Here is a 70,975-nt window from a genome sequence, read left to right on the forward strand (position 1 = left end):
ATTGCAATTTCATAAAAAGCCCAAAAGGCCCAGAAAACCTTTTTATTCTCAATCAGCTTCGTACTACAATCAAATTATTTTTTCCACATGATATATTAATCTATTTGTCTTCATTCATCTGTGCTCTTAACACTGGTTTGAAGCTGGTTGGGGCTCTGTGCCATGTACTGCCATGCACCAATCAGGATTTGTTAGCATCAGTCGGCTCCTGTTGCCAGGCGCTCTCCACGTAAGGCAGATTCCTTCTTGACTGATCGAATCAGTAAAAATACCAACAGAGATCCTTCCTCTAATATTAAATTTGACTGTGGATTATTTGGTCGAAACTATTTCATGTGATGGGCTTCAAAGCTGGAGAAACACTGGAACAATAAACTGCATCTTATTGTATTGACCCATACTGGATCCTTCTGCTAATCCTGCTAACAAACCAAATAGATACAAACAGACTGGGGGAAGAAGACTTTCTTGTTGGAGGCAGTAACTTCTCATTTGGATGCAGAAATTCCGACCACAGTACAACAACATCCTTATTTAAACACTCTTTATTTTACAATAACACTGCCTATATTTGGCAGCTCATTAAATTATTACATATTTTCAAACAAACAGGCACATGAACTCCTTTATTGTGGCTTAGTCGCCTATATTTTGAAATCTTACTCCGGATCCCTGTGGTTTTGATTCAGAGTAAGCCCTGTGATAATTACACCTTTCACAGTCAAAAAATCGGAACTACACACATCTTGAAACCAACGGACATATAAACAGTACACTACCGTACAGGTTTGGCCAAGAAAACTCTGTGTTCAGTGCATAATGTGCATGGCATCGGAGAAAATACATTCATTGCCATGTGAGCCGCGGCTATCTGCCTCAGTCCTCGGTGTCGGAGCTGTCCACTGGGTCCGTGTTGTGGGTCAGCATGTAGTTGTCCATGTCGATGGAGGGGCAGTTGTGGATGGAGTAGCGCAGACGCTCGGCGAGGATGGCCTGACTCGTGTATGGGGGCAGGCGGAGCAGGAAGAAGCAGGTCTGAGCCGTAGGGAGGCCGTTGACGGGCTGGATGAGATAACGAGGAATTCTTTTTAGTATTTATTCTCATAAAACAGGCTCGTTACTTTCTTAAGCCGTGACCTTACCCTGTCAACCTTGATGATTTGGAACTTCTGCGCGATATCGGCCGGGTTGGACGGCAACCTGGACCTGCCAGAGACGAAGCGGAGGAACAGCACCCTCTCCTCGTTGGTGAACTCCTCCAGGCTCTTCCAGAACCAGCCAACCAGCTCGTGGCTGTCGGTGATGTCGCGGTAGCGCACCAGCTTCTTCAGCATCTCGGCGGAGACCTCGGGCAGGCCGCAGACCAGCTGTTCCAGCTGCAGCGCCGTGAGCAGGGAGAGGAGGGGCACGGGGATGATGGTGGACATGCCCTCTCTGACAGCGGCCACCTGCACACGACACAACGGCTTTGATTCTTCATCCACCGAGATCAAAGCAGCAGTAACACGGACAACAAACAGGAGCAACTGTGTGGTGAGCGCTAATGGAAACTGGTGGCAGTGAATGTACTGTGTCTGCTTTATCATATTGCCTGTGTGGACATTTCCTGAGTGGTGAATTAAGGGTTATTATTATTATTGTTTTAAAACACACTCTCACTTTAAAGTCCCTTCCTAAATCAGTCTGTTTATTTGCTGAGGGTTTACGATTTTTAAAAGAACTTTCCTCAGTTTGTTACAGGAGACAAATGTCCATATTTAGGGTGATGATTTTAATTTGGGTTACTGAAAAGGCTCCAAAGCTCCGAAAACAAATCCTGTTTCAGTTTTCTCTTATTGTCCATTACTGCAGCTCCTCTTTTCAGCCTCTGTCAGAAACACTTGGTTTTAGCTCCTTTCTCTTTACCTGTGATTGAAATATATATTTAAAATAAATACAAAAATATCAAAAATAACCAACATTTTTCCTCAGAACCCAATCTACAATCAAAGATGAACTTTTTGACTCACTGGTATATTTGTCAATTATCTGTTATCGAGTTCTTCATCTCAGTAAAAACAGGATGATTATATGTTGTTGACTGTATTTTAAATAAAGAGGTGAATGTCCCAGTTACACTGGATTCAGATGTCTCACCCTCATTAGTTTCATCAGTATAAACAAACTGCAGGTGCATATGCATGGAACATACTGTACATCAATAGGCTGGCTCACTGGTTTGCTGATGGTCAGTTGTTTTGACTACTGATTTTAACCTTGAGTCAAAGCAGGTGGGGTGAAGGGAGAGCTACTGACTAATGGTGTAGACCTAGTACATTATTTCTGTGTATCTTACAGATCAGTTTTCCTAAATGTGTAAATATGTAGAAGATTTCATGCAGATTTCAGGCTGATCCTTTTACCAGCTCTGCTAAATACTCCCAAGTGATTCTTCGACACCCCGGCCCTTCAAACCTGTGAATCCATCTCGTGCAGTCTGTAGTCTAGAGCTCTCTCCACATATTCAGTCTTGTTGGCAAAGGTGAGGGATATGTTTTGACCCCCAGGAACCACAGGTACCAGCCTTCCATCAGCACTGTGGGCCACGAACGAGTCCAGTGGGATCATCTGCAGACAGGAGATGATGCCGGGTGGAAGGAAGGATGGAAACAGATAAAAAGACGGGGTTGAGGAAATAGAGATTAAAATGTCACTTAAATGTCCTTGGGCTTGGAAAAGTTGAAGATATACAGGAGTAGTAATAAACTCAATAAGTCAAATTGCCTAACATCTCACCACATGGAAATTATCCTCTGTGATTCCACTGTTTTCTAGATGAAGGATGCCTTGGAGGGTGCGGTAGGTGAGCAGATCCACCTCCTCGAGGTCAGGCCCTCCCAGTGGCATGGAGCAGAGCTGTTTCCACACCAATGGAGCCAGATGCAGGTCCAGTGGCTTCTTGGTACGGATGGCCACGGCCATGAGGATTCCCAAGAAGCGGAACTGGACCATGTTCTCCTCTGATAGAGCTGCTGGATTCAACAGGAACCTGTAAGGACACACACTGTTAAAGATATGTTTTGAGGTTTGATGGTCTGTTGTACTTAAAGGATGTAATTCGGCTTAATCAAAGGAAGAAACACGATAGGCACCTGTCAGTGTTACTGCCCACATCTGCGAAGCTGTTGGGAGTACGAATCAGGAGATCCACCACACCAGCCTGCAACTCCTGGTGTAAACATAGTCAACACTTTGTACATAAACTAGAATATTCACACTGCATTACACTATGCTCTCTCTCTCTGTGTTTCCTTCCTACCTGGCACATCTCAGTGATGGTGTCGTCAAACACTCCTCCGGCATCATCGGCTCCCTCTCCAACCAGCTTGACCTTCCAGGCTCGTGACGGCAGCCGAAGCTCCAGAGGGTTTAAGCCCACGACTTGTTTAGCGATCTGCACGAAGATGGGCTTACTGGAGCGACCTCTGTGGAGTCGAGCGGAAGAGAAGGGACATCAATCTTCAATTACTAACAGAAAAACATGGCTGCATTCAAAGGGCGCTTTGAGGAAAACTTGCGAGCAAACCATCAAATGAGGCAGATAAAGGTCAGTGATACCTTTTCAGTATTACCTCTTTTACACCGAAATAAGCTGGTTTTGAAATTTCTAAATAGTGCATTCACCCGGGTGTCATGTTTTCTGATTAAATGCATTCCCTTTTCGGACAAAAGCCAGATGTAAGTGGGTTTTGTGGGTTTTGTGACCAGTGGAAATGGGGCTTAATAACAAATGCGGCCAGTTGGAAATACAGCAAGTTGTTATGGCCCCCTCCTTCCTCTCCATCAGCTGTTTTTCCACCGTACAGACAGATGTGTGTCTTCAGGGGTCAACCGGCTGAATATAATGGTCACCTTTACCTTGTGGAAATCCGTTTCACAGTGATCTGTGGCCCATACGTTTTGCCCTGGGTCATTGTTTTGCCGATGCAGCGCACGAGAGGCAGAGTGTTGACCTTGGGGGACAGGAGACCACGGAGCTCGCCCCGGATGATGGCTGTCGTCCCTGAACTGTAGCGTGAAGTGGACACCTGAAGAGAGGCAAGGACAGGTGATAAAATAAGACGAGGTGAATGAGGAGCCGTTGTGACAGAATGACAGTGAGGAGGAAATAAGATTAACAAGCAAGAGGTATTTTATTACCAGTAAGAATTTGATGATTTTTTTTCCTTTACATTTGTTCTTTTAATGTATTAAAAGATGAATTATTACTCGATTTTTGGAGTCCAGGTTGAGCAGCCTCCAGGACTTGTACATAAGATCAGAAAAGTGGTATAGGACCCGGAGACGCATGCTAAGGACATCAGGGCTGCAGTCTTTCAGGGTGTTGTACTGAGGAGGGACTGACTGGGGAAGGCCAAGCTGGAAATTTCCAGAGCCACCTGGAGATGAAGTTAAAAAAAGAACAAGTTCCATGTGCATCCTCTCTCAGGGCTCATTAATTCAATACTTGTTTACAGATAATGCAGGGCTGTGTACCTGAGTTTTTCGTCGAGGTAGAGGGGGTGGTCCATGCTGAGCTGTGGCAGCGGCCAGCAGAGACCTGTTTGATGTTCTTCCCCTGCAGGGCTGTTATGAGTGTGGGCTCTTTCACTTGGTTGGAGTGTCCAAGACCCAGCTGGAAGGCAATCATAAAAGACAACAGTGCAGTCTTTAGAGAGCTTGTGATGTGCAATGCAATCCAAGTGTATACATTTATTTCTGATTGTGTCGGTTACCTGTCCCTCACTGTTGCAGCCCCAGGCGTAGACGTCTCCAGTGGAGGACAGAGCGAGGACGTGTTCACATCCCACAGCAATGTCTTCTATGAAGAGCCCCTCCAGTGACGGCACCACCTGAGGGCAGGATTTGTTCTTCAGCATGGAGTCCGGCAGCCCGATCAGACGCTCTGAAGAACAAACAGGAGGAAGACAAGTAACGCATTATTTTAAAAATACACTCAAAGGTTTTATATTTTTTTCTGCGTACAGATTTCAATTCATTGAAGTTACAACATTACCTGCATGTCAACAAATAACATCCTAGAATAGTATACTTCATGAAATTTTGCACGGTGAGGTCATTTTTTAAGTTAATTATGAATTCAATAGTTTCTAATCGAAATAATTTGCAATAAATACAATTGGGTTTTTAACAATTATATTACATTGTGTTTATTTAAGTAAACGCTATATTTCCACAGGGAGATGTACCTTGTCCAAAGGTGTAAACATGTCCGTCACCGGCCAACGCCACAGAAAACTGAGTTCCACAAGTGACCTTCTTAATTCCCTTGTTGCAAAGCTGCTCCACTTTCTGAAAATGGAACAACCAGACACAGTATTTCATCTACAATGCACTATAGAGTCACCTGTGAATGCATGAAGAAAAGCATTGGATTAAATAAATGAACTGTTAAAGCAATGGATATGAAAGAAGATAAGTATGGGTCATGTCATTATCACTACTATCTCCAGGGAAGTAACCAGGTTACATGAACAATGTGTTTTGTCGTTTGAGGATCCTGTGTTTGAGTTTTAGTCTCCATTAACTTACCTGTGGGTAGTACTTCGCTGTAGAAGAACCGGTGCCTAATTTGCCGTAATCTCCATCTCCAAATGCCCACACAACCATACCATCGAGGGACAGCACCAGAGTGTGGTTGAGTCCACATGACACCTGAGAAACGTCACCAAGTTTAATTTGTTTTCTGAGAGCATGACCTATTTTTTCACTCTGGAAACAATATAAAAAAAACAACAAAAAAAAAAAAAAATCACACTTTTAATAATGAAAAGTTATCCGTCTATTATTTACCTGCCCCACATGATATCCCTCTAGCGCTGCCACTCGTTCGGGCAGCATCTTGTTGGATGTTGACCTCTGACCCAGACGGCCGGATTCACCACTGCCAAAGGTGAACAGCTTACCATCTGCTGTTACCACAGCAGAGTGCCGGAACCCACAAGCAAGCTAAGGAGAGAAAGAATAACAATATAAAAATTCTTAAATTATTGATCTTTACACCGACCTCCATGATGCTTGAGTATAATAAGACAAAAGTATCCAAAAGCTCTACCTGAACGACCTCTTCCCCCTGTAAGGCCTCTATCTGTTTGGGTCTCCTCTGCCTTTCGCTGTTGCCGTGACCCAGTTTGCCGAAATCTCCGTCTCCCCAACTGAACACCTCCCCGGTCTCGGTCAGGGCCATGGAGTGGCCATCGGACCCACAAGACGTCGCCAGCTGAGTCACCACATAACCTGTTCACAAATCAATTTCAAGTCAGCAAAGATTAACTTAAGAAATGATAATTAATGGAAGCTAACAAATGTAACTTCAATTCAAATATTTGTTTGTCCTTTCTCTTCTGAATAAAATGCTGACTGAGGGATTATGAACATCTAAAAGCAGACCACCTCAGATGGGCTTTTTGGCTCTTGATGAATAGTGTACCTTGAAAAGCAAATATAATAGTGGGGACATAGAGATCATCAGAATTCCCCTGGCCCAGTCTGCCATATTGTCCTTCACCGACAGCTAACACGGTCCCATTGGACTGGACAAGGAAGGTACAGTTCTGACCACACACAACCTGGATGACAGTGAAAAGCAGACACACAAGGAGAAAGAAATGTTATTTAAAACCCACAGCGATGAAGGACAGAGTCTGTGCCCTGAGAGAAAAAGTTGTTACCTGTTGTGTCTGGGACAGAGTCGGTGCAAGAGTTGGCATCATCAGGTTGTTTCCCATCCCTGCCAACTGTCCGTAACGTCCGTTCCCCCACAGGAAGACCTCAGTCTTTCCTCCTTGTTGCCAGTCCTTAGAAACACAGCAGGAAAAAATGGGAATTAAAATAGGACTGTACCTAAAAGAAAATACTAGTATATTGTACAACTATACTAGTTTTCTCTGTTGCTGACAGAGGTCTCTTTCTGGACATGTTTGATTGGAAAGAGCATCGACCATCAGTTACAAGACAAGAGGGTATAAAACTTCATGAAGCAGAACTGGACGATGGGAGTTGTTGTCTTCATCATCATTACCAATAAAGATCTACCTGATGCGAGGCAGACGAAAAATGATGTTCACTGATGAGGTCATGAATTGCACATTTATTCACATTACGCATCAAATGAAATTGAATTATCGTGATCCATTATGAGGGACCAATGCAAACCAAGTCAAGTGAAAAGAAAAAAGCATCTGATTGGTCGTCACACGTCTTTGCCCTGGAAGTTATAGCAGAGACGGGTAAAGTGGACATGACACTATAAAATGCCCTGTTACCTTGAACATTTTGGATTATGTTAGTAAATATTCCAACAACATATATAACGTAGGTCACGTTGTTTTTAGACATTTTCAGGAAGAGTTGTCACATAATCCTTCTGTACACATGACTTGGCTGTTACCTCTGGTCTGGTGGTCGCCCAAGACATCAGCTGTTCATCCATCCTGAAGCTCCACTTGCTGTTGTCCTAAAACACAGACAAGAGTCTCAATAGTTGTCCAGACTGGGAAAACCACAGCACAAAGAGGTTTGTCTATACTCACCAGTGCGGTGATAATTTCACTGTCTTCCTCCTCCTGAAACTGTGAAACAATGAAGGATTCTGGGAAAGCAGTGCCGCTAGCGATAGCCTCAGCGCTGCGGACGGTGGTGGCGTAGGTGGCGAGCCAGCTCCACTCTGAGGGGCAGGAGTTGGCGTCAGGGCCGCTGTGGTGTGGAGGGCGTGGGAAGCGGCACAGGTGTTTCTCCAAGGACAAGCCGACAGTCAGGGAGGCCAGGCTCTGAAGGAAGGCACTGTGGACGAGCTGGTCACCTGCTGCCACGTGGGTCTGCGGTGATGGAAGAAAAAGGAAATAAGTCCCAGCTGAAGGTCACATAGACACAAACATGCAGTGGTGACATGTTTTTATTGCAGATAGGGATATTAACAAGCCCAGAAAATGTAATTTAATGTTAATTTAATGACCCGCTCATGGTTGTACTGCTCCTGTAACAGCAACGGCAGCCTCTCCAGAAACACAGCCAAACAAGGCGCCCGATTTAGACCCAGGATGTTCTGGCTTCTGAGAACCATACGGCAGGAAGGTAGCACGTGATTCTGACTCATCCAGTCGGGGGTGCAGCAGATCAACAAAACATCCTGGGAATGAAGCAGGAAAGAGAAAACTTTTTAAACAGTGTTTCAGCTTTTGTAGAAATGTACTAATAGATAGTCTGGTTCATAGAAAAAAAACGTCAGTATCGAGTACAATGAAGAAAACTGAGACTGGCTAGCTTTGGCTAATAGTTCAGCATAGAGGAAAATAAACGTATTTCTTTGTCAAGATTGACAAGAAATCAATACAACTCTATGAGCTGTAAATCACATAAATGGACAGATATGAGAAGATAGGAATCAAACGTCTTATGTAAATGTCTGTAAAACAAGTATGTTAAACCATTCCTGTAGGTTTGTAGTGATCCAAATTACCTTCGATCTCCCAAAGCAGGCAGCGATACCCAAGCTTGGTATCCAGGTCGTACTCACAACTGAACCCAATCCTGTAACAGTTTGCAAAACTGAACCATCCTGAAAGACACACAGAGGAAGTCAAATTCTGAAATAAAACCTCAGCTAAGAAATTGGCAGAGGCAGAAAATTCTGTTTTCTGACCTGTAGGGACCATATGTTGAGCAGTCCCCCGATCCCGCCAGTTACCAGAGTCAGTCCACTGGAGCAGAATGAGAGGGACTTCACTGCTGTGATGTGGCCATGAAGTACAAACACACACGTTGCACTGTCCTGCAGGGAAAAATAAACAGAAACAGGTGATTTCATGAGGTAAAACTATACAAATTAGATAAAACTATGAGTAACATGGTATTTTCATATCATTTCCTAATATTAGTAGAACTAGGTCAGTAAAGGAGCTCTGAAAACTAACCTTGACGTCATTGTCTTTTTTTTTTATTTGAGGGTTGTTCAGTAGGTTGAACAGAGACACACCAGTGCCCCCCTGTGGCAGTGTCCAGACATACACAGATCCATTCTGGCAACCTCTGTAGAAGGATGGAGATAAAAAACAGAATTGACGACAATGATCACACATAAAAAATGAAGAATCCTTCATGAAACTATTATTAGATATTGCCAAATTTTCAAATTTGTTTTGTACATCTTTCAATAAAATGGCAGAAATCAGAGACCAACTGAAGAATGTGTTATTAAAACTCACGCAGCCATCATTAGCCTGGGTTCAGGTGCTCTGCCAGCGAGTGGGCACCACTCAGCGATGTTAACGGTGCTGCTGTGAATGAGGGAGTGCAGGGTCACCCAGGTTCCACCAGAGTTTCCCAGTATCTTTGTTGCCTCCGACCTTCCCAAACAGAGCAGCAAGTGTCCTGTTGGGTCCCATTTAAGAGAAGTCACACTGTCCTGCAGAGTAAAGGGAAGTGGAGAGGATCAGTAAGAACAAATGGAGGAAAAAATACTATTTAGACAATAGAGTGACAGATGCATTTGGGTGTGAAGGACATGCAGTTGTTTGTCTCTTTTGTAGCACTCTTCAGCATTGCAGAGTAAAAATTGGTATAGTAATAATCAGCACAAACCTGGAAGACAGACAGAACTACTGGCTGCTCATTCACATAGGTCTCAGTCGTGGCCAGAAGGATCTTTCCATTGGGATATCCCACTGCAAATGGCTGGTCCTCACTGTGCCAGGCCACACATTGAGGAGCTACAAGGAAGAAGGAGCACAGAAGAGGAATATTTTACACTAATGGATTCATACTGTGTAGAAACACACGTTTACATATTTGCCAAGAGAAGATGAGGAAATTGATACCACACTTGGACACAAGGTAAATGTGCTAAATATGGAAGCTAGAGCCAAAGGTAGAAAGGCTGGAGGCAAGAGGGAAAAGCTAACATGGTTGTGTCCAAAACTAAAACTCAAAATGTTGTGAGCACAAATATGTCCATTCAAAGACATCACCTAAAAGGAGTTTAAAAAAAAAAAATGAATCTTGCATTATGAAATATTTACTTTAAGTGCATTGGATGTGAGTATTTTGATGAAAACACATTATTATTTGGATAAGTGTGTTATAGTGTGTAATAACAGTGTTTATAGCCTCTTCCTCACCCTCCTTCCTGTGGCAGTGGCTGAGTTCAGTACTCTTCACTTGCAGCTCTATTTCCTGCATCGAGATCTGGAGCCAGCAGAGGGACCCGTCCAGCCGACCCACCAGCAGGCTTTCAGCAGGTCTATTCTTACCACCCACCGGCTGCTCAAGAACCCGCAGGCTGTAGGTCTGAGCCCAGCAAAGGGCCGTGACCCGGGACACTTGAGCCTCCACGTGACAGTGAGAGCCTGCACAGTGAAAGGAAATATTCAGGTTGCAGCAACTACAGTTTGAAATATTATGAATTATGTGGGTGTATGTGGAAAAATAATTTTGAAAATTACTATTCAAAACAGTTGTTTTGAAGTGTTTTGAAACACGACTTATTTTAGATTTCATAGATATGTTATACCCACCCTTGATGGTCATGATGTTGATCTGCTTGTTTTCAAGTGAAGCCAAGAAGTTTCCTTCTGTGCTCCAGTAGACAGGAGACATGTGATGACATCTACCAGGCGTCTCACTGTTTGATCGGTCTGTCTTACTGCAGAAAGACAATAATAACAATACAATTTAACAGTCTAAAATGTATGTCTGTCTGTGTAAGCAAATTAGTCTTATTTAAATATTTTTTCTACAAATGAAGGGCTTGGGCAGCTGGAGGAACAGACTAACAATAAGTCATCGGGCAGATCTAACCTGGTGATACAGGAGAAGGTGGTCTGTAACTCTGCTGTGTTGTGGCTGATGTTCCACAGCTGTACCACCTTGTCTTGGGAGCATGTGGCCAGCAAACTCTGCTCACTGCTCCAGGAGCAGCTGGCCACCTGCAACAAATGGAGATAATGCAGAGATACCTTTACTACATGTTTTGTAGACTTTATCCTACACATCACCTCAACAGAAAATTGAAGGACCTGGCTAAAGATTTCTTAAATGCTTATGTAATAAACAACAAAAATCATCAATCATGTTTAAGAGACTAAGACGAACAGACAATCCCAAAACGTCTGCGTCATTGAAAGTCCTGGCCGGAGTCAACAGAAGCTTAAAGCTGTTATTTTAAGCTCTGTTTTAATGAGGATTGTTGATATAAATTGTACAGAACTAACCAACACAAAGTCCCTCACCTTGTTGTAATGTCCTTCCAGCCTCTTGAGGGGACATTTGCGCAAGTCACCTGCCAGGTCGCTGTATGTTTGGGGACGATTAGGAATGTCCCTTCCTGTGGAGGCCAACAACTGCACCAGCTGCTGTGTGGCCCACTGGCGGTGTTTGCTGGTGAGCCTGGCAGACAGGACACATGCTGCCAGCGCATTTGCCAGCTCCATAGGGCCCACTCTGGCACTAACAAGGGGCAAAGGGGAAGGAGGCAAGGACGAAGAAGACACCCCGTGGTTCCCTGCATCTAGGTTAAACAGACAATGAGGACAATGAATAACAACTTCACAATATTTCAAACAATAATAAATTTAACATAACAACACAGCTACCTAATAAAAGACACCCTCTCACCATTGGTCTCATGTTCAGTCCTGTCTGGGCCGTAGCAGTGAACGCCCTTCTCAGTCAGCAGGGACACCAGACTCTGTGTGACCAGGAAGGTCGGGGGCGTCTGGTCGCTGCAGTCTTTCTGCATCTGGGCTCCCTGTGCTGCAGCTGTTAGACCGGAGTTCAGACCACCTCTCTGCTGTGGATCTCCAATGGCCCCGATGTTCACGCCCGTAGCTGCGGCCATTAGGTTCTACAGACAGGCATATTCATATTCAGACAAATGTATTAAGCCCGCCGGAGGGAAATTCAAATAAATTAACTGATTGAATAAATTAATAAAGAACATAAACTAGCAGCGATATTAGTTAAGTATAATTACGTACATTCTCATTTGAGTATTTACATACATTTCCTTGCATTTACAGAAATGTTCACAATAAAATATTTAGTGATTTAATCATTTATAATTTCTGAGACTGTTGTTTTTAATTTCCTCTGATAAATTGCCCCTGTTTTAAAACTTTATTATAATTTGTTGTATTTACATAGTTCTATACACCTTTCTATGCACTTATTGACATACAAAGCTCAAGAGACATTGTGATTTAGAGCTGATATATTAATATTACAAACTCCATCAAAGAAACAGAAAAAATATATATGTATACAATTTTTTTTTAAAACTAGCTGGGATGAAAGGAATCCCTACCACAATATCCAGGAACGTCATACACAGTGTTCATTAATAGAACTGACCTGAGTGCATATCTCCACTAGCTGTCGGTAAGCAGTAGAGCTATGGGACACCACGCTGCCGATAGCTGAGGTTAGGAAGCTGAGGCAGGTGGAGTTGTTGCGTTCTGATCCCTTCACACCCGACTGTCTGTCCACACAGGTGTGAGCCCTCCCCCCCGCTGCCAGAGTCATCAAACGCACCAGGATGCGAATATCAGCCAGACCCAAGGACTCTAATCCATTGGACTGGCTGCACACTGAGGCACTGGAGAGGGAGATAAAAGAGGACTCTTGAAACCCAAACTGATCACGTGAACTACATATCAACAGTGCCACATTCTGTTCAAACACACTGTACCTAGAGGCGGTCTGAGACAGAGCTCTCATCACCATGCTGTAAGCGAGCAGAATCTGGGCTGTGGAGGTGACTCTTCTAAGAGCCTTCAGTCGATCATGAGAGTCCCTCAGTGACACCGCCTGCTGTCCCAGGCTCAGAGAGGTCTTCTGCTCAACAAGGGCATTCCCTGGTGAGGAAAACAAACACATCAAACCACAGTTAATTAATTACAGGACAAATCCCTGATATAGAAAGCTCACTGACAGCATGAAAACACAATTCTTCATCACTTGGACAAATGGGAGTGTGTGTGCCTGCTATGATAAATGATTGATGAGTCACTATGCTGCAGTTAATTTGACTGTGGATGCTGCCAACAAGCACAGAGGGAGTGTGGGTGTGTGTTACAACAAGTGGGCAAAATGGTTCATTAGAGATGAAGTGAAAGACAAATGAACTGCATCAGGAACCAGAGGGACTGAGTCAAAGTGACCTCATGTTCTGTTTGTGATCAGAAATGTAATATTCACAGATGAGCAGGAATTTTGTATCGTAGTCGTGGGTGGCTGGTTTGGTGTCACTCTGTGGAGTCATAATATATCTGCAGAGAGAAGGACTAGAAAAAAACAAAAGCCCCTTCCCTGTCATTTACCTAGGATGTGTCAGCTCCTTTGCATCTGCACTGGGTCAAGTGGATATAAATTAAAGTTGAATAAAGTTTAAAAGAAAATACATTTATATTAAACATTTAATTAACGTGCCATAATACCAAGATGTGAATATACCCATTTGATGTGACTGTGTAAGTAGCAATCATAGGTGATGGATCGAGAATCATTAGTCGAGAATCATGTCAACGGGTGTTGCCAGATCCCGATTTGACGTGGAGAGAATAGTGGCTAAAGGTTTGGGTCTGGAACGGAGCTTTCCAAAGCTGGATCTGTGCAGGACTCTGTCCTCCGTACCTTTGGGAGCTTGTGCTCTTGCTGGGTCAGCAGTGCTGTAAACCCGAGCTCCAAGTGGATCTGGTTCAGTGAAGGTTATGGCGTCTGGCACCAGCTTCTTCTCGGTCAGCCCCAGGGGTCTCAGCAGGAGCTCAAAGTCCTCCAGTCCAGTCAGCATCTCTGTGTCACACTCGTCTTGGTGGCTCATTTCCCAATCATCTGTGCAAACAGAAATGCAATTCATATAATAAACAAATGCATTTAATGAAAACCAAATGACTTATCCTGTTTTCAAGTGAAAACGAAATTGCTTACCATCTGAGGTGCTGTCTAGATGGCCAATCAGATCAGATGTCAGACCTTTAATCCTAAAAACAAAAGAGGAAAAAACAATGTCAAAGTAAAATGGTACGAAGCAGAGCGCATACTTCCGCCAAGGCACAATATTGGGCCTATGAAATCACGTTTAAATTTGCTCGATCCAAATTTTATTTCATAAATATCTATCAGGAGGTATTAATAGGCTGTGAAGTTATTTCACCATTTTTGTGGGATTAAGAAACAAGCATGAGGCACCATGATAGGGTTCTCTGCATTTTTGGTGCATGCATCCATTTTCTGCAAACATAATTTCACATATATCTGCTTCACCTTTCATATTTTGAAGCTGTGTCACTCAGGTTTGCAGCCAGATACTTTTCCCTGCAGGAGCTGCAGAGGAGGTAGAATGGAAAGTTTGAGCCGCACTCCCCCTTGAACCAGACGTCCACGTATGCCCCGGTGCTGTCGTAGCCCTTTCGTGCAGCACTCTGCCCACACCCCGGGTGGCGCCGCTTTATGTGATTGTTGAACTGCAGCGTGAGGGTGTTGCACAACTCGCACTTCACCATCTGGCTGTGTTCTTCTCCGGCCTAAAATTTGGGTTAAACGGTGAGGGGGATGATCATTTTTCTGATATATTTGCAAGAAATGAGACGAATACTATATACTACTGAATGATCATGAAATGAAATATATTTCTAGTGTGATGTAAGTTACAAGTTAATCTACAATAATATATAAATATATAATATATAATAATTTTATTTTGTCACCTCTACTATCTGGAGTGTGTCTCTCTCCAAACTGAAGGTGAGCAGATCCTCATAGGTTTCCTCATGGTACGGGTCATCCATGTAGCCCAGCTCTGTCTCGTCCTCAGCAGAGAACGGATGAAACTCCACCTGCTCCGGCCACTCGCCCACCGCTGTGTGTTGCTGGTACAGCTGCGGGAGGGTGTTGGGTGATGGCAAGTCTGAAAAGATGTGTTTGTTCGTTTGTTTCAGTAAATGATCACTAACCTTCAATCATGTAATAGACCAGGAATATGTTCTGTCCTTTTTACAATTTACTAAGTAGTTTTTCTGACCCGCCCTTCGGAATGATGTCCTCTGAGTTGAGCCTGAGCGACGCCGCCGTGCTGGAGGAGGTCTGTTCCTGGTCAGGTGGACGTCCAAGAAGCTCTCCCTCTCTATCCAGTCCAGCCCTGGCAACAGGCTAAAAACCAAACAACAAGCAGCCCATGAGCAAACTGATCGTAATTCTTACAATTAAAACGTCAAAATGTCATTCTGAAATCTGTGACCTTTCAGAGGGCTGACTGGTGGAGCGCTCGGGACACTGCACCGTCTCTGGCCCGTCCGAGGACGGGGTCTCAGGAGCGCCCTCGGGCCTCTGTGACTCGGCCGCCAGCTGCTCCTCAGTCAGGGGGTGCTCAAGCATCCAGCTGGCCAACACCTCGATGGTTTGTGAGTCCAAGTCACCAGCTACATCTGGGGGGGTGGGGGGAGAACCACAGGGAAGTTGAACTGTCAGAGTTCAAACAAAGGACGGAGATCATGGAGTGCTGCGTCATTACTTCATGTTGGACATCGCCACCAGATGGTCACGGTACAGTGTAATTTTAAAGGTCAGAGTGGTACATCTGCTCTGATGATAGTGTGTGACAGTGAAATGTGGGTGGGGGGAAATATGTGATGCTAAAGTGGAGTTGAGTGTAAATGTGACAATAGTCATACATTTACATGCTCATAATACGTATGTGATCTGTGCCATTCGTCACAAAAAAATATGTAATAGGTTCACTTTTACCATGTAGTGAAATATATTTTCCAAATAAAAATTGTATGACCATCCAACAAATGACTTTGCTCCAGTAGATTTTTAAAAGGAAGAAAAGCAGGATACAATTTACTAATGGAATCCCCTTATAATATGTTTAAAAATATATAGTAAATATGATTTTGAAATCTTAGTTAATGTCCACCTGAGTAAAAGCATTGTATTCATCCTAAAAGTTTGATATGTCCTATCAAAGACACTGCACTTGTCTCCACACATGAACAATATTCTTCTTATTACACGGCTGTAGCACACAGTGAAAGACAGATGTTTTAAAATTAGAAAGCACATGAAGCAAAAACGTTTTATGGCATCAGACACACTCCACAGAGCAGTACCTGCTGCCTCCATGGCCCAGTAGATATGTCTCATAGAGAATCCCATTTCTAGCAACCGACTGGTGACAAACATTTGTGTCCGTTCTGGTGGTTGAGGAGAAAAGGAAAAACAGAAAACAAAAGCAAGCACACGGCTACATTTTTTTAAAGTTTAAGTACATGGAACTGCTGTGGACTTTAGCAGGTAAATAAATTGCTTTTTATTTCATTTATTTTCCCCTACTTGTTCTGTTTTATTAGTCTACTGGCAAAGAAAAACCTCTCCTATCCTATCTACAGTAAACCTTTTCAATTCAGTTCTCTTGAATTAATAATTGCACCTACCAATCAATTAGCTTGCCAATCCTAATGTATCCGGATGTAGTTTAATGAACTTCCCAGAAATGTTCAAAAATAACACCAACATAAGTGACAATGAAAAAACGGTGCCAATCAAGCATGTAAGTGCACAGAAATGTGTCATGCATGCAATCCATAGTTGTATTAATAATTAATGTCTAGTGGCAGAACAAAACACATGCTGTTTTGAGCAGCAGATTAAGTTGTGACAAGTAGCTGGACATATAAGTTCATGCAAGAGATAGGGTTTCCAGGTTACCATTGTTTTACTTCTCTCCTGATATTAAAAAACCTAAGTTTAGCTTGAGTGTATTCATTTTTCAATTGCATTAATAGCATGTTTGTATATGGAGCCAGCATGGGGAAATGTTTGTTGTTGTCTATGAACTACTTTTCTTTACTTTGACTTCGTACAGCTCCTCCAACATTAACGTCTCTAGGTCTGTTCTTACCCAGGCTGCTCCTGGCCTGTGTGCTGCAGGGACCTGGTTCCATGAAGCTAGTCTGCTGCTCTGTGAAGGCGTCACAAGAAGCAGAGCTGGCCAGGCTGAAGCATGGGTGCAGAACGGGGGGAGCACTAACCAGGCCGGTAAGCGTGGGGAACCGAGTTAGTACCATGTGCCTAGAGGGAGCGAACATACAGTATGTACAGTAATAACACAGTGCAGGAGGTATGACATAAACAGTCTGAAAACAATAAGGAGAGGTTTAATTAACCTGATTTAAAAAGCTTAGAAGACAGTTATTCAAGCATGTATTATTGTATTTTAAGGTTTAGCTAAAGCCTGCTAACTCAGAAGGTTTAAAATATGTGTTTTGAATGGTGGGAGCACTTTGGCTATGAGCTCTTGTCCAGAGTCGCCTCCCTGGATGACTCTGATTCTATTTTTCATTTTATTACACAGCCCTGAAGCCGTTTATTCACTTCTGGAATGCAGGAGTGACACTGACACTCAGGTCCACTGGCTGGGTTAGGAGAAAAACAAGCAGGCAGAGCTGCAGCTGAGACTGAGGACAGTGCAAGCAGGATCCTCACTCTCTTCTCGTCATACAGATCCTAACTCACCCATTCCCTGGACTTCAGACAAGCTGCCGCTGCCAAAAGATACAGGTCTGTAGCAATCAGTCACATGAGAATGATGACTCCATTTAATGTGTTTGTGTCTATTAATGTGCTGTACCAAGTATTTAGTATTGCACACATCAAATTCATATTTTGTTTATTTTTCTACTCACTGGAGGAGGCTGATGGGGAGGAAAGGGTTGAAATTATCAAGGCCATCCCCCTGCAGGTTTGTTGGCAGAGACGATGCCAAGTCTGTGTTGGAGGACGAGGCAGACGCTCTGTTTGATTGGCCGAAGATGGCGGTGCCCTCCGAACCGGCGCTGTACAAGGACACAGAGCTGGAGGACTTGGAGATGGGCTGAGAGGACAAGTGGTGGCCGGATTCTGTAAGAAAAACAGAGTGATGAAGGTTAGGTCATAGACCAATAAGTTATTATTATACTTTTTTTAATTTACCTTCAATATGTTACAACAAAGCTGTTTTTAAGTCTTCATAAGTACAATGCAAGTTTTAAGTGTGTCAAGTATGTAGCAAGTACTTTGATTCACATTAAATTCAAGAATGTTTTAATAGCCTTTTTTGAATATCGAGAACAGTTTCAATTAGTTGATGGAGAGAAAATTAATTAGATCATTTGATAGTTCCTGTAGGGTTAATTTCCTTGTATTAAAGGGATAGTTCACAGAAAAATGGAAAGGATCTACTTTTTCTCATCATTCCCATGGTTTTGTTTTATTTTAGATCCTATCATCAACTTATCGTTCCAATGCGAACACAAAATAATAAATTATTCATGATGTGTGGCTGAGTGTGGCAGAGGCTTTTCAATTAAAAACAACTGAACTAACAATTTAAGTCCCTAATCGTGATTTTTGTGACTTCAGTCCAAATTTCTAATCTCCAGCTCCCCACCACAGTAACGTGTCAAAAATGAATAGCAGATCTAATCTATAAATGCAGATACCTTTGCGTTCTTTGTCCTCCAGCAGTCTGTTCAGCGCTCCCTTGTAGATCATGACCTGCGCCCTTTCCAGGTCAGACAGAGACACGCTCTGTTTGATGGGACAGGGCCTGACCGCCCACTTCACCATGCTCTGCACCACGTACTGCAGCACTGATCTCAGCTCAGCGCTCTCATCCCATTGTTTGCAGCTGCCCTTAGCCTGGTCAGGGTTCAGGCTGGAGAGGGGACTCACTGAGGTGTTGGAGGGGTCATGTTTTGGCACTAGAAGCATATCTGATAGCTTCTCACAGCTAAAAATGACAGTAAGAGATTTGAGAGCTCCGACGAGGAGATATGAGACTCTAACCGCTCTCAGTTCAAGTGCAAAGGCATCCACTTTAGAGGTTTGAGACGTTTGGTGAGGTAGGGGTTGAGATGTTGACTCCTGATGGTCAGCAATCTTTGAGGCATCTTTGTTTGAGGGCGGTGAAATGCAGGGTTCCGTCTCAACCTTCTGATCCTTACACCTTTTCCTGTCGTCCTCTGTCAGCCATCTGATTTCATCTGACACGTTTTCATCCGGACAGCTCTGTGTCTCCGTGTTCTCCTCTGAGTATTTCCGTTTGACGGGAGGATAGCATCCCAGCCACCCCTGCTCCTCCAGCAGACCCATCAAATAAATCAGATCCAACAACACTGTTGGCTTGAGACCTCCGAGGCGGCTGACGTTGCAGCAGGACACATCGCAGGGCTCCAGTGAGATGGCCGGGGTGTCGCTGGGTGACCAAGAATTCATGGAGCTTAGTTATTGCGAAGGATGGGTAGAACCCACAGATAGAGCATGGATTGACACCAGGACGGATTCAACAGGGATACATGGATTTAAGAATGAAGAAGAAGGGGCAAGAAGAAAGTAAGATCAGAGGGGTAAATGGTGAAAATAAAGTAGAATGTTAGACAAATTACAGAGAAGGAAAAAATAAACACCAACAGAAAATAATTATACAGAGTAATAATGATGCTGAGTGGACTAAGACAAGAAAAATATAATAATTGTTTAATGGCGGATAATGAGAATTGTCATTTAAGAACCATGCAGTGACATATCATCAAAAGTAAGTGGCGTATGAACGATTTTATTTTTAAAATACCTGACAGAGAGTTCTGCATCCTCCCACTGGAGCTTGACCAGGGAGCTTCCTTCTTTCAGGACACCGAGCAGAATAGCCCTGCGTCCGCTGGCCTTGTGCAAGCACAGACCTCCAGCGCGCAGGCCGCTGTCCACTCCTCCGATCACAGCCAGTACCGGCCACACTTCAGTGCAAAGAGCAGCCAGTTTGGCCTCTGACAGCGATCGGCCAAAATGTAGCAGCTCCCTTGAGTCGTCACCAGCCAGGCCTTTGTCTCTGTCAGTCTCTTCTTTCTCAAAGCGCGTGGAGCTGAAGCCTGCGGGAGAATGTAAGCGGGAGACAATCTGTCAACCACACAATCGTAGGGCTGTTGGTTAACAGTTTAACTCTTAAGCTACTTCAAGAACAAAACAGCAGACTGAATTAAATAAGTGTTAACTCGTGTCTGACCCTGACTGTAGCTTCCTAAATCCTCCTCTTTCAGCAGGAAACCAATGAGCTCCAGGTGGGTGTGAATGTAGTGGTTGATGTGCGAGGCCCACGCGTCGCACTGATGGAGCCGACGGAGGAGCTGCACGGTCGACTCCAGCAGCACCATCGTCCGAGGGCTGCAGAGGGGATCCCCGGGAAGCAGGTTACTGGGCATGCCTCTCATCTGCAGGTCCCGCAGCGCCACCTGAGAGAAATACAGAGGTAAAGTTTTGTTGCAGAAGAATATATTGCAACATGCAAACCCCTTTTTCTCACCATTTACAAATGACTTAATAATAGTATTGATTATGTCATTCATTGTATTGACAGCTGACTGTTCTCTACATGGGTCCTAATATTAATGTAATCCACAGATATTCTTATTCTAACAGTGGCCAAGGATGGTGGTTATCAATTATGAAAAAGTTTGGGTACAAAAACATAAGTGCCCCTTTTGCATACGTCCAGTATTTCAAATACCTTCTCTCCAGGATTGCTGCTGTAGAACAACACACATGGGTACAGTTCAGAGGCAACCACACTTTCAAATGCCAGCTTTGGTTCCTAGCAGAAAAAAAAACAAAGATTGTAGAAGAAATTGTAACAATCATTTAGCACAAAGCTTCAACATGACACCTGAGTATTTGATCAGACCTTGTCATTCTTAGCAAAAGAAATGGTGTGAGCCTCCATGTCCAGGATGCAGGTTATGGTGTCTCCCTGGGTAAAAGAGGGCAGTGTGCGGACTAGTTCCCCACCGTGGTACAGGTTGCCACTGTAAGCCCGATACAGCCACATATCAGTGGTGGTGTGGTGGTTGTGATCTCTGACTGGCCAGCGTGACACACCCACACATGTGCCCTCATTGCCTCGGTTCTCTTTGGTTATGTAGAACTGAGAAGAGAAGTTAGGTTCACGCCAGGTTATTGGTCATTGCACATTTTTCTCGTCATTAAAAAAGGATAAAGCTGATTCCAGTCCTTACTTTCCATATGAAGCAACCAGAGGTGATGGCAGTGGTTGCCAGGCCGTAACCTTTCCCTCCTGAGCCATGGGAGAGGATGTTCCCACTCTCCAAAGAACAACAGACCAGCTTGTGCGGGTCAAAGGAAAAATCTCCAATGGGAATACATTCATCGTAGCTGCCATGGTTCTGCAAAACATGTGGGGGATAACACTTAGCACACGAGCACTCTATATCAGCATTGTCCACCAACTGATATTATGGAACATTAACTTCTTCACTGAACCAGAAATTGCTAAATCAAAAAAAAATGGAAAGGGAAAGATTTCAACTGGAATCAATATCAGTCATTTAAAAGGGCACATTTTGTATTCTTGTAATTTTCTTTGTAATGTTATTAGTTATTATTTGGTCTCTTTTCCCTGTCTTCCCTTTTTTCACGACTTTGCCCCCCTGCCCCCACCACGGATAACATGCCCATCTGTCTCATCAAGTGTCCGTGCTGTTTTCAATTTCATTACTGCCAGGACTGCATTTCTCTCACATTCATTAATTCACTCGTAGTAAAGACTAAGCACTTTCCTTTGTGATATTTCTATTTTGAATTCGGAAAACGTCATTGTACAATGTAATGCTCATTTACACCGTGCATTTAGAAATTAAGTTAATTATGAAGCGGAAATTGGTTTCTGTAACTTAAATCAATAATGAATGAGCAAAAGACACTACTTGAGTGAAAAGAGTTGCAGAATCATTTTGTACAACTTCTCATCTAACAAGGTAAACAGACTAAAATATGGTGTACAGTAGTAAAAGTATATCACATGGTATTATTAAAGTTTATTACCCCTGTGTCTTTTTCCTTCTCCTCATGGTTCCTCTCGGTGAGTGGTTCCTCCCACATACAAACAGACAAGAACTGAAAGAGCTGTTTAACAATCTAGAAGATACAGAAATATAGGAGAATTTAATCAACAATTTATGCAGTTTAATATATAAGTTCATGAATCATGAATACATTATTGTCTTTCTTTTCAGGAACTCTAATTCAGCCGATTTTTTTAATCAATGCACACTGCATCGTACCTGTTGAATTTGAACTGGCTCAGAACAAGCAGGTAACAGTCTTTCTAAAACGTGAAAAGCCAGGAGCTTAGTGCGAAGGTTCTGGAAGCAGGGAGATCCTGAAAAGAGAATTACAAGGAACATATGTGAACCGCTCTGCACTGTAAACAATTTCAACACTGTTATAAATTATTATTCTGAAGAGGCTTACCTAAAGGCCACCTGTGCGAAATAATGGCCATGAGTGGATCGACCCATTTGACAAAAGTAGAAAGTCTTTTCATTACTCGTAGTGACAGCACACGCCTCAGAAACACCAAGAAATCTGCAAGCTGAGATTCAACCACTTTGCTGCTTTCCTTTCCTGAAACAATAAACCAACAGGAAAACACAAAGGGGCTATTTCAGGGCTACACAAATTATTACATTATTATTATTATTACATGTCATTTAGCAGACGCTTTTGTCCAAAGCGACTTACATTTTTAGTACACTCCACATTTATGAGGGGCCATTTTGGGGGGTTCAGTGTCTTTGCCAAAGACACTTAGGCATGCAGATGGGAAAGAGTGGGATTCGAACCAGCAACCCTCTTGTTGCAGAACACCCACTCTATCCCCTAGGCCATGCTCTCCCCACAGGCCATGCTCTCCCCACAGCTACAGCTCTCCCCCAGCTACAAATACCACATCTGTTTTTTAAAAGAGATCAATTTAACTGTGCTCTCTCATTACATTGCATCAATATAGCTAAATTTGCCATACCAACTAGATTTACAGTCTTGCTACTGGAGTCGGGATCTGTTCTCTCAGCTGCTCCTCTCTCCGCTGTCTGCTGTTGGTGGAAAGCGTGAATGACATTTTGGAGCTGCTCACACATCATTTCCATTAGAGCCTGGGACACATCGAGAGGCAGAGAGTCCTCACAGGAGCTGAAAACGGGACAGCTTAGTAGGCAGATCGAAGCAAATTATTCAGTGAATTAAATAGCACTATAAGTCGTGCACACTTCTTTACAGTCAATCAATGCTTCAACGTTCTCTCACCTGGCAGCTACAGTCAGTATCTGAAGCAGGCGAGTACAAGCTAGTCTGACAGAGCCGTTCATTAACATGGATCCAGTTGCAGAGGCTGCAAACCAGCTCTGGTTCATCAGAGCACAACTGTTGTTGGTCAACACAGACAGGACATCCAGGATGCCACATTTGATGACCAGCACCAGGTCCACTGGCTGGTAGCAGAAATTCAGTGCAAACATTGTGGCCAGGAGAAGGTGCTGAGAGGAACCTGAGTACAACAGAGACGATATGGCAAAGACAAATGTACACTGCACCAAATAATAGCCAGGGAGAGGTTCAGTGATGTTGAAATGAAACATGAACATGTTAAACTGATGCAAAACAATAGAGCAAACAAACCTGTGTGTTCTTTTTCAAACAGGACTCTCTGTCTGAGGACACGCACCACCTGCTGGAGGAAGGTGTGGGCTGCAGACTGCAGCTCTCTTTGCGTGTCAATACAAGCTGAACGTGTACCAGACTGAATTGAGATAAGAGGTATGGGTAATTAATACAACTACACAGTAATAAAAAAATATAAATGTATGTATTCAATAAAATGACAGTGTCTCCCCTCTCTCCATCTAGCTGGATTAAACATTCATTCCTTCTTTATTTCCATCTTTACTGATCAAGCAACGGAGAGCACGATTTCTTCACGTACCATGTAATGCTGTGTCTCATAATAAGCTCCTGAGGGAGAGCCAATGATTTGCGTCCCCAAAGCAAAGCATCCAGAGAGGAACTGAAGCTGCACGGACTGCAGCAATGCAGGAAACTGAAGGGCGACTGTGCAGCCACTGCTCTTTTCCTCCATCTTGGACAGGAAGGACGACATCTGACACAAGGCCTCCAGGCGCATCTGATCATAACAAAAACAAGCTGGTAGTAAGTTAGGCCCTTATGTGGCCGATGACATTTCATTTTGTTAAGATAAAGAAAACAATAGGTAAACAATTAGCTGGAGGTGTAGAGGTCTAATTTCTCTGTAACAATCTCATTTTTTTTTTTTGCGATTTCACATTAAATAAAAATCTATTCACCTCAGCCCTCTGTTGCTGCTGCAGTATAGCGAACGAAATAGCCTTCGGATCAGCCTGACTACACGTCTGTCCACTCGGCATTGTTTGCGAGGAGGATGAAAAGTGGATCAGGCTTCCACAGGCAAAGTGGAACACCTGGTTAAGAATCGGCAAAGTGTTGTTGCCACAGTGGGACATGGTGGCGGTCGGACTGATGCACTGTCGCAGGCGATCCCAGGCGTCTTTCATGATGTCCAGAGAACACAGAGGTGATCCTGAAGCAGACAGAGCAAAGGGACAAGAGTGTTGATCATTGTTAACTTTGGTATGAAAAAAAAAACCTGGTTGTGATTTCTTTAGAAAGGAAAGAAAAACAAATGTGAACAAGTTCGGGTCAGAGCAGGAAATTTCCAATGAATCAGTCCAATCCAAAATGTTTTTTAAAAACAAACAATGATGAAACGTTATTGCACAGAACTAGTGAAATTAATTTGACTGTTTGGAAAATATAATAATTATGCCAAGCTAAGCAAAGCGGCTACTGGCTGGAGTCTTATGTTTAGCAGACAGACATGAGAGTGGTACTGATATATTCATATAGGAAAATAATCACATCATACAGGACTGAAGGGTATGTCATTTCAAAATAAAGGCATTCATTGTCCATAGTAGGATTAATCTGTAACACTTACCCATTTTATTCTTCGATGATGCCGAGGAGATTTTGGATTGGTCAGACTAAAAGTGACAAAAAAAGCACATTAGCACAGAAATGGGGGTGTAGGTCCACATTTTGTTACTGACCAAGACTAACCTGTTTTCTGCCATCAACAGTCATTGAAAAGGATTCTGTTGATGATTTCCTGAAAGTGGGAAGGTGCGAACACTTAGTTGAAGAACAGCTCACAACCAAAAAAAACAGCTCTAAAAAAAAAGCAATAAACAAACACACACTGCCTGGCACAAACTCTACCTCGCTCCAGTAGCCGGACTGTTCTCCCGTTCGCCAGGCTCCACCCAAGCAGGCCGCACCCCCAGCAGGAGGAAAAGACAGCGGGACACCACCAGATGGCAGGCGGCGTGGAAAGACAAGCTCTCCTCAGAATCCCCCTGCTTCTCCCACTGCGTCTGGGGTTCCGGGCCCCTGTCCGGACTGACAGGGCTTTCCATGCTGCCGGGGAGGGTGGAGGTGCCGAAGGACTCGTACACCGTCACGTTCTGCTGTACTTGCATGGCCTCCCGGGTGGCCATGAATGATTCTAGGACTTCTGCAGAGACATGAAAAAGACACTTGAGACACATCACGGGGTTGTGATGATGACTTCGGTGCTCGTGGCAAACAAAAGGTTCTGATTGGGTCTGCCTACAAACTTTAAAATACAATGAAAAAGAAGACTGAACATTTTTTAGGTAGGGCAGAAATAGAGATATGCACTTCTAACCTGACAGGTACGTACGGCTATTGCCAAACGCATCCTCCTCTGCAACCTCCTCCTGGTTGTGGTTGGCTGTGGGAGGAGACGTCACCTGCGCCTCCTGGCTACAGTGACCTACTGACGGCTGCACATGATCCTTTCCCACTTGCTCCACTGATGGTACTGCCTCTTGCCTGTCTGCATCAGGACTTTGGGGCGATTGAGCAATCTGTAATTCAAGAGAGCAAAAGCATAGGCATCAAATACGCTGTATATACACCAGTGTTTTTCTCTTGTGATTGATACATCTACACAGCTATGCATATTTATAAGTTTGTAATTCATGTAATTTTTCCTATGCTTGTTAAATTACTGGACTACATATATTTAATTGTGACATTAAGTGGAGACATTTTAATAATGGTACCTGTTTGGCAGCAGCCTGCACCTGTGACGTCCTTAGAGAGTTCTTATGTGCCAGCAGAGTGCTTCTGATTTTATAAACTGTTTCATAGACGTCTAAAAGCATCTCGCAGGGCTCGTATCTGTCTCGAGATAAAGGGGGTAAACGGAGTGGATAATAAGCATTGTGTCGCATTGCAATGAAGACGTTACAGTAACATTCAGTCACAGCATTATGTTCTTTAAAATTGACAAACTGTCCTCAACAATAAGTACTGTTTAGTTTCTTTTAGAGTTTCAAAAATAAATTAGAAGGCATTTCACTAACTGTAATATTTGTGTCGCTAACCTGTCCTGCGAGCAGGCCTCCCTCTGCAGACCGGTGTGTTTCAGCAGAGCAGCCAGACTGCAGCGACAGACCTTCTGCAGCAAACAGTCGCCTGAAGAGCCTCCGCTCTCCGATTCTGCTCTCACAACAAACAATACAGCTTCATTACAATGAAGTCAAGCCGGAAAAAATCAAGACCAAAAGACCAAATTAGAAAACAAAACAATGATGTATCATGTAAAGCAAATTATGACAGCAAATGGGGCAAAATTCATAAATTCCCTTTCAAGCTCAGTTCAGTTAGACCATTATCACCTGGATATTTACATTGTAAACATTCAAACAGAAAACATGCAAGTGAAAATACCTTTGCTTAGAGCATACTCCTCCATCTTCCTCCACATTCCACATGCAGCTCCTCTGGAGGATCCCAGAGCCAGCTCCAGCAAAGTCCTGGTCTCCTCGTTCAGACTCAGCTCGGCAAGCCTGACGTCGCTGCTCCCCAAGAGCACCACCTCAGTCAGCCACGCCATGTTAGAGTCTACAGGCCAAAGCGTCAGATATAGGATGACAGACGAAGCTAAGCATTTAGGATATAACTGTTTATTTCCTCATTAGCAAAATACAATTATATCTTTAAGAACAGGGTGTATCTGTGGCCTCCCAGTCTAAGATGTGTAACATGTATAGTAAGATTGGTACAATTTTGCTTGTAACTCCCCTCGCTGTATCCTCTATCCTCTAGTAAAACAAAAAACGTTTTTAACATTATCAGTCTCCAACTGCCTTTTTTATTTATAAAAAAATATTGTACTGAAACTAACAGCTAACAATGTGTTTTTATAGTTTTTATTAATGATTTAACAGAATGTGGTCACGCATTGGGAATGAGACTGCAATCAGTTGGTCTCTATTCATCAAAACATTAGCACACGTGAACGCAGGGAGGGCAAGCGGTTTGTTTAACTACCCAGCTGTTCGTAGTCCATCTCAAGGCCGTTCCTGAGCAGGACATTTGATAGCCAGAACTCTGACGTTTTCTCCTGGAGCGAGGGCGGCGGGCCCTGCAGCATACCACCAAGGCAACGGCCGACTGCCAGCGATACAGACCGTTCTAGGTCCAACAGCCAACCCCACTTGCACTCCTCCTGTTGCTGCTGTCCCGGGCATTGGTTTCCTTCAATTTTATCTGGAGAGAAGAGCCGACTTCATTGGTAAACTCATCTATATTTTTCCAAGAAGAGGCTTAAATGTAAAAATGTGCCATCTATTTTTCAAAATCAACTGACCCAAACAGGTCTTCTGAGGTTCTATCCCCAGTTCTTGTTCTTCCAGCAGCTCTGTCTCTGGCAGCAACCTATTGAAATCATTGAGCTGCTCCAGCAAGGCCAGTAAATGGCTGAGGAGGGGTTGAACTGTGCTCAGTGGGAGCAGCAGCAAGGAGTACATTACCTGGCACAGAATGTTGCCAGCCACTGAGTTGTACAACACCGCTGGGACACAGGATGAGACGAGAAAGAGGGATAAGACTCACTGATCAAAATAACCGAAAAATACAGACTGATACCATAGATATAGACGCAGCATAGAAGGTTTAAGAATTAGATTTTGAAATCCATTTGTTGAATGTGTATATGTGCTTTTCCTGAGATGTCAGTGTTGCTCAACCAAAAAGCTGTATAAATGTTTGAAAATGCCCTTGCACAGATCCTTTAATAACAAAAAGTTAAAAGAAAATCCCTTCCCTCATGTTTTCTAATAATATTTTGTGAAAAAAATAAAAGTAAACACTGAAACACAAAAATTAATATGTAGAGTTACAGCATTTTAATGACATGCATGTGTTGACAGGCGTTAGTCTTACTGTTTAGCTTCTTGATGATTTGTTTATCCAGGGAACTCTCCTTTAACAGTTTGGTGGATCTCTTGAGGGTCTCAGCAGCACAGGGAAGCAGCAGGTAAAGATGCTCACGAAGCAGCGTTACACTGCTGTCGTTCTGCAGAACAGCAGAATCAGTGTGGACCTAAAAGGACGAAATATTAGTTTAGAAAATACAAGATGTGTCAGAAAAAGTTACATTGTGTACTGTTTCTAACAAAAATAATGGGCACAGTTCCTGTCTGTTATTTTTGTAATAATAATAATCTAATGTTAAATTATTGTATTTTGTATAGCTGTTACTGTAGTGCACCTCAAAGCTGGTATGGATGTAGCAATGGGCGAGCAGGTGTTTGTGCAGTCCAGACAGCAGCTGGTGGAAGTGACAGGGAGGATCAGTTTGTCCCTGGCTATCACTAGAAAGCTGCTTGTCACTGTTTTTCTCCAATTCCCCAAATGCCCGCTCCTGTATGAGCACACACAAGAAAAGAAAATGCATGTGGGTGAGTGAATAGGAACAACGCTCTATTTTTAGAAGCAGCATCAGAATGTACAGGAGTTAAAGGAACAGCAGAGAGGCTGGTGAAACATTGCAACACATGATGTTCTCTATTGCATACCGTGTAGAAGCCTATGCTGAGGAGCAGGGTTTTGAGGAGCACCTCTGCTAAGTGCAGAGGGTCATAGGACTCAGAGGAGCTGGAGGAAGAAGGCGGCCGGACTGACACAGCAGGTGTCAGAGGGGGTCCCAGGGCTGTCACCTCCACAAAATTGCTGTAACCCAGTAGAGAAGCTACATGGCTCTGGTCCTGAAGGCTGCTGAGGACCATGTCTAACTGAAGACGCTGGAAAAGAAGAGGAGAGAAATGTATAATATTTGATCATTTAAATTCTGAGGCTACCGATAGCATTTCTCAAGAGAAGGAACAACGTTTTTACAGCATCACAATTTCACAACATTCAAGCAGTCTCCACATATTGCCTAGCAACGCTCCAAGTTGTTGGAGTGAGTTTGACTAACACACTGTTTGCCAACTCTGTGTATCAGGATACAAATGAGGGAAGCCAAGCAGCGACATCCGAATATAAGTCCTCGTTTATGGCAGTTTAAATGGTTGAATTGTGTCCTGCATCTATAATAACATCTTCTATATAGAAGACATCTATGAAAAAGAATGCATACTAATCAGATTCGGTTATAACAGTTGTTAAAATAGCACAAAGGACCTTGAAGTACCTGGCCTTTGGAGAGGACATTCAAGCTCTGAGGGCCCTGAGGAAGGAGGGAGAGCAGCAGTTCTGTTCTTTCCCTCAGCGGAGGCAACAGCAGAGAAGCACCAATAGACAACGTGTTCAAAACTGCCTGAGGATGGAAAGGAATATCAGCACAAAATGAAAAAACACATAAACACATGCAGTATTTACTGCACACAAAAATAAGGATGAATAGGATCTGACACCTTGACTCACACTTTAAGTTTGACCCAATGGTTTTTACTCCAAAATTCGATACATACAACTGCTCCCATTCCTTGTGGCCATAATTTATCATTGAAATCACAGCCTTTTTGCTTACCTGTTGTATGGAGTCTGGCATATTGGTGTCTATGAGCCTGAAGAGCAGGTTTCTGAGAGGTCGGCTCTGAGCCCCCAAAACCATGGCACCAGTGCCCCCAGCATGAGCCAAAGACAAGTGGATGGAAAGCAGCTTCATGCACAGCAAAAGAAACTGATGGTGGTCCCTGAGGAAGAGATACAGAGTGCAGTGTGGCTTCAGTGGAGTACACATGTCGTGGTGAGGGTGATTTCACATAACAAAGATTTATAGACAAAATTCAAAACAACCTCAAGGTTACTGGTGAGATTATCATAGCTGACTGTAATTGTAAAGTTATTTCATACCTTTTAGATAAGAATGGAGCAGGGGGGGTGTCGTCCCCGATGCCATCACAGTAACTTTCTAAGAAGTTGCGTAGGTAAGCGAATGTACTCTCTTCCAGGTCGACACAAAAGGGCCTGTGCCATGCCACCAGTTGCCTGGAAAAAGATCAAGTCAGTTAAAAAAAAGCTGTGTCAGCACAAATGTGAACCTTAAATTTGAAAGGGTGTGAGACAAGTTTAAAGTTCAGTAAAACATTGACCTCTCATTGGAGCATTACAGCACAGAGATGCCACAGAGAAGGTATTCTTTGAGTTGAGATTTTACCTGTCAGTTGGAACTGCGGTCCAGGCCAGGCTGTGAGAAGTGCCTGCAGTGATTTGCTGGATGGACACACCCTCTAGACCAAGTACTTTCTTAGGTTTGGTGATAGGTGTAGAAGTGTGGCCTTGCCCACACTGGCCCATGGTGTTGTTCCCCCAGGCATACACTTCATTCTCTGATGGAGGAAGAACAGGACATCTAGCAATTGGAGTTGATCTGAACTTTTAACACCCACAAAATTAGGATTAAAGGCTCAAAGCATTTTTTTCTGTTAGTGGTTTGTGACAAACAAAGCAAAATAAGGACGAAACTATATGCTAGCTAAAATACAATTTTTGAAAAATGCATAATACCGTAGAGTAAGAGGAGAAACAAATTTAAATTGAGGAACAGTTGACCTAAATATTTAACACTTAATATATATTCCTGTGTGCCTGCTTAGCTCAATCAGTCCTCAAGTTCCTCCTTTATCTGAGCTTCAAGATGGCAGTGAGGTTAAAAGATGATTTAAAACAGCATTTCCGAGCGCAGGGGGTTCTGGGTTCTTCGTCTCAAAAAAGGTATGAAGCGGGTGAAATGTGTCACTGAGAATTTTGTTGTATATTCTGCCAAGTTACATTTACTGAAAGCTGGAGTGTGTGTGTAGCCTGTATCTTACCATGAGACAGGGCCAGACAGTGGCTGTCTCCACATGAGATATCAATGATCTTGGTGATGCTCAGATCCTCTATGAACCTGGGCCTCAGAGAGGTCGTCTCAGAGGAGCCACACCCTAAACACGAGCCACAACCCCATGCAAACACCTGAGGAGTCACATGAATTTAAAAGAAAGAAGATGCATTATTGGCATCTAGAAATAACACCAGACCAAAATGCATTATTTTTATTTATAGAAGCTTGCCTTCAAAGGGAATGTAGAAAAAAAATGATTCAAAAGTTGGTTACACTGCTTTTTGTAAGAGGATTAGTTTCAAAGAAGTAAGGTAAGCACTAGATACACATTTTGGGAATCAAATTGAAAACATCTGTCATGAAGCACAGTAAAAAAAATCATCTATGACTCAGAATACCGGACCTGTCCAGCAGAAGTAAGAGCCAGAGACGATTGGCTGCCAGCACAGACTTTCCTGATGATGAATCCGTGCAGGGCCTCTATGACCTTGGGGCGATACACACGATTGGTGTCTCCATGACCTAGTTTACCTGTAAGGATGAGGAATAGCTTTAGAATGAGTATTGTTTCACAAATCCACAAGACATTTCTGAGACAAACGTTTCTGCTATGGTACTGTCTGTTTTCATGATGGACACAAAAAGCATCCCATTCCCTGATTCAGCTCTTTTGTATATTTTGTAAGCATACCGTTGTCTCCTCCACCGAACGACCACACGGTGTGTCCATCCTGCGCCACGGCGATGGTGTGGGAGCTGCCACAGGCCACCTGACCTACGCCGCTGATGTCCTTCACCAGCGTGGGCATGTTTCGACTCTGGCTGTCACTGTGACCTGGTCAGGGAGAGGGTAAGTGGGGAATAAAGGATCGATTTCACATTGACGGTATTGAGCCAAAATGCAATAAGCAACTTGAGAAATGAGGTGCGTACCAAGTCTGCCAAAGTCCCCTTCTCCCCACGTATAGAGTTCTCCATCATTAGTCACAGCAGCACTGTGTCTGTAGCCAGCAGACACACAAACTACGACCTGGTAGAGGCATACATTTAAACATTTTAAAAAACAACATATGAATAAATGTAGATTTCCATTTCCTAAAACCTCACGCGTTTTCTTACTTTGCCAAACAGTGGTCCTTGTATGATTTTGGGATATTTCTGTGTAGCACTGTTGCCATGGCCCAGTTTCCCATACTCTCCATCTCCCCAGCTGAACACCTGGAAGAAACATTTTTCAAAATGTTCAAATTAAATTACCGACATGCAAACCTTTGCAATGCTTACAAGCAATCCGAAGTTATTTCAGTTTTTTACCTCTCCTTCTACAGTGATGGCCAAAGTGTGACCATCAGAGCCCTTGGAGGACGACACTTTCTTCATGTTCCTATGTGGCTCCAGGACAAGTTTCTTGGGCATGGACTGATTATTCGAGTCCCCCAGACCCAGACGGCCATAGCTGCCTTTTCCACATGCTTTCACAGAGCCATCTGCAGATACTGAGAACGTACAGTACTGACCCGCCTCGATCTAAAAGTAACAACATTAAGGAATCAGAAGTAATGTGGCAGAACCATATGCAGTGATTCTGATTCTGGCACATAAGATTTTCTGTCTAATTGTAAAATACACAGACATTCAGATAATAAAGTTACTGCATGGCAATTACACAAAAACAACAGAAATATCAAGTATAACTGTTTGCGCATGCAGGTGCACCCGCGCTACTGCCACAGAATTGATTCACACTGGTATATAAATACTGCTTTTAATATATTTGATATTCGAAACCATGTTAGTTATGTAATTATGTATTGGCTTAATATGAAAGGTGAATAGAGGAGGATCAATAAACCTCTAACATGTGAATAACTTAACACTTGTGATGAGTGTTAGTGCTGTCCTTATGGGCAACCATACCATTTGGGCGTCACTGAAGCCCTGTGTCAGTTTTGGCAGGAGAATCTTCTCCAGGGTTCCCTCTGCCAGCTGATGGCTGCTGTTGCTGCCCCACACGTACACCATCACCATATCGCTCTCTGTACCAGGAGAAGCTGCATCAGTGCTGCAGGAGCACAGGCAGTAGGACGCCAGGTTACAAATCTGCAAAAGGGAAGGACGGTGGTGTTACTGAGAAGTGTCAGCATCAGTGACAGTTCTTAACAGTGTCTATAGTTTGTCACTGCTTTCATGTTACCTCCTCAAAGAGGCAGAGAGCCGCCTGGGAGAGCCGACAAAGTCCATCTGCGTCCTTCATCAGCACCTGAGTATTGACACATTCTCCACGGACACCCTGGAAAAAAAAATTGTTAAGCCTTCAACATAGTATTTTTGATACAGTATGAGTCAGTTTGTGTGAATACTACAGTGGTCCGCATATACACGTGATCAAATTGATTACATTTCTAAACCAGAAGTACGTATCAGAATAAGAAAAGCCTCATCCCAAAAAATTACATGTCACTAAAAGAGGGGTGAGGTCATGATTGATAAAGTGGCAATAAACCAGCTCTTAGTTGAGATGCGAGTTAATAGAAGAAGCCTCAGTGTTTTTCCCTTTTTTCTCTCACCATAAACTGTAAGTAAATTGTGGTGTGTTTATTCTTTCAGCTCTATATTTTAGCTTATATGTGAGATATACAGTACATGCAAAGTCTTACAACCTTAATCATGAGCAGTTATTATTCAGGCCTTTGGCAGTACCCAACCCTGGCTGTCATTTATATAGAAATACTGCAAAGCTGATTAGCCTGCTACATGATGACTCAATATGCATATAAAGAGGGAACAGGAAGGCCGACTCAGACTTAATCCTTATCTGCACATTAATGCACAACTCAAATGAGACTTAAAATATTGTTATGGTATGGAAATGTTGAGCTAAAAATGAATGATTGGAAAGAGTAGATGGAATAAGAGTTGAAAAAAATTATATTTAAATCAAAATTAAAAACACAACACACAATTGGAATAATGTGTGACATACCGAATATTGCCTCATTTGGAAAAGGGTTTGGTGGATGACATCAAAGCCGACACCCGCTGGCTGCTGTGAGCTCAGTGAGGAGGTGGAAGACAGTGTGGAGGTGCATGAGGACATGGACGCAGCCAGAGCTACCTCCACCCACTCCAGCAGAAACTTCAGAGAGCCTCTTTGCATGGCCAGGCCGAGCAGCAGCTCCAACGCTAGCCTCCGACCGGTGGGGTCTGCGCCACCAGTCCCACTGCTCACTGATGTCTTCTTGAGGAAGTCAGCCACCTGTGCCAGACAGTCCAGCCCCACTGATGGGATCTTATTCTCATTGGCCAGAGAGAGCGGTGGCAGCGAAGCGAGCACAGAGGAGGCTGTGGCGAGCACATCATTACAAAGCACCGACTCGGGGTGCACAGAGGCTGCGTATCTCCAGTTCTGCTGCAGTAGTGAGAAGAGAAGACTCAAACCTGTCCTCACCCCCATCTCTATCAGAACATCTGTACCTGACTTAATTTTGGATGCCGCCCCAGGCAGGCAAGGCTCCGAGGCCAGCTCAAGCTGCCCACATTCAGCCCCGCTGTCGGTGGACTGCGAGGGCAGCTGCACACGGAATCTGTCATGGTATTTGCTGTGAAGTGCGTAGTAGATCCTCTGAAGAACAACCAGCCTGTGGTGGAGGCCCAAGGTGTAGGAGGTTTGCGTCAGCATGCGGTGAGCCAGCCATCGCTGGCTGTGAAGCAGAGATGACAGGTACTCTTCCTTCTCTGCCGAGGCACTGGACTCGCATTCGAAGTCAGGCAGGCGCGGGCCAACGAGCTCTTGGACAGGCTGGGCCAGAGTCACCACTTCCTTGTTGTGGAGGAGCCTACTGTAGAGCGCAGCAGCGCGGTGCCTCCTGGCGGTCTGGACGCCGTCTTCGGCTGCCCAGGAGCTGTTGAAGTGCTCCTGCCATTTTAGCAACACATGGGTCTGACAAGGCACCATGTCTTTGCATTATCTATTCTGTAATGTACACCTGAATGAAAGAGAGGGAGATGCGATTAGATCAGATTAGCTGATGATGCCTCAATTCTGACAAAATAAAGATATCGGACATTTCTTCCCCACGCTTAACCAATACGGTGAAATGTGAATGGTAAATTGTTTTGTATTTATATAGCGCTTTTCTATTCTTGATGACCACTCAAAGCGCTTTACAGTACAGTTTTACTTTCCCCCATTCACACACACATTCATACAGTGCATCTATTCGCAGCACTTTGTTATTCTATGGGGGGCCATTCAGGGTTCAGCATCTTGCCCAAGGACACTTCGGCATGCAGATGGGTCAGACTGGGGATCGAACCGTCGACCTTCAGGTTGGAGGACGACCACTCTACCCCTCAGCCACAGCCGCCCAATGAAAATGTCACATTTCTCACCATCGTTGGTTTACAAGCAACATTTTCTGCTGAAAGCCAATTGTCAAATGCAATTTCCTGCCAAGTGAATTCACTGTGAAGGTGTCCGATTTCTCCCTAGTGTTGGCTCTGTTCCAACATACAGTACATCCAGGCTTTCATGCCATGGTCTCTGTGGGTATCTCTGAAATAGGTCGCCTCACCCTAGGATTACGTCTAACACACTAATGAGAAACCTTCAGTCTCACAGGCACTAACAAGAATCCCTATAAAGACACGTGTTCTGTCTGTCTTCATTTTAGAGTATTAGTTAAATACTAGGACAAAGACGGAAACCTGCTTTGAGAGATTAGACACTTGATTGATAATAATCTAATCTTTTCCTTGTTAATTCATTCATACTGTGTGTCTCAGTCAGAAGGGAGTTGCCATAGTCATCGTGTCAATGTTGATCACCTGATGCTCTGACATTAAGATCTACGCGGCTCCACCCGACCCCCCCGGTCCGCCCGCCTGTGTGCATTTCTGTCGGCTTTATAATAATAAATAATTAAAACGAAAATCGGATGTTGCCAATAACTGGAAATAAATAAAGGTTTAAGTTTTCCCAGCTTCCATCTAAGTTGATCACATGTAGCCCATGAAAACCATGTAATCCGTAGGTCATAGCTTAGTGGGTTATTTCATGGGAAGTTGGCAACACTTTCCCATGACATTAGAGTACATTCACCCGACCAATCCTTAACTATATAAAAAAGTTTATTTGACAACCACTTGATACGAGAAAAGGAGTTTGAGAATAATATACTTTTTTCAGAGTTGATGGAAATCTATGCTTTTAATACAAATGCATTTCTCTCATGAATGTAACATCCCTGTCAAGCAAGGAGTAAACCAAACTAGATATCCCCACACTCTTAGCTCACGGCTGAGACTCCTGCTATTATTAAAACTGATAGAAAAACATGAACCCGTGTGAGTGATAGAATGCTAGTAACGGCCTGCTAAATATGTGAGCATGACACTTTGACTATGGTCCACGGTCACAGAGCCTCAGCTCTCCTGCCTTGCCTGAGGCCTAAGGGGCTATATGGTTTCCACACCGGCCAAAAATAACAGCGAGCATTGATATAGTAATGGGCTCTTCGGTTAGGCAACCTCAAGCAAGCAACCAACAGTTATAATGTTAGGCACAACAATAACCGATTACACAATCTACGATGTTGTGGCAAAAATACATAGATTGGGCTCAAAAGTAGGAGCAGAGGCTAATGATAAAAGCAATACCTTTGATATGTCAGAAACCAATATTCGTGGCTGACATTTCTTATTTATCTTTTTCATTTATAACACAAGGATGCACAAGGGATGATCTATGCTAGATTCAGCTATTTTCCAACTGCAGCACAACTCTACGAGTACACGTGAACATAAACCAGCACATTGATTCAATATTCGACATTCACTGCCGGTTTATCCAACAGCTTTGGTTCCATTATAAGAGCCTGACAGATGTGTACGCTTGTTTGGCTTCAGTGCAGGTATACACGTTCTAGATTACTTACTCCATCAAACATTTAAAAATATAACCGTGAAAAATATCCTAAATGACATCTTGAAATCACTTATTTTCAAACTAACCATCTCAACCCCAAAGATTTCTTATATAGCGCGAAAAATAAACCATTTTAACTCATATCTCATATAACGTAGATACAGCCTGATCAAGATTGCATTTTGTCTGCAGGAGAAAAGGCATCAATCTACAAGGACCTACCCTCCACATCAATCTTTTAAACCCGTCCTCTTTCCTTCACACAGAGAGAAGTCAAGACAAATGAGGCTTTACCACCTGAATGTCTCCTGACCACATCCCTTCGGGCCCTGATGGGAAGAGACACCTTCCGACATCTAGACTCTCTCTAGTCAAGAAGGATTTGAAAGTCACCCAGGAACCGAGCTGGAGGAAGTTTGTGCTGCTGTTGCCAGGACAACCCTCGACACAATAAGTATTTAATATGCAGGGATAGAAAACACTGATGATGATGTGAGCTTTGGATCAAAAAGATGAAATCATATTAATTCAACCTAATGTCTGAAAGCAGCTTCACGGATGGAGTGGAGCAGCAGTAGTGAAACACGGCATTATGGGAACTGTGAACTGAATTTCCACAGACGGCATAGTTTGATTTATTCATAACAAACTGCGTGGCTGTCTTTGCTCCTTCTCATTCCGAGGCGTCTGTCAACATTAACGCCGTGTGTGTGCTAGCTCAGTGTTATTGTATCATATTCGCTGTATTCGTTATCCCCGACACGCGCCGCGACAAAATACGTGAGTGCCAAGACGCAGCCTGTCCCCGACGTGTTAGTCCCAAACACCGGTAACGTTACCGAGCATCTGCGGCGGTGACAGCTGAGCTAACGCTGGCTGCAGTGCCGCAGCTCGTCCTGCTGTCAAAGAGCCGACCAAGCCCCTCCGTCTGCCCGCTGACAGCTCCCGGCTGGCCGCTGATAGGGGCTCGTTAGCATCGTGCTAACGTGTCAAACGCCACCGACACACGATGAGAACACAACAGCACACACACATGGGAGTTACCGTGATGGTAAACATCCGCCGATAAGAGGTCAGCGCTACCTGTCCCGTCCCGGTGAGGTCTCCCTCGGACGCAAATATCACCTCAACCTTCTTCTCCTCTTTCCTCCTCTTCTTCGCCCGCTCGAGTCTGGACCACTGAGGGAGACCACTGCTGGAGGAATACTCTGCCGCCCCCCCGTGTCATGGAGTGAGAAGAAGTGTCTTCAGCATCCTCATCTTTATAAACATCCTCCTCCTCATGAACATCATCCTCTTCATCCTCATAATTATAATCATCATGATGATCTTATCATCCTCCTCATCATTATCATTGTTAGAATCATGTTTATCATCATTATCATCCTCATCCGTATCCTCATAATCACTATCATCATTATCATCATCCTCCTCGTCACCATCATCATTATCGTCTTCCTCCTCCTCATCATCATCATTATAATCATCATCATATGATCAACATCATAATTTTTCTTCTCCCTTCCTGAAACTGCGTATGTATGTGTCTGTGTGTGCGTGTGTGTGTGTGTGTGTGTGTGTGTGTGTGTGTTTGTGTTACCTCTTCAGGACCTTTAGGACCTGCAGCATAATCACTGACCTTGACAGGACCAGTAGATTTCATTGGGACCAAAGTCTGATCCAAATGATGCAAAACCTAATTTCTGAGCTCCTGGTTAAGGTTGGAGTTCAGATGTGAAGTGTGGTCAAGTTAAGGTTAGGGATAAGGTTTTGGTTCAACAATGAATGGAAGTGAATGAGAAGTCCTAATAAGGCCTAATAAGGGAAGCAGCCTTAACCTGTGTTTGTGTGTGTGTGTGTGTGTGTGTGTGTGTGTGTGTGTGTGTGTGTCTGTATGTGTGTGTGTGTGTGTGTATATGTGTGTGTGTGTGTGTGTGTGTGTGTGTGTGTGTGTGTGTGTGTGTGTGTGTGTGTGTGTGTGTTTTATGGTTTCTTGCAGCCTGTGCATGAATCCAGACAGGACAGACAAAACACTTCTGCGGCCCAAACCTAAATTTGAGCTCCCACCCCCTCAAACCAATATCATAACAATAGGCAAGTAAATGATGAATATGTTCAGCTCAGCCTGTACATGAAAGCTGATGCATAATATCGCTTAAAGCTGTGGAAGAAGTTTTGAAAATAACCTTAATGATGTTGCATCAGAAGATCCATTGTTTTTGGACCTTGACCTTGACCCACAATAAATAGCGAGATGTTGTAGCCTCTGTTGCCTTCCATTGATTTACCTGCAATGAGAAATTGCTGGAAAATCCCTTCACATTTGTAATTGTGGTGTTTGTGTTATCTTATGATGCACTAATGATGTTACGTTACAACATTGTAAAGAACATTATGAACAACTAAAGTCAGGCTGCAAACTTTAAAACATTTGGTTTAAACCGGTGTTGACAATATGTCATAGTATGTTTCGAATCAGTTCCTTTTTTTGTTACAGAATATGATTTAAAAAAAAAGACCTTTTTTGTCAAATTTGTCAAAAGAAAAGCACTAAAAGAAACTGGCAATTTCTTTGGTGTCTTCTTCTACACTTATCCATAAATTCATCTTTTGCGTATTAACCAGATGGTTTGCATCGCAGCTTTTTATTAAATATAGCGTTCTATTTTAAGATGAAATTCCCCACATTTTAGAACTGATAAAACGTAATCTTCTTCAGGGTGAAATAATGTCAGTAGCCTATACTTCCTGTCAGAGGATGTTGTGACTGGAAACATGTTTGGCCTGAACCTGGCTCACGTCCCACAAACGTGTGGGGGGTCTTGCGTGGGGGCTCCTCCATCACTCCATCCACAAACAAACCAAAGATAACTTGTGACATCAGGTCACACAGGATTCCAGGTCCTGGATGGCGCTGCACAGTCAATCCCACTTCCCAAGCCGGATCTCTAAAAGGGGGCTGAGTGGCAGAGAGGGGACGACAACACCGGAATGAGGAAACTGACGAGGGCGAACCATGTGCAAAACAACAAAGTTGTTCATCCCTGATAACCGCGCAACCTGATGCACCGCGGGTCACTCCACTTCAGTCAGCCAGAGGCGATCCTCTCCTCTCCGGCTCCTCTCCAGCCCGCAGCCTGACTCAAGCTCCTCTCTCCCTCCTCCTGCATCCAGTGATGTCCCTGCTCCTCATCGCGGTGCTCTCATCACTTCTTGTGCGCGACGCTCGGGCGACCTGGGGCGCCGGCGTCAAGTACGCGGTGAACTGCCCGGACAGATGCAGCGTGGAGCGGTGCGGTGGGACGCAGCGGTGCGCACGGACCGTCCTGGACGACTGCGGCTGCTGCCAGGTCTGCACGGCCGGCAGAGGGGAGCACTGCTACCGCACCGTGTCGGGGATGCACGGGGTGAAGTGCGGACCGGGATTATTCTGCGAGTTCTACAAGGACGAGGACGATTATGGAGACGAATATGGGATCTGCAGAGGTACAGTCACATTAAACAGCCTGTTACATGTTACTGTTGTTTCTGCATAATGCGTTCGGAATGGAGTGATGCTCTGCTGCACCAGAATCCCATCATGCCTTCAGTCTTGAAGGCTGTGGGCTGTTTTATTGTCACAATAAATAGCAGCTTTGTCATAAAAACGATGGACGTGCACAGTTGCAGACTCCAGCAGCTCCACATATGTGCTTATTTGACCTGGTGATTATCTCTCTATCATCTGTATATTAAATCACTGACATATCAAAGCTCCTGCTGATCCCTGATCAGTTCATCACTGAGTATGAGTCACAAACTAACTAAGAAGTGGGGCCTGTGTCTGAGGCATTCAGGTACACTAATTGTCTCCCTTTGATCCAAAATGATCAGTAATGTGACATTTCTTGGCTTTGACAGACTGTGTGTATGGAACCTATGGGGTCGAGTGCCGCAAGGCATGCAACTGCAAGGGAGGCATTTGTGACAGGGAGACAGGAGCTTGTCTCACCCTCAAATTCTTCGCCAAAATCGCCAGCAAGCTCAACACGGACCCAGACGCAGGTAAGAAACTACCAAGTCTTCTTTAAAAGAAGATAACTCACACTATCTTTCCAAAGGTTTGTGTTATTAGTCGAGGCTGGGTGTGTTGCATGTGTCAACGAAAGGGTTGAATAAAGTCATGTGAGATGGCTATGGTGTAAATATTCTTCTTTCTTGTGATGTCAGGGGCAGAGTTCGGCTCAGGAGAGGTCGGCACTGCCCAGAGCAGAGACCAACACACGGACAGGTCCGCTGCCCCGAAGAGGCTCAACCCTCGCTGACCAATGCCGACAAGACTGAATCTGTTCAGTGTAGATGTAGCATTAACTTATAAATGATCTGAAAGATATATTTTATTATATGTTCAATGATAAACAGAATTTTTTACAGCATTTGGAAGTGTTGTTTGGTTCACGTCACCTTTTTTCGAATGAAATATGCAGCATGTGTTATTATCTTCCAAGCCTCTGTTTCTTTTTTTCTCGTATTCATCTGTTGGACATTAACTGAAGCTGTAATTATCCAGCTCCCTCTCGTATCACACTCATTTTCATACTGGATATAGACATATTTTAACGTTTTCCTCAATGACACTTAATTTCCATTGTATATATGAATAAAAGGACGTGGGAACTACATATATAATATGCCAGCCATTGTAAAGAATGCTCTTACAATTAAACCAAAGTTATAACTGACTGTTGTCCTTTGATTTTCTGTGCAAAGTCCATCTATTTATGTCATTAGCATCATATGCATCAACTGCATCATTTGGTTTTATGACAACCGTTAATGTCACCTAAATAACTAATATACATTATTAATATAATGACACCACGACTGAAACATCTCTGTGTAACTAAACAAATAAAAGTGCAGTAAAATAAAAAAGCACATTATACGCAATCATTGTTTGAGAACACAAAGAATTATCAAATGATTAGTATCGAGTTTTAGAAGTACATTAAGCAAACAGATATTTAAGCAAAAGGTTAAATTTGTTCTGTTTATTTGAGTGCATCGTTGAACCTTCGGACTTTGGACAGTTTGGGAGTTATGAACCTCCAAAATAGAACTTTCAGTTTTCTCCGCAGAGTTCAATTCTGGGGTAAGTTAAATATTGAGCATCTCAAGTGTTGTCTTGGCTGCACACTTCAGGTTACTGTCATATTATTGTAAACAATAGCATGATGCCAAGATACAAGATCGCCACTCGGTGCACTCAGGGATTGTATTATTTAGGTGAAGGGTTACCTGACAAAGCCAAACCGTAGAGGACTTTTTTGTTTGTTATGTTTAATTTGAATATTTTACAGATGCTCAGGATAAATTTAGAGCGGACCGACCAATATTAATAGAGCACATGAATTCCTTACAGGGGAGGGAATTTAGAAAGTGGAGGTTGCGGTGCCTTTTAGCTATGATGGAATACAATCTCTCCCTTTGCACATGAACCCGACTGGAGTGTTTTATCAGTCCACGATCCTGTTCTCCAAAAGAATGGAAAGGACATGCAACATTTTAAACCCACTCTATGCAGCACTCGACACTGCATGTAGAGAAGCAGAGACATCCGACCCTTTTAGAAACCGAGTAGAACCAGAGATTGTGGCACGAATTTTATGAGCCATTTATTTTCTTAGCATGACATTTATTTATTAAGAGAGGATGAATAATAGTAAAAATGCCACGATGTCTGGATAGAAGCTTGTGTTTTTTAAGCGAAAGGAATTCTTGTTTCCCAGATAGTCCTTGTCAGGCATCCTTGACTCTTAATTCGTGGAACGCAGAACTTTCTCAGCCTCCTGAAATGGAAAAGAATTTTATGTTCCCATGCAGAAAACATATCAGTAAAAAAAAAAAAAAAACTTTTATAGCTAAATAGATTAAGAATTGAAGGGTAAACAGTGGGTGTACAGGTTTTACAAAAGACAATATGACTGATCTGAGAGAATTTGGAGAAGCTTATCCGTCTTTGCAGCTATTTTATGAACTTAGTGGTGACTATTAAACTGGATTGAAATAGTGGAGGATCTCAGGCAACATGGGAAAAAGTAATAAATAGAAATGATAAAATTTGAACACAATGCTCAGGGTCTTTCTTGACATAATAGGATTTCCTTCCTGGAAGTAAAAAAAAAATCAAGGATGTCTTGTAAATTTTCGATTTGAGCTCATACAGTACAATTGAAGTGAATCATTTTTCCTGAGAGATCATACAACAGACAAAGTGCTGTCAAATAAAAAAGTCAGCCTTACCAGAAGTTTTACAGAATTCCTTAAAAAAATTTGTCTTTGAATGATAGAAAAAGGTTTCATTTGAATTTACGTGTGTTCATTGGCAAATCATAATGTATCACACTAAATATATAATTCAGGGGGTTAAATAACACCATGTGTCATTTATAATAAAACATAGTAAGTAACCATTGATTACAGGCAAATGGATTTTCTCTCTTTTCCAATACAATAGGTCAGCAGGCAGTATAAAAGTGCAGAACATCCAATGGAGATGAAAGAATATATCTATCACACATCTTGGACAAAAACTCCGCAATAATCCTGCCCCAGTTAAAAATAACTCTTATGAGCCTCACCTCTGACTCTTACTGGTACAGAAAATGTTTTCCAGTGTCCAGCGTGTTTATTTCCTGTGCTTCCTGACACCTGTGAAAATGGCCCTTCTTCCTGTTGTTGTTGTGTCTGTCCTGCACAGGAATTTCAAAGCAAGGTTTTTTTTTTCTCAAGTGACACTCCGAAACCTTGGAATTTGTAAAGGGACACACAACCGCAAGGAGCCTTATCCTCCCGTCGGCAGTTAGAAGAGGAAACTTCCTGTCCAATGTGTTTGAGTGTTAATTAAATGAAACACCAAAACAGTCATTCACACGAACACACTGTCACTGAAAATCATAATAAACGTACAGAATAATCGTATTAATACAAGTGACAAAAAGCTATTCTATAGATATAGTCTACATTATAGTTTCAGGTTATTTTCTCATTTTAAAAAGTAGGAATCAAAGAATTCCAAATACAAACGTGACAGACAACACCTTTCTGCAGGATCAAGGTCAAGCTCTTTATTGTGATATTGTTGGAATAATTCTGATTTCAATAATCCTGAATTAAAAAAAATAATCCAAAAAGCAATTATGAAAATGAATGTAAAACAAAATCTATTTTGTGGTCTTCACAGTTGTTTGTGTGATCCCTAACTGGTGAAGGGGAACGTGCCCTACAGGACCTGAATTCACTGCAGGTATATGTGACGTATGTGTATCTCCTCAGTCCAGGGACAAAGTGGCCCTCTGCACGGACGCACGCACACAGAGCAGGACAGGTATGGGAGCGGTCTGCGTACGAGTGCTCCAGCGTTCCTCTCATTCCCCTGAGAACCGACAGGCCGAGGCCTCGCAACCAAACAAAGGACCCTGGACAACAACAGGAAAGCGTTGGTGAGAAATACCCTTTATCTGACTCCCCGAGCACGTCACTGCCGAAACAAAGGTGCGTGAACGGAGTAGTAAATAACACTGATTTACTGCAAATAGATGCTCTGGTATTTACAGTTTGGAAACCGCCCCAACAGGTTGTTTATCTGCAGAAGGACGAGGCGACACATAAACACTGGGGAAGGGGGGGAAATTAAGTGAGCTGATTGATTACTGTGATAGCAGAGGCTTGTGAACAGTAGCAAGAGGCAGAATCCAGTCTGATCCATTGGTTCAGCGATGTCTTCGTTGCTATGATTCTCAGAGAGATTTTCCAGTAAACTGGCACGAGTGAAACAAGCAGCTGCAGCCTTGACCTCAGCGAAATGACCCCCCCCCCCCCAGGACGAATTGTCTTTTTCTTGACAATGTGACATAACAGAAGGATTTGGGAAGAAGTTGAGCTCAAACTTCCGTCAAGGCCCAAAAGTCCACTTAAATCCAATCAAGCCAAACCACATTACGCACTTCTAAATACCAGTCCATTAAACATGCCTGATATTGTCATCAAGATTAATTAGTTATTCTCGGAATGAAAAAGTATTCCCACATCCCCCCCCCCCCCCCCCCCACCCACAATTGAATGAATTCTCCTCTGACCCATACCACATCCGTCCAGTAGTTTCTGTGTCTTTCTGCTAACTAACACAAAAACAAACAAGAAAAGGCAATGAAAACATAACCTCATTAGCGGAGGTAACAATGGACAACCCCACGGGCTTGTGTAGCTTTTGTTAGTTGTGGTATCTTTATAATACTTTTATAAGCTCAATAAATAAATCTAACATTTGACTTTCCGTCTATTCATGTAACTACTTCTAGGTTTCTAAAGTGTGGTTTCCTGTTACATGATTGGTGGATTACGTGATTGTCATTACTGGTTGGTGTATAAAAGAATCACACGCTCACAGACTCACTTGAACTCAGAACAATATGCTAATACTGATGGAGAACTTCCTCACAGCCTCAGTTAGGTTCGATCCCCAAACCCTGTAGCCGTGGTTGTACTGTGTTGTGTATAGAATAACCTAAAGCATAGAAGCGCTGAATGTGTACGTGAATGGACAAATACAACTTGAACTAAATGTGAGTTTCATGTCCGCGTGCCATTATTCAAGAAGTTGATTTCTGCAGTTTCTCATTCACGCCTCCAATCTCCTCTCCTACCACGTGTGTCCTGTTGAATTCAGATCTGGTGACTATAGAGGCAGTTGAAGTTAATTGAATTAATGTTCATTAAAGCAGTTGCACGTTGTCACCAGCAATGATCGGAGGTTGATGTGGTGATTGTGCTAGAAAATCCTTCCCTGCACCATCACACTGCCATCACCACCACTAACCTGGACTGTTGACAAAAGGCAGGTTGCATCCGTGTTGCTTTCGCTGACCCTACCACCAGCGAGCCTCAGCAGAAATCTAGATTCCCTCATAATGCGTCACTGAGATCACATTTTACATTTCCCCTGTTCTGATTTTTAATCTGAACACACCATCCTAACCTGTATCTGCATGACTGCATACAATTCCCTGCTTACACCTGATTGGTGGATTGCATGATTTCCTGAATATGCATGTGTTCCTAAGAAAGGGATCGGTATGTGTTGATCACATGATTATGAAACACAACAACAAAGAAAGAGGACTCTCAAATAATACACAGTGGGGCCATGGAGTTTTTCTGAGTGCCTTAGTTTTGGTATAGCACATAGACCTCTGGTGGCTCATTGGTGGTATTGTATCATGTTTGTATTTATTTTCAATTTCAGTTTGTCCTACGGCTCTGACAGAAAACTCCAATATAAGATTTCACTTTGGTTCTTTTCATTTGGGTTTAAGTCTATTTGTAATAAATCTGATAAGAATTATATAAAATTCAACCAACATAAATGACAGCCTTCCGTCACAGTGCGGCGTAATACAAGTTGATTCAAGATTCAAAGATCTTAATTGTCATTTTATTCAGGCACCACGAAGTTGTATATGTGTAAAAATATATAGAAATATAGCATGAACAATAATAACAACAGCAGCAGCAAGAAACTTTGTACAGAAGATAAAATAAGCATATTTATAAATAGAGATAAAATGGTGTAAGAATAATTTTCTTTGTTGCAGCCCCTTGGGGAGTGTGTGCGGGTTGTGTGCATGTGTTAGTCACTGAACTTGATGTATGTGTTATGTGCACTCCACAGTTTACGAGTGCGATATATTTTTTAAATATTGCATCGATGAGATGGAGTGTGCACCTTTATAAAGATGAAGATAAACAGGTGTAAACAAGCTTGATAGATTTCCTCGTCTTAAAAGTTTCAAAAGTCACCACCAGGGTGCAATGTTGCATTAAGGGAAAAAGAGGAGAGAAATGACTGCTGGTGTAGAGGGAAGCTCTCACTGTTGTCTCTAAAGACAGGATCAACTTTATCAGATGGAATATTAATAAATAAGAGCAAAATAAACGGTTAAAGGGTTAAAATAAAGGATGATGAATGTTAAAATATATATATTTAAGGAAATGTTTCCAGCTTGTGGAGGCTAATTCGATTCTTACAGATTGAAACAGACAAGAGGAAATGAGGAAAGGACAAATGTCTGAGGGATGTAAGTTTGACTTGACCTTTAGAAGCAACTTTCAGCAAGTTAAAAGAAGAAATGCAACCTTTCTGTGGTATGTTTCTGTCTGGGTTCCAGTCGGGTGAACCTGACCATAACACAGTGCCATGTCTCACAGACTCTATACATCAACTGCCTCATCAATGGTTTTGCATTTTATGGTTTTGTTCGGAGATCAAAAATAGAAGATTGTTTATGAGCAGCACGCCACCAGGGTGCCCCCAGTTTTGATGGAGTTTTACACCAGTCATCTTTTTGGATATTCTACTGGCCACATGGGGGCAGCAGAAACACGGACATTTAAGTTGTTTGAATACATTTCATGCCTATAGACTCATCCAACAGGTACAAATCAACAGTAGAGCCCTTTTCAGACGTGAAATCTGGAGAATGTCCGTCAGATTCTGTCCTGACATTCTCTAGAGGTTTCCTTTCACACATGCAGAGTGCAGCAGGAGATTCTCCACTCAGACTCATTCACAACAACACAGAATTCTATGGATTGTTCAAATGAGGGATATTGCAGCAGGTAGATTCAGGATGTAACGCTTTAATTCTGCTGCAGAGATCACATGGTTTTTTGTACAGCACATCAGCAAAGCTCAAAAGCTCAAAAGCTCTATTGACATCATTGTCAGTGTCTCCTAAGTGTATGACATCACTTTATTGTTTTCATCTTCACTCGTGTGTTAGAAGCGTTGTCTCCCCGACTCGCTGGAAGTGAGTCCCGCGGAGGATCTCATGTTGAGTTCTCACATCAGCTCATCCAGAGTTTCTGGAGACTTTTAAGTAGCGGGCTGGCAGGAGAACTTGAGGCTCTCACTCTGACATGTGCCTTCACACATGCAGTCCTTCAGGTGATTGTCCGGAGGATCTCTGGGGTTCAGTGGATGTCTGAAAGCAGCCTAGGATTCATTTTAAGTCAACTTTGTGTTGCTTGATGATTTAAAGCTTGAAATTCACCCTTTTTTAAGTTCTGTTTTCCTGTTAACATCAAATTAAGAGCCAGAAATATTTGACGGCTACATGAACTGGCTGCTAAATTCCTCTTCACCAGCAAGTTGCTAACTTTGCTCTGTTACAGTGGAATTATAATGCATTTCCCCAAATGTCAAACATTCACCTCTGATCAAAAGTACAGCTCAGTAAGAGGTCAAAAGTGAATGATACATATCCGATCAGCAGTGACTCAAGCCGCAACATCATTTAGTCATAGTGCCTGAGGCGTAGTGTCATCTCTGTCCACTGGAAGAGGGGTTTTTTTTCCAGAGGATTCCAGAGGATTTCATGATCTGTCCTGAAGTCCCCAACTGTCCAAATGCCCTGACTCAAAGGCCATGAGAACAGCAGACCCATTGAGAATATTTCAATTCCCAGAGGCTTCCTCTGTGAAGAATCATCCATTCTAATCACATGATTTATCTCCTATCAGACAGACCCCCCCCCCCCCCCCCCCCCGCAGTGTCTCATGGGAGTAGATGTAGCTCCAGTTTGTTTACAGATGGCCGTTTCTTGCGTCACAAGGTCACGGTGTTTCATGTTCAGCATTCCATGTCCTACAGATATAATACAAACATGCTGAAGGACGGCTGCAGACAGATGGCTCTTAGCTAACACTGTTCATCTCATGTGGCTCCTTCACAAAACATCTCCCTTTCTTTCATTTGTTATTTAGTGCTCTTAAAAAGGGGTGAAACATCATGATTGACAGGTCAGATTGATTCTTGATTGGTCATACGCAGGTTATGTAAGGATAGCGGGAAGAAGTGGAGACGTGTCATCTATCTTTATTTAAAGTCTATGTTAGGAACAAATGAACAACCAATTTACAGATATCTAGTCACTTTTCAATACGTTCAATTTAGGGTCTAATGAAGGCTGAACAGGACACACATGTAATAGCATGATAAGGGAAAATGACTCTGGTTGAAATACTCACAACACACATCGAAACCAAGGCCTTGTTTCAAGTCAAAAAGGTTGGAAACCATTGGTCCGGATGACAAAAAGGGGCGATCAGTGCAATGTCATGTCAGATCCCGATGACTCGTGTCCTGCAGTCCTGCACAAGAAAATAAAATGTTGGAGGAAAATAATGGCGACAGGTTTTCTAGAAACATGTGATTGTTGTCTCTTTATTCATAAAAATGGCATTTGGGTGATTTGGACTGATTCATGTACGACCACCGAATCTTCCATTGATCGTTTGCTAATAGAAAGTCTTTAATGACAGCGTTTGTCATCGACTCTTGCCTCCGATGCCGATGCCGATCTCACAGATCAATACATAATGTGCTTGGACTGGCCCTGTATACACAACCATCCAACATCTCAATAACCCAGCCAGTTTCATATTTGTTGACATCACCTCCTCCACATTCAGCAACGGGACATGTCCTCTGCCACCAGCCTGCTCCCCAGTGGCACCACAACACACAGGTCAGATTCAGCCCCATTCACGGAAATCTGAGGGTGTAACTAACTCATTTTCACCCCGCTGATTTGATTCTGAGGAAGTAATTATTGTTGACACAACCGCCGCCTCCCTCGTAGATTGGAATTCAACTCCTTATTAGTGCACAGCTGATTTCCCCGGCTAAGAGGAAGTGGCTGGGGACACATCTGAGTTCTGCGGAAGCCTTTGTATCTCTCTTGTGTCAGTGATATTATCTATCATGGTCGTCTGATTCTTCATACACTTTTGGTTTTCGCCAAGGTTGAACTATGTTTGCTGTATTTAATGAGACAGATTTAGATTCAGATCACTGTTACATGGAACATTACAAGCAACATTAATAAATAAACGCACCGTACTTCTTCTGGTCTTTACTTAAATATATAAACTGCTCTCCAGTGCACATTATATCGCATATAACTACCGATATTTGGCTTTTATAACCCAGATGACAATCATGCTGAGGAATCTCTCTCATTTCAAGTTATTTTCCTGGTCATAAATCAGTAGCCCGGGTCTGGCAATTAAGCAGGTTGTGAGAAGAAGGCAAGGAGCTTAATGTTTGCATGACTGAGCTCAGGAATGTTCTGTACATGGCTGACACCTACAGCGACAGTATAAAGGCTTTTGTCATGATTCAACCTCCATCGTCTCATTTTTCATTAGGAATTGTATAAAACAAAAACATGAAACATCTTCTTAAGGAGCCAGTGTGAGACTATGGAAATGCTAGACCATTCCCAAGTAAACAAGATGCACTTTCCACCAGTGTGTATACAGCTGGGTTTGCACCAAAGTGAGGATAGAGTCACAGAATAAATGTTTGTCAGGCTGCATGCACACACTCATTTGTACATGTCACATTGAGGACGCCTTAGAACTGGGGCACGCAGCCTCCTGTGTTTGCATGCTGGATTACTCACAGATCCTGTATGGAAAGATTCAGGATTTCCACATTATGTACCACGGCACCGTTTCACTGTATTTTTTTCTTGGCTTCTAAAACCTTTCAGAAGAGTGGAACACAGTGTGAATAAAAAATATGAAAAAACAATTCCAGGTCCTTGTGTTAGAACCGGAAACGCAAGAGAAAGTTTGCTGCACCACTGGAGCACTGCTCAGCTAGAGCTCTCATATTAATACTTCCTCAAACAGGCTCTCTCTCTCACTCTCTCTCTCTCTCTCTCACAAACACACACATGCACACATACACACTTTCCTCCTCCCTCCCCTATCCCTCCTCCTCCTCCTTGTCTACTCTGTAACCAACTTACACACATACACACACACACACACACACTCGTCTCACTGAGTGTGAGCGTCTCACCAGCGACGATGACTGGAGGAGTAAGTGCTGCATAAGGCTTCAGCATTGGGAGAGTGTGTGTGCACATGTGCGTGTTTGGGTGGACTCCCACTGTATAATGGTGCCCCATGTGTGACTGGGCTGACCACGACAACCATACGCTCCACAGCGGGGGACTCTTTTCTCAGCCTACAGATGGTGTGAGCAGTCAGGGGAAAAAGTTTTCAGCTCCCTCAGATCCACTCTGCTCGTCACTGAGAGTCGGCAGCAGCAGCCGCAGCTGCAGGAGAGGAGCTGAAGTACAACCTCAACCTGTCTCAGCCCAGGATTTCTGCTGCTGTTGATAGATTACCTGTCAGTGGATTGGATAAACTGGTCGAGCATCACCACACACATCTCTGCGGAGGGATTCAACAAGGCTGATTGAAAGGTGAGTGAGTTTGCTGTTTGACGATGTACTGTTGCATTGTGCAGATTTGCCTCGGGTGTGTTGTTTTACCTGAGTGCTGTAGGATTGTTTTGCCTCATAGTGCTTAACAAGGTGTGACATCCTCTGCCCTTAACCTTAAACAAGAGTAAAGAATAACTACCACAAAAAAAAACCTTTTAACGGGGAACACAATGTCGAAACCTCAGAAGGAGCCACAAGTGAGGGATCCCTCTCCCGGGACCGACAGAAGTGTGATAGATGCCGCATGTAGCAGAGCACATCAACAAAAGGGAGTTGTGTATTAATGTAGTATACAAAAGAGAAGAAGGAATGTGAAGATAACGTAGTCAAATGTAATGGAAGGATAAAGTCCCTCTTACCGTTATTGTAATTGACACTTTAGGGAAGTATCAGGAGTGGAACTATATATAACATTGCAGTACTAACATCACATTGTCTATAAAGATTAGCAACTCCTTTTTTCACATGTTGTGCTTCGGTGGCTGCTCCAAGATCTGTTAAAGGCTATTTGTTATTTTACACATACAGAGGAGGTCGGAAAGTGAATTTTACTCACTGACCTACGCTGAGATACAATCAGTGCTACTAGTGACCTCTGCGACTAAAGGATGTGGTGGCTTTAGGTTAATGGTTCATCGATGTGGTCTATTTTCCCAGTGTTGAACCAGTGACAGAGCTCATCCAGCCGTGTCACCGGCACAAAGTGTCATATTGACATTTGAGAAGAGATTGGGCACCATAGGGGGATAGAAGCACACGCACATTCATATAGGAGCTGGGACTCTATCATCTTTATCCAAGGCTAGTTAACAACATTGTTGGTGTGTAACTGAAACACTGATTTACTGTGGGGCAACAGTAGCAATGCCTCTTCCGTTTGCTGGACTTTTCAGGTGACACAGTTAAAAATCAAGCAGCTCAGTCTGACCAGCGTTTTTCCAAGGTCTTTCTAATTCTGGTGCAGGACATACAGATGGTGAGACCTGTGCATGTGCCATCCAAAACACCCCCCCCCCCCCAGCCCTCTTTCCACCCTGTCTGGCTGTCGGCTAAACAAGCAGGGGAGAAACTCGATTACGTCTGGATTAATGTGCTGTGTGTGCTGCATGTGTGAGGATGACTCCACATGCACACCACACCAATACTGGTGAGAGGAAGCAGGAAATGGGAGTGAAAAAGAATGAAAGGAGGGCGAGGAGAGGACAAGTGTGTCAATGGAAAAACGAAGATATGGAGGAGAACAGAGCATATGAGCTGAGGTAAAAGGAGGGAGCGATATGATGGACCCCGGGTGCCAGGAATTGGCTGCAGTGCATGAGCTATGCTGCTGGAAAGCCCAGGGATCAGGTTCCCCGTGTCAGCTGCTGCACTCGACTGTTCCCAGGTCTGACTGTGACATCTGTTTATTGAGACAGAGCGAGGGATGGAGACGCTGACGGGCGACACTGCAGCAAAACTGGAGTTCAGATAGATTTAAGGAAAATCTCCATGCATCAAGCAACTTTCCGACCTGTTCACAAAGTAGCCTACAAAAGACCTTGCAGCCTTGCACCATGGTCTTTTTCTGTAGCTGTTTTATCTGATGGTGGCAGTCATGTCAGCAGATTGGGCTCCAACAAGTTTGGCTCACAGAAATACAATTCCCGAACCTACCAGTGGTTGATAGATAGAGAGCCTCTGCACATACTGGCCTCCATGAACTGGATCAATGAAATAAATGAGTGATAACAGCCATTACCCCCTCAAAAAATACATTGATTTGCCTCTGTTTTTACTCAGCTCAGCTGCTGGCAGACATTAAGACAGTAGCTTCTCATCTAACTTTGTGCCAAAAGTGAATTAAGTGGGGTAAAAGTGTGTGTCAAAGTACCCATTCTACATCAGTTAAATGAACTTAATCCAGGTTGAGATCACTGAGTAAATCTATAGCAAGGTGACATTTACGAAGGTTGAAATGCAGATTCATCTTTCCACAAACTGCCACTGCTTGTAATATATCCGGGGGGGGGTAGGATCCAAGGTGTGATTTTAAGTTCAGCCTCTCACTGTTTGACCTAGTGCGTCTTACTTTGTCATGAAAATATCCTCGTCTCTTTGCTTGTCTGCGTTAACAAAAGCCACCTCCACAGGATCCGCCATTCACTCGTAACAGTCGACACTTAGAATGAGTCAGAGGCCGCTGTGAAGTCTTCACCCTCATCTCTGAGGCTCGGCTCGCAGACATACTGTGACACATGCTATGGAGGAAAATAGAGAGGGAGGGGTTGCAGAGCGGGTGAAGGGGTTACAAGTGTATCACACCAAGGGTCGGATCATAGACCGTGGTGGGGGCCACATATGGCGTCTAAATCCGCGCGTAGACGAAATAAGACACTGACTCATCACATTGAATCATACAGGAAAGCCCAAGAGTTTATTAGGCTTTTCAGCAAAAAGGAAAATGTATCGCCGTGAACTAATCCTTCCAGGTTTGTGATACTTTTCACTGTCCGCCCTCACCTCCCCTCCTCTCTTCCTGCTGCCATCCATCCACCGCTGTGACTCACAGTGGGCTGTGGGTAGTGACTGATCATAGATCTACCCCACAATAAAGGTTTGCTTCTCAGATGCTGTGTGTGTGTGTGTGTGCACATGGGGACGTGTGTGTGTGTGTGTGTGTATGTACTAGCTTTTGTTACCTCTTAAGGACCTTTTCCAGTACAAAGACTGACCTGGTCAAGACCCATTGACCTCATGGGGACCTCAGCCTGGTCCTAATCAGACAAACCGTCTTTTCTGAGGTTCTAGTTAAAGTTACGGCTATGAAGTGAATTGTGGTTAGGTCAAAGTTAGGGCTCTGCATGAATGGTTAAGGATGGTTAATTAGGTATACGGTTTTAATTAGGCTGTCCACAATGCAAAGACCCATGATCGGGTTGTAGGATTTAAATAGGGTAAGGGTTAGGTGATGAATTATGCCAACGATAGAAGTACAGAAATGTGGGTGTGTGTGTGTGTGTGTGTGCACGAGGCGTGAGTACCTCCATCTGTGACCACTTTGAAAACCTTCCTCTTTCACATCCTCCCCAGCGATTAGCACAGCGAGGAGCATGCCCTCCTCTCACCTCTCTGACTTTTCGGCAGGACTCTCAACAGAAACATGCGGCTCTCGAGGTAGCAGCTTTGGTAGCGGAGGGTTATATTTGTCTTTAACACATGTGGGTCGCGGAGGCCCCACTGTTCAGACTCGGAGGGGAGAGGTTGCTCAGGGATATTTAAAGGGTTGACAGCACAGACTGGTAATGTGGAGTTCATGTTTCCTCTGTTGCATGTTTTGTTTTTGCTGTGAGCTGGGTGCTAGGGGTGGAGGGAGCACATACACATACAAATGAGAGTCATGGGTTATATATAGTGAAAGTGAAAATGGACGCTGACAAATTTAAACTATTGGCTTTGAATGAATTAGCCTTTGAGAGATGGTTGAAACAGAGAACGCGCTTTAGTGTAGACTTGCAAGTGAGTCAGATAGATAGACAGACAGATGGAATGATAGACATATAGATATATAGATAGTTTGCATGGGGGGGATCATTAGGGCCAGCGCAGAGAAGGAACTTGTAGAATGATGTTCAAGACAAAACCTTTGATTAGGTGTAGCAACAGTAACTCGATGTTAGGAACATACTAAACTATCATTTGTGAAAACTGTAAACTCACATCACATGATGTTGGAAAAAATGCACTTAACAGGTTTATGTTTACCATCGGCCTGTGACCCTTCATAGCAACCACAGCATGGGAAAGGCAGTCGACCGAAGCCTGTGGAGTTCAGTGTGCTGAGCTGCTCCCTCGCAGCTGTTTTGACCGACCACTTCCTGTGGTCACAGACGATTTTCGGCCACTGTCGCTGCCCGACACCAACATTTCCAGCAGGTTATAAGCAACACTCTGTGTAATCTTGGGGAATTTCCTCTTCTCTGTGCAGCTCAAACGTATCAATTTTCTGAGTGTTGTATTTTCACCCCCTCAAGTCTCCCCGAGCGCCACTTTACTCTCCAAAAAGGATGAGCCAGACGGTGGAGTGCAGGCCTCATCCCCTTCCCTCCCAACTGGCTCAATTCAGAGAGGTCATGCTTTTGTGTGCTGTCAGCCTCACTACTTTCCCATATGGGGAGCAAACAGTCCTTGTGTGCACAGACAACCTTGATGCTGTGAGACGGGTCCTCATGGGGGACCTCAGTATCACATTTCAGAGACCTCTGCAACCTTCCATTCTAGTTCTCGGTATCCTTATTTCATCAACGTGTTGACACAATGGTCCCCAGGATGTAGTCACCATGTGGCGTCTCTGAATTCAGTTGCTAAAAACAGTAGCTCTCGCTTTATTTAAGTCTACATATGGAAAATTATCCTCAACTGTGCATTGTCCCAATGGAACCACACAAAATGCAGGGCCCAGTTTACACCAAATGGTCCTGTCATGGTAAACATTGCATCTGCACGAGTATGTAGGCAGACAAAGGACACATATACTTAAGTGTCCAAAAAAGAGCCTTCTTCTCTTTTCACTTTTAGTGGGGTTTGAGCTCATTCTTTTTTTTGACTGCCACACGGCCGCAGATATGTTGCATCCTTCTCAGAAATTATAGTGCATGCCGCAAAACCTTAGGGAGCTGACTTGTGTTGTCCTTTAGAGTGAGCAGACCCTGTGTTTGTGTGAGTGTGTGTGTGTGTGTGTGTCTGTGTGTCTGTGTGTCTGTGTGCTGTATACTGAGCTGTTGTTGTTTAGAGCAGTGGTTCTCAACCTTTTTTCAGTGACGTACCCCCTTTGAAGAAAAAATTCTGCCGAGTACCCCCTGACCAGCGCAAAGCAACTTAAAGTGACCTCTTTTGGGATCATAATAAAGATATGTTCTCAAACTGAACTCATGAACTTAATTATATCTAAACACTTCTTCCCAAAAAATTTATCATTAACTTAGTTTTAAATAAAAGATTAGCTCAAAATTTTTTTTTTTTATATTTATCATCTTAAAATATCTCCTTTAAGAATCGAAAAGAATACTGACAGGTAGCTTGTTTCCGCTTGCTTCTGGGAGGCTTTTTGCATCGTGTCTTGAGATGACCTGAATTCAGAAAGTTTCCTCTTAAAAAACTCAGGTGGCTTAGCAACATGACTTTCATGTTTTGTCTGGAGATACCGCTGAAGATGTGGTGGCTTAATGCCACTGTTGGCAAATATCTCCCCACAGAAAAAAACATAAAGTGAAAATAACCCAATCTATGTTAATGTTAATATTGGTGAAGTGTCTTTCTGTTATTTTATTGTGAAATATTTGTTCGCTTTAAGTTCATACAATTTCATTTCCGCTTTTGTATTACAGGCTTTTATTTTGAAAGGGTACTGGTAGAGACGCGGACTTCTTGTTATGAATCATTAACTTCACAACGGAAAACGTTTACGTTTTAGCGCCCCTCCGAAGAGGCACAAGCCCTCACGGTGTTGTTTAGGGAAGGCTCTCTGCTCTGGTTTCGCCTTCTTTGGTACTTGTCCCTCCGTGTTTCAGCAGTATTGCTGCTGCACTTCAACTCGACTCCATTGTTGAAGTTTTCAAGGCAGGCGATGACAGGTGGCGTGTGCCAGGTTGGGTCAAACCATCGGTATGGGGGAGATTCTGTTTTTTTAGGATAATTAAATTGAAAAGCCTACTGAATATAAAATTTAGTTTATAAACTTACACTTATATTAAATTGAATATTTGTTAAGTAACAATTTTTCAAGGGTTTTTGAATGGATGCTAATTTTAAATATAAAAAAAATTAATCCCAAGTACCCCCTGGAGTACCTTCAAGTACCCCCAGGGGTACGCGTACCCCCATTTAAGAATCACTGGTTTAGAGTGAAGGTCGGAGTGTCTCTTTCCACAGATGTCTTACTATGGTGAAAGTTCTGAGACGTGCTGTGAGAAAAGGGGTTTCCTTGAACACTTCAGACAGTGTTACTCGACAGTTGAAACAGATCAGTGTTACCACACATAAGCAGATGGTCGTCTGTTAATTTGCTGCATTAACTGGAAATTAAATCCTCCACTCCGTCATACTGCCACCTGAGATCAGATGGCACGACCGTGGGGAGAGAGCGTGGCCTAGGGGATAGAGCGGGTGCTCTGCAACATGAAGGTCGCCGGTTCGAATCCCACTCTATCCCATCTGCATGCCTAAGTGTCCTTGGCAAGATACTGAACCCCTAGATGGCCCCTCATAAAATGATGAGTGTTCTAAAAAATGTAAGTCGCTTTGGATAAAGGCGTCAGCTAAATGACATGTAATGTAATGTAATGTAATGTAACGACCGACCCACAGATAGATCAAAACTGGCCCTTTGGAAATTATATATAAAAGTTTTCATATTTCAGGCGGCCTTGAGGAAAGTACATATCCTATTTCTTTGTTTTCAGTGCGGCTTTTCTAATCTCTTTGTCAAGGTTGTTGAATAACATTACGATTATGCATCCAGCCGCACTGCTTATTTTGGAAACTGAGGCTCAGGGGAGAGAGACAACGCCTGCTACGCAAAGAGATGCACATGCAGTACCTGCACAGTGTGTGTTGCACCTGCAGGTGTAAGGAACACAGATTTTTAATGTGCTGAACGGACAAAACAGTCGGGTAGTTATGTGTCTGGAGTCTTTGCAGTCGCTCGGTAAATGTGCAAACAGCCACATCTAGGACCTTCAGGGAGAAGTGTCTGCAAAAACAACGGCTAATTTGACAACTAGGTTTGAAAACAGGTCAGCTGTCTTCGCCTTTAAGTCCTTGTTAGGTTGTTGCTTTAACCTTAAGGGAACTAAACCAATGCAGTTGCTCTGCTGGTGTGCCCAAAATTAGCCCCTGTAGCCCCTCCACTGTTAGGATTTATTATCATGTGCCACTCTAACAAGAAGCCTGGGATAGTTACCAAACTGAGAAAGTCAGAGGGGTGAGTCAATGAGAAAATGATCCAGCAAATCACAAGTCAGCAGCTTTAGATGCAACTGCAGCTGGAAATCCATGTGGGTTAACTCTGTGCTTCAGTAGTGTGAAATGATGAAATGGTTTAGGAAGTTGAGTCTAGAAAACAAAACAATATCCAACCTACTTAAAAACTTGGAATCGATACGACTAGTGGAAATGGTTTGACAAACAGATATTAGTTTTTTCATGAGACTATGAGCATTAAAGTAATCTTTATATTGTAAATATGCTTTAGTAAATATAAAAAAACAAATTTTTTCCTAAATTTTAGCGATCGATGCACCGGTCACTCTGACTGGACAGTGTGAGTGTAAAGGCTCCTGGGACAATGGATTATTCATTACCAGTGTGATTGTGTCCCGCACATGAATAAAGTTAATTTTGAAGCTGCACAAATCTTTTTGTTTGTTGTAACAAACCTTGCAAAACACAGGTTGTGAGTTAAATTAAAATCTGTTTCTCAGTATGCTTACTTCCATGGAGACTCACAGTAGATGTCTTTACCTTATGCTGATTCACTGTATATATTAGCTGGAACCAACATATTGTTTTTCATCAGGAACACTAAAATGAAGATGAATAATTTCGCCATGGCCACGATTCATCATATTGTTACTGAATAAGACAGAGGACCACTAACTTTTCAAAATAAATTGTATTCCTATTCCCTGGTAATTTATAACTTAGTAATGATTATGCCTTCTGTCCCTGTGTAGCAATTTATTACCTCCTGACTAGAACACATTGTGATGTCAAATTCACATTAAGAAACACCAGAGTTATTTACTATTTTACTTTGTGGCAGCACAAGGCCGGGTCCCTGCACTGCAGTTAACTACAGTCCCCAGTGCAGGAGGCATGCAATTGGAAAATGGCTGTGGCACCAGACTGGCAACTAAGGAGGTGACTCCATCAAAACAATGTGTGCACCAACCCTAGACTGTGAATTAAACTTTCTGTGTGTGTGTGTGTGTGTGTGTGTGTGTGTGGTGTGCACTTGTGTGTGTGTCCATATGTGAAAATATACTTTGCTCAAGCTAAAAAGAGTATTTAGGAGCGTTATATGAGCCAATATAAAGACTTTCCTGAATAAAGATGATAGTAATGATAAAATATTCCACTGTCGACGATAAGAATTGCACACTTTCTATTCTTTAGTTTTGAAGGTGAAGCAAAGATGAAGTAGGGAGATTGTGGCTATCACAGTGCAGAGAAAATCCCTTCTTTCTTAAAGGAATGCAGAGGATCAAGCATGTTTCTGCATGCACATGCATACAGGACACAGTCATTGGATTGTGTGTGTGTGGCAACATTTTGAAATCACCGTAACAGTCCCTGCTGCACTTGCTGCGCCATCGCCTGCTACACCGCAGGACTGCATCTGGTCCTCATCTGCAACTCATCTGGACCTGTGGGGGTGTTTGGACGTGCACCAAGCCAAGCTCGGCCTGAGCCACTGATAACAAGGCCGTGCTCAAAGCCAACAGCAGCACTCACTGAGGAGAAGCGTATGTCCATGGATGATGCACCGGCTTAAACAATATGTGCAGGCTGGTTTATTGCATGCATAGTGTTGTGGTGAACGTGTTGATGTGTGTTATGGTACATTTTAGGAAGCAGGGGGGTGGGGTTTTGAGGAGGCAACATGTGTGGGAGGGCGACACAAAAGAAAAAAGAGAAAAGATGTTCGAGGTTTAGTCCTTGGTCTTGTTATCTGGCTCGTGAATTCCTCCTCCCACATTTTCCCTACCGTCAAAGTCTCCTTTGCAACACTCAAATCTGTCTGACCCCTGAATTTCATGACACTCCTCGAAAGAACAAACTGCAGTGTGGATGGAAAGTTGTGTTGAAGAGTTGACATCGCGAAACCATAAAAACGAAATAAAGAACAATAACCCCAGACACATCCCTTAAACTCACCTTGAATTCTGCTAGAAATTAAACAATGATCATTGAAACACTCAAGCAAAGTGTATTGTCAGAACTAATGTTCCAGTTAATCTGAATAATCAGAAGACTGCAGTGTTATGAAAAAAACAAAAATCATTAAAAATTAACTGAAAGAATTTGACATGTTGATGTTAAGCTGATTCCTCTGTTGGTTAAAATCTTGAATAATGTTGGGACTTAATATTCACTGTTGTTATTATGCCTCTGCGCTGGTGACAGCCTGTAGCCAGAGCTTTACGACTTTAGCTTATACGTTCCTCTCTCTCCTATCAACTTCAAATTTTGGTTAAAACGATGGACTGAAGGATGACTGGATCAAACTTTGGCGGTCGAAGGTCAAGGTCACAGAGACGTCAAGTTCTTTGGAGTTTGATATTTCAGGAACACTCAGGGAATCTCACAAGTTTTCGTTTTTGCCTTGTGAACGTGGTACGCTTCAAGAGAATTCAAGCACAGATTAAGTTATTTGATTTAGGGGGGGGGGGGGTCAAAGGTCAAATGCCATGGTGTCCTGACAAATCATGTTTCTGGCCTTTGAACTTGCATCTCAAGTCTGCCTTTAGGGAATTTCTTCACATTTTCACCAGTTGCCAGAGTGACCTTCTGTGAATTTGGACAGTTTTTTCATGCAGACTGAAACTGCACTGGTTGGTGAAGGCATGCAGCCACTTGGTAGTAATTCTAGTTTTATGGATTTCCATTCTAAATGCCCGTACTGTGGGAAGTATGAAATCTGCATCCTCTATGTTGCTGTATATGTTTATATACCTCATGTGTGGTCTTCTTTGAACCTGCAGTTTCTGTAAAGAGATTCCAACTCTTGTGTCCGTCTGCAGGTCAGAGCTGCTGTAATGGACGACCAGTGTGTGTCCCACAGCAGTCCCCTGCACAGCGGAGGTCCGGCCGGCGCCGACGTTCAGAGGCAGGGGCGGCCGCATGTCATCAGGTGTGGGTGGCTCAGGAAGCAAGGAGGCTTTGTCAAGACTTGGCACAGTCGCTGGTTTGTGCTGCGAGGGGACCAGCTGTACTATTACAAAGACGAGGAGGAGACCAAAGTCCTGGTAAGGCTGTGAACACACACACACCAAAAGTCTAATCCTGACTTATCTTGAAATCATAGCACCAAACACACACACGATCAGTGGCGCTGATCACTCAGTTTGGAATGAAAACTCACAGCAGATTTCAACAGTTGTCAGCTAAGTCTAAAACATCCATTTGATCTCTTCTGAGCTGTTCAAGTGAGCAAACAGATGGAAACGTACTCACTGGGAAATCAACTCGGCGTTTACTCAACATTTACTCAACTGTGAACACATCTTTGTCATGCGTTACTTACCTGGTTTACTTCAGTTGTTCCACATTATGCTACTTTGCTCTTCTTCTCCTTCTACTCCACTAAACTAAGGAGATAAATGCTGTAAAGTTTACTCGACTATATTAATCTTGCAGAGGCAGCTCCTTACTGAGCTTTGAAATAAAGATACAAAATCTAATAAAAGCTAAACTAAATGCATTATCAGACTGTAAAGTCTTTTTCATGAGCTGTCTCCTTTAAGCTTTCAATTTGGTTTCATTTAAATAACAATTGAAAGGTCTTTTGACTTATTTCTTTGTGTGGATCTTTTGTTGGACGTCTTGTGTTTATTGACTTTAGACCCGTTTTCTGCCTTGCGTTTGGCACTGGATTTATGTTTCTGCTTGAGATGTGTTTTTTTTTGTGGTGAAGTTTATAAGTTACATATATATACAGTATATATACAGTATATTGAGGATGCCAATTACTGAAACCAACCCGTTTACATTCCCTCCTTGCTCTGGACATGACAACTATTTAGTGGCCAAAGAATCACATCAATATAAGTTTTAAATGGGGAAAATTGTTATTATTGTTATTATAACTATTCAAAAATAATATAAAACTTGTTAGGGTGGCAAATTGTGTTGTAGATCTTTACATGGCAGGCTAATTAGCATTCTACAATACTTATAGTTCACTTGCATTATCTACCTCTGTGAATATAAAACTATATAGCATATATATCATACTTTTGCGAACAAAAAATCTGTCATCTTCGCTCCACTTTCTGTTATTACATTATTTCGTGCACATTATGTTAGTTTGCTGCCATCATGCCACTGAGCCGAGGCAATGACACAGACCCGACTCTTAATCCGATGAGTCGCTGTTTGGACCGTTTTTCAAGTGAACTCCTGAGGCCGACGCACAAAAGCTACAGTTGAATAAGAGGAGACGATGAGTAATTCTGGCAATAAGACAGCGTCGCTAACGTTACTGTAACCAGGCAGCGTCTCTCCCTGAGCATGTGTGGAGGGAACAAAGAAGCAGCCACACATAATCTCATCACAGACATGTGGAAGACACATGATTGATTCCACAAGTTCAGTTCAATGAGCCGATGTATGTTTTTAACAAACTCGTCTCTTCTGGTGGAGTCGGACGGATGACTGCAATAGAATCTGGTCTCATTGATTAATGCTATTTCTGTTTAAGGGCTGTTCAGGGATCAGTTTGCTGTATAGGATTAAGTGTCAGTGAGTCAAGGACAGCTGAAAAACAGAGGACAGGGCATATTAAAGGAGCGGTTTGACATTTTGGGAATAATGCTTAAAGGCTCTAGGGCCTGGACCAAGATCAAAACATCGATAACCTCTATATAGCTTCTGCCAGACAGAGATATTACACACAATAATATGACTGTAATTTGATGAAAAGAATGATCCCCAAATATCAACAACCTCCTTTTCTAATATCTATTCCATCCCATCGATATCCTGTCTATTTTTTCCATGGGAAAACACTGGAGCACAATTGAAATCTTCATGCTGCTCATCTACCCACACTTTTACTTTGTCTGGCCGCCTTCCCAGCATGCTCAGCTGCCGCCAAGCCTAGGCCACATCAGCAGCAGCAGTCTCTGAAGGTTGAAGCAGCAGACCTGAAGCTGGGCCGCCGGCCAGATTCAGAGAGAGGAGAGTTTTCCTTGTTGCTATTTCTAAGCTGCTCCATATTTAAAGTTACGTTTCAGCTCTCGGTGCAGTGAACATCCTGAGGGAATGATGCAAACACCGTGGAGTAATTCTTCATCATATGACAAGAAACAATTAGTCTCGCTTTGAAATGTCTTCTCATCTATATTTATACGCCCAGAAATACTATACTATATCAATGTCTGTATAACTTCAGGTACCTGAGCTAACACTCTGCCCTTATGTGCAACTTTCCATTCTTTTACCCTTCTTCGGAAATACATCAGACATAAATTTCAGATACCTTAACCTGCAACTTCTTTTTGCAGAGAGTGGGAAATTCAATTAAAGTGGGTCAGTCACAGGGAAGTGCATTGAAAGCTCTTAAATCTCCATGACCTCCGAAGTGGAGCAGCACAGAAACACCCAAACAAGATACAGTACCTGGCAGTATATACAAGGTAACAATGGGACCGAGTTTTCTAACACCCTGAGAGAGAGAACGCAAGAAGGGCAAAGGAGATGAGAGGAGAGGCAGCCTCATCTGAAATTGTTCTGAGCCTTGAACACCGATGTTCAAGATCAGGGCAATAATATACAGTCACACAGTAAATCTTTGTGTTTGTGTGTGTGTGTGGGTGTGTGTGTGTGTGTGTGTGTGTGTGTGCTGTACATTGGAGTTAAACTTCCCTGTCCTGAGCCGTCCTGGGCCACATGATGTAGAGGTGTGAAGCCAAATTTAGATCAGCGATTAATTAATTCCCTCATTTCCGATGAAGTCTCCATTTATCTCGTGTCACATTAGCCTAATTGCTGCCTCCTCCAGGGGAGCAGGGGCCAACGGAACTCAGGCACGTCACACTTTTGGCTGCGTCAGAGATGTTTCCCAGTTTGATAGTTCTGGTGCATTCAGGTGGGTTCAGAATAATCCGTAAATTTGCTCCAGATTGGGAAGATTCATGTGAACGCCACCTCGAGTATAGTTCTGCAAAAGGTTTGGTAGATGAGTTGCAGAGTTACTGAAGTCCTCACTCATAACCCTATTAACAAAATTTTACTCTAAGTAGTTGCTCTTAAATGTAAATTTACACGTCTGTCACTTGCAAACTTAACATTCATCTCTTGCAAGCTCCTAACACAGGACTTTTTAGACATTCTAGACATTTTGTATGATTAATGTGGACATGTTTTATATTCCTGATGTGCTTTTTCTTTGCTCTTTGTTAATATGCAGACATTAGAAAGAGGTGTCAAGGTCTTAACACATCAATACAGAATATTGAGTTTACAGAGTCCAGCTTTTTTCCACATTGCAACCTCAGAGCACATGAACCCACTAAAGCTGGAACAACCTCTTCACAAATAGGGAGCTGTGACTTTCAGAGGAGCACGTAAACACACCTGTCAGTGCATATTTATATACTATTGATTTGACCTGCTTTAACCTTAGTGGCAGATCATTAAATGCTGATATGAATTGTTTTTGTCTCTGCTACATAAATTCCTGTTAATGCAGACGCCAGATCAGATCGGAAACAACTGATTATAACATTTAAATCGCCTTTAAAAAGGAATAAAATAGTTTAAACAGATATCATATGAGGCATTTTTCACATACTGCTGCTCAGAGGACTTCTGATGTTGGTTGATGGAGTTATTCTGCGGGCGTATGATTATTGTCAGTACATTGTCAGTATTGTCAGTGCTGTGTCCCTGCTGTGTTCCGTGCAGACGGGCCAAACCTCTCTGAGCAACGTGCGGAATCTGAAGAATGGCAGTCAGAGGGGGGTGAAGGGTCAGTGAAAAGCATGCGTCGGGTTTGGCACGTGTGGGCTCAGCGTCAACATGCCATCTGCCTGCCCACACTCGTCCGTGGAGATGTATGAGCATGCAAGCATGCATGTGCTTCACACACACACACACACAAACACACACACACACACACACACCATAACATGCACTCAGATTTCATGTGGCAGAGTCATAAACAAAGACAGAATTCATCCAGTGAGGGACTTGGAATTACAATTGTAATTTAAACCCCTCAGCATTGGATCTCTATGCCAGGGAAGCAAGTGAATGGGAGAATTGTCAATGAACACATCGAAGCATTTCTATTTTATTGTAATGTAGGAATGGAAGAGGATATTAGAATTCTAAGACGTACAAAGCCGGTTAATTAATATTCATATGAGTATTGAGGGGGGCCAGACAAAATGAACTGAAGCAAAAGTGGTTGGCTGCTATAATGAGAAATCACATTAAATCAATAATTCAGCAGTGCAATAATGCTCTAGAAACCCTCTGTTTCCCCTGCCTGAGCTGGGAACAGCTTGACCTTGGCATTTAACAGGAGTAAATAAAATGCGCTCACAGTTCTTTCATTATTCACACGGAGAGACTGTGTCTTGTTAGTGCTTCTTTCATGAAACATTAACATTGTGCCCGTTCTTCTGACCTCCACCGCTTGCTCACGAAAACAGACGGCGTTTCCACTTGTGGCTTTTACGGCTTCAAGTGATCACAGCAGAATGTAAACTTAATGTAAGGTGTGACGGTTTCATTGAGATCCATAGCCAAAAGCTCAGTGTATATCTGGTCGTTCTCAGAGCCAAATTCATGACTAAAGGCCATATTGTGCTTTTGCATGTGTGAGCCCCAAAATTGTCTTATGAAATTCTTCATTGTTTTTATGTGTTATGTGTCATGTGTTTTCTGAGCTCTTCTCTCTGCCTCTGATACCTGAGGTGGTAACAGGGCCCTGCTATGAATTCCAGGTATGTGCAGGTGCAGTAGTTTTATACGAGTTACAGAGCAAATTTCCTAACCAGAAATGAGTTAGCAGCCGGTGCAGGAGCCGCACGGAGAGCTGAGTCACATCGGAATTCTTCACACACAGCGGTGGTTTCAGCTGGAATCCAAGAGGCTCTGTCTGACTTAGAATACTTCACTTGTCAATGGCTGTATATAAGCTCCTGTGTTGTGCCACAGACAAGTAGATATAGTGACTATGGATTACACGTTACTTGTGAAAAATGTTGCTGCCAGTGACAAACCTGCAGCTCTACGAAGCATTTCAGCCTCTTTTAGCGCATTGCTTTAGTTTTTTAATCAACACCTTTAAGGCTCATTCATGCTGCACTAATATAAGAAAATAGACAACAAACATTGCAACGGTCGAGGGGACTGTGATAATGTGCTTCTTAAGACAGAGGCAAAAGCAGAAGCTTCGTTTGAAATATTGACTTCACTGGCCCCCATGATTTCCAGTGGTTCTGTTCTGTTCCTGTTTATATTAGGCCCATCTCCCTTAACGTATGAAAAGACTATATTACTAACATTCCGGTGCCGTTGTTACCGGGAGGGGTTAGAAGCGATTGTTTTAATGACACGCGGGAGTTCTCTGTTGCTGAAAAAAGTTGGTAAATAATCGCATACCAAGAGGTACATCCAACAAGAAATCTCCCTACTACTTCATCCCATGGATCGCCACAGTACCCCCCCCCCCCCCCCCGCTTTCCAGAGGCTCCATTTTGCCCGTTTTGTCCTATTTCAGAAGACGTGCACAAATACAGCTGAAATAAACACGGACAGAACACTCCGTCTGTACCGAACTACAGACTGTACCGAACTACAGACAGCCCGTTAGAAACTAGCATGGTCAGCAGTGTTTGTCAGCTATAGGCAGCGAACACAGGAACAGAGATAAAAAGGTCTCTGGAGCTAAAAGGAGAGTAGATATTGGACTCGAAATCACCAGGTCGCCAAAAATGAATGTAAATGTTGCTCTGTGTCAGCTGGATGTAGAAGTTGTTTCGTTAACCGCTCGTTTCCACTGCTCTCAAGTGGCCAAACAGACCCCCAAAAATACTGTTATTGCTTTTTCTTTCTGGAATAAGTGACCGAGTTACAAATCATATTGTCTCATTTAGAGAACTCCCATCCATTCAGCCGCTTTATGCCAGATTATGGATAAACAGCAGCAAAGGTGGGGAGTACAACAGAAACACCTAACGTTACTATATTCTAACTCAGTGCTTTTCTGCTCCTGTCTGCGATAGAAGTGGCGTGTCACACAAAAAGGTGCATTGCCAGTATCAGTGTATGGCATATAAACCCTAGGAGGTTTGAGAGGAGAATCAGGTGTCAGAAATACACAAAAGATCTTTACTCTTGTTGATTGTGTGTACATTTTTTCATGATACCGCTCAACTCAAAAGTTTCTGCAAGTCTGACGTGCAAACATAGATTTCTAAACCTTTGTGATCTACAAATAAGCTCATTCTGTGACTAATAGATCAAAGCGGTTAATGTAAAGGTCTTCAATAATCATGAGCGACACAATGTATATAAACACAGACTTATTTTACACAAATAAAAAGAGACCATGAGCCATCAAGAGAACCTAATGATATTTTGAAGGGAACTCTGCATGTGACCTTGCTGTGGAGGAATAAAATATTTAAGCTGTTTCACTGCAACACAACTTTATCACACTAATGCACTACGATCAGAGAGCCCATATTCTGTATCTGAAATGTTTTTGGGATATCTCTGCTGCAGAAGGATTGCGAATCCAATGAACAATAGCTGGCCATATTCATTTCAAGGGTAAAAGGGTAACGATATATGGACTGGTGTGTGGTACTATGCCATCTCTGTTGATACAAACAGCGCGGAGAATGAGTTTTTATTAAAGCTGTAAATCTCTGTTCTTTACAGAATAGCGTAATAAAACTGTTCCTCTATCAATTGCACACAGATATTCCCCTTGACCAAGTCTCTGCTCCATGACAAGCTGTCTTGAAAATTAATGGCCACACTGAATTCTGGGTGTCAGCGCTCCCCGGAGGAAGACCTCTGGTTTTCATCAATTGTTCATTATTTCCTCTCTTTCGATAATACATTTTTACAAAAAAAATTGCTCATGCTGCTGCAGCCAGTCATGAAATGTACTGAACATACATGTACGTCTGTGTGTTCATACGTTCATGTGTGTTTCTGGGTACCTGCCTTTCACCTCTGACCACATCAGAGACGTCAACGTTCATGTTTTATGGCTTTAATTTACTGCACTTTATGTCTTTCATTATATTATGGAGCCTGTGTTGCTCAAAGCGTCACTTTAATGACATGTTGGGAGCAGGTTCCATCCACACAACCTACCAACCCTGTTTAAAGATAAAGTCAAGCTAAAAGTCATGTTATCGTGACTTCAGGAGCGTCATTGTATATCAGAGCTACATTGGGTGCATTCTTTCTTGGCAGCCGGTTATCTTTAAGCCTCTGGGATGTTTATCATGTAAGATTCCAGACTGTCTGCTGAGAGACGTCTCACTGTGCTCATCTGTTCATCTCTCTCTCCGGATTAATAAAAATGCATATAGTGACTGTGGATAATTTCATTCTTAACAGATTCAACTTGCTGCCATTAATGCAGTATTTCTAATCTCTAATAGCTTTAATTTATTACAATCTGTCAAACAACAGCATAGAGAGTTTTTAGCTGTGAATCCTAACCAGCATAGAAACTAACATAGCTCATCCTCATGAACAAAAACAACTGTTTAATAATGATAATGATAAAGAATAACAATAAAAAAGATAAAGTAATGCATATCTTTTGAATCATAAGCAAGGGCAGAGAACATAATACCAAAACATTTATTAATTTATAAGGCGGTTTAAGAACACGAGGAATAAAAGATGATTCATGTCATAATAATAATAATTATTATAATAATATAGCTCCTGTCTGTTAAGCAGTCTCCTGCAGCTGTGCTCTACTTTTACAAAGTGAAGATACACAGGATCGAAGAATTCAGCTGAGTTAACGTTGAGCTTTATTTCCTGTTTTACATTGAAACTTCTATCCTTGTGTAAACCTCTTACTTTAATTCCTATCTTTGTCTGATTTTCCCACTGCACCTGTGCTCCTGTGTCCAATCTGAGTTCAGTCATTCCTACCTCTGTACTCAGTCTCTGTGCTCACATGGTTCTGTTTAGTTCAGCTCTCCTCTGGCAGCTCCTGTTCTGTTTCACCTGACGTTTTACTTTTTGGATCACCTGTGTTGTTTTTACCTGCCAGTTAACAGTCAAATCTGTTTACAAAGTCACATAATAGGGACGAAAACAATTCCCCATAATGTGAATAATAACATTTTAAGGTGAAAACATGTTTAAGGGTTGGGCAAGGAAATGTATGTAAGTCAACATAATGTCCTCTAAAAACATGGAGACGTGACTCTGTTTGTGTGTGTGTGATCTTGTACATCTATCTTTGTGAGGACCAGTTGAGGTAGTGAGGACCTTTTTGCCGGTCCTCAATTTAGGCTCCCCTTTAATGAACTGTTTTAGGGTTAGGTTAGAATAAGGTTTAGGTTAGGTTTAGGGTATGGTCTGGGTTAGGATTAGACATTTATTTTTGGATTGTTGGAGTAAGGGGCTAGGGAATGCATTAGGGTTAGGGTTATGGGTTAGAGGGGGGTAAGGGGTTCCTCACTAAGATAGCTGTACAAACTTGAGTGCGTGTGTGTGCATGTGTCAATTTCATGTCTTCACCTAAGAGGAGACACATTTATTGACTCTGTGCACTTGGTGATGCCTCTCTTGCTTGTATATAACATATTAAGTTGATTGTCACATGCATGTTGTAATATTTTGACTTAAATCAAGTCAAATTGTGACAGCGAGTGGCCGTTTCTCTCAAGGTCAGGAGCAGGTTGTAGAAACTCCCAGCCATTTACATTCTTTAAATATTATATTTTCCTTCATAAGGTATTACTTTCTCCACATGCCAAGACACGAGTACACGTCAATTTCCATCCTTTGATATTTATTAGATTTTAGGGTAATTGCTCTGGCATCTATGTGTAGTGTAAAAAGAGAAGCAGACACCAGTGAAAATAATTCATTCATCAATCATTTCGCTTTTTGAAGTTTTTCTTAAAAGGCTCTGCTGATGTGACGTCTGTGTTTTTCTTTACTGCCTCTGGTTTTGGCAGATGATACGGTGTGAAACTTTTTACATGTAACTCAAGTGCTTGTTGGAGGGAGATAAAAGCTCTTTATTTTGGCAGCAGGCAGCAGCAGCGGTGGTGGCAGTGACAGGTATTCCTACAGTGACAGGACATTGTGTGTTTTCCAGCTGCTTTCACCCAAATCACTGTCGGCATTCTCACTTTTTTTGTTGTTCTGGGTTCTTGTGGTTCTTGATGGATTCAATGTGTCAAAGAAACGCACACTTGAAGCCATTCCCATCCTCATTGTCTGCCTCCATGCTTGAGCACTTTGGTCCCAGATTTTGTTGGTAGAGGTGTTTACTAAATGGGACCAGTTTGTGATTTTATTTAGTGCCAGCGATGTTTTTTTTTTTTTTTTAAGGTCCGCTTGTGTTTAAGCCAGGCTGTGTGGTGATCATCTAGACCTTTACAAAAATTTAAAAAGTGGCTGGCTGCAACATAGGTCGGAGAATCCCATTGCCTCCATTTAACAGATTGAACCAGGTCAGATTACACATTTTCTCAAATTTGGTTTCTGTCATTTTTAGTGTTTAGTTCTTTTTAATATTTATTACTGGAATTGACTATTCCCTTTTTTCACGGGTTACCATCTTCAATGTCATATCTGTCTGCCTCTCACTATTTTCAGCAAGTTTTTCACAATTGACAATTAATG

The 70,975-nt window shown here is 42.9% G+C and overlaps 3 protein-coding genes and 1 long non-coding RNA gene across 5 annotated transcripts in view; 2 read left to right on the forward strand and 2 right to left on the reverse strand.

Annotated features, from left to right (window-relative positions):
- Positions 1–529: 529 nt before the first annotated feature.
- On the reverse strand, positions 530–38,150 carry LOC133974800 (probable E3 ubiquitin-protein ligase HERC1). 2 transcript variants are annotated; one of them, XM_062412557.1, is made up of 80 exons: positions 38,070–38,150; positions 34,083–35,085; positions 33,294–33,389; positions 33,017–33,199; positions 32,414–32,626; positions 32,219–32,317; positions 32,033–32,129; positions 31,791–31,934; positions 31,503–31,630; positions 31,086–31,230; positions 30,431–30,602; positions 30,127–30,261; positions 29,801–29,966; positions 29,462–29,587; positions 28,845–29,069; positions 28,538–28,690; positions 28,210–28,369; positions 27,635–27,838; positions 27,316–27,534; positions 26,713–26,886; positions 26,367–26,481; positions 26,043–26,160; positions 25,643–25,844; positions 25,174–25,468; positions 25,015–25,063; positions 24,893–24,938; positions 24,222–24,475; positions 23,843–24,040; positions 23,539–23,659; positions 23,167–23,407; positions 22,886–23,052; positions 22,333–22,485; positions 22,143–22,240; positions 21,904–21,996; positions 21,078–21,245; positions 20,747–20,986; positions 20,573–20,656; positions 20,072–20,297; positions 19,643–19,937; positions 18,513–19,291; positions 17,718–17,931; positions 16,934–17,103; positions 16,143–16,226; positions 15,269–15,455; positions 15,053–15,180; positions 14,739–14,938; positions 14,296–14,555; positions 13,960–14,012; positions 13,666–13,863; positions 12,722–12,887; positions 12,385–12,628; positions 11,650–11,878; positions 11,265–11,542; positions 10,834–10,961; positions 10,551–10,678; positions 10,155–10,382; positions 9,619–9,746; positions 9,243–9,442; positions 8,952–9,066; positions 8,681–8,809; positions 8,498–8,596; positions 7,994–8,167; positions 7,572–7,856; positions 7,430–7,495; positions 6,711–6,836; positions 6,470–6,608; positions 6,095–6,276; positions 5,833–5,988; positions 5,572–5,694; positions 5,229–5,331; positions 4,755–4,924; positions 4,516–4,654; positions 4,249–4,418; positions 3,898–4,067; positions 3,299–3,464; positions 3,132–3,208; positions 2,776–3,028; positions 2,455–2,607; positions 1,143–1,448; positions 530–1,062 (listed from the first exon to the last, which is right to left on the reverse strand). In XM_062412557.1, exons 2-80 carry the CDS (start codon positions 35,052–35,054, stop codon positions 877–879), a joined length of 14,463 nt encoding a protein of 4,820 aa, XP_062268541.1. In that variant the 5' UTR covers positions 35,055–35,085; positions 38,070–38,150; the 3' UTR covers positions 530–876. The 2 variants fall into 2 exon arrangements, with proteins under 2 accessions (XP_062268541.1, XP_062268542.1); XM_062412558.1 differs by lacking the exon at positions 16,934–17,103 and adding an exon at positions 17,548–17,576 and having other exon boundaries at positions 15,029–15,180.
- Positions 38,151–40,037: 1,887 nt separating this feature from the next.
- esm1 (endothelial cell-specific molecule 1) lies at positions 40,038–41,761 on the forward strand. Its single transcript, XM_062412976.1, has 3 exons — positions 40,038–40,511; positions 40,926–41,069; positions 41,235–41,761. The coding sequence occupies exons 1-3, from the start codon at positions 40,202–40,204 to the stop codon at positions 41,327–41,329; spliced, it is 549 nt and encodes a 182-aa protein (XP_062268960.1). The 5' UTR covers positions 40,038–40,201; the 3' UTR covers positions 41,330–41,761.
- Positions 41,762–48,608: 6,847 nt separating this feature from the next.
- Positions 48,609–50,721, reverse strand: LOC133975145 (uncharacterized). The gene is made up of 3 exons (XR_009924737.1): positions 50,531–50,721; positions 49,092–49,214; positions 48,609–48,708 (listed from the first exon to the last, which is right to left on the reverse strand). It is a non-coding gene; the product is annotated as an uncharacterized LOC133975145 (long non-coding RNA).
- A 179-nt stretch (positions 50,722–50,900) lies between these two features.
- Positions 50,901–70,975, forward strand: part of arhgap24 (Rho GTPase activating protein 24) — a 61,584-nt gene continuing 41,509 nt past the window's right edge. The window contains exons 1-2 of the mRNA XM_062413143.1: positions 50,901–51,343; positions 61,144–61,368. Of these exons, the coding sequence (XP_062269127.1) occupies positions 61,159–61,368 (210 nt within the window). The 5' untranslated portion in view covers positions 50,901–51,343; positions 61,144–61,158. The remainder of the gene's footprint in view (positions 51,344–61,143; positions 61,369–70,975) is intronic.

This window comes from Platichthys flesus, chromosome 19 (genome assembly GCF_949316205.1).
Source record: "Platichthys flesus chromosome 19, fPlaFle2.1, whole genome shotgun sequence".
Taxonomy (NCBI): domain Eukaryota; kingdom Metazoa; phylum Chordata; class Actinopteri; order Pleuronectiformes; family Pleuronectidae; genus Platichthys; species Platichthys flesus.

Bases quoted from the DNA above. Each gene is read 5' to 3' on its own strand.
- LOC133974800 (XM_062412557.1), bottom strand. From the start codon at position 35,054: ATGGTGCCTTGTCAGACCCATGTGTTGCTAAAATGGCAGGAGCACTTC. The intron at 32,318-32,413 runs GTAAAAAACTGA...TGTTTCTTCCAG, and splicing joins CCATCACTGTAGAAGGAGAG to GTGTTCAGCTGGGGAGATGG. The intron at 6,837-7,429 runs GTAACAGCCAAG...TGTGTTTCTAAG, and splicing joins GGGCGACCACCAGACCAGAG to GACTGGCAACAAGGAGGAAA.
- esm1 (XM_062412976.1), top strand. From the start codon at position 40,202: ATGTCCCTGCTCCTCATCGCGGTGCTCTCATCACTTCTTGTGCGCGAC. The intron at 40,512-40,925 runs GTACAGTCACAT...TGGCTTTGACAG, and splicing joins CGAATATGGGATCTGCAGAG to ACTGTGTGTATGGAACCTAT. The intron at 41,070-41,234 runs GTAAGAAACTAC...TTGTGATGTCAG, and splicing joins CAACACGGACCCAGACGCAG to GGGCAGAGTTCGGCTCAGGA.